Raw genomic sequence first — 72,089 nt, 5'->3', positions numbered from 1 at the left:
AATCCCATGTATTTTCTTATGGAGCTGAACTTTTTGCAATTTTCGGTTCAAACAGGAGTGGGGGTAACCTATCAGCGTCATCGAAATCGACGCAGGATGGAACGAGTATCGTAGCGATTCAAGCATGGAACTCCGCCCCTCGGCCCCCTTGAAACTTCACCTAACCTATCGGCCTCCTTGGTACTCCACCTAACCTATCAGCTCCCTCGGCCCCCTTCAGTCACGTGATTTTAATTAAAAGAAGTTTATAGTTATGAGATTCGAACCTGGATCGTCCGCGCCGTAGACATTGTCCTTAGCCTCTACATCATCGTAAGATATTGAAGTTAACTGCGAATGTTGGGTATTTATAGCGTTAGTTTTGTCGGGACCGAAATTTACTCATTCATTATACTTGACAGCATTTTTTTTCTTTGATTTCCATAGAATGTAATCGTCATTATCATATTGAAGATAGGAAAATATACTTAGATTTGGAAAATAATTAATATTTCATGTAAAGATGTGTATGTCCGTGTAAGAGCGAGAGACGCGTGTGACGTAATCGATACAAAGAGAGATGGAGATCGAGGTTTTACCGGTTGCTAGTGCAAGCAGGTGTTGCCAGTTGTACAATAAATCAACGTTTATGGAGTAATGTAGCGTTGCCGGTTTGAAAATTAAGTTATAGAACACACAGAGTCATCTATGAGTCACTAGCTGAACTATCTATTGGTTGAAGAAGGACACTGTAAACACTAGACTCATAAGACGGCATCTGTCAAATGTGAATACATGCCAGCATGGCAGGTTCGGCGTTGCCAGTTGTACAATAAATCATTGTTTATGGGGCAATGTGGCGTTGCCGGTTTAGGAATTAATCGTGAACTACTCGACGCATATACGCATATAAAAAACAATACAGATTATTGAGGCTGTATCGTTTCAAAGTGTGATCCCTCAATGTTACAAGGTATCTCAAAATACATCATTGAAAAACAAATATGGCGTCGAAGTGTACAGGGTGCGTCAAAATACATCATTTAAGAAAAAACATAACAGTTCCACGAGGCTGTAAGTTTTCAACGTGCGATCCTTCAATGTGTACAAGGTATCTCAAAATACATTATTGAAAAACAAATATGACGTCGAAATGTACAGGGTGCGTCAAAATATATCATTTAAGGAAAAAAACATGTCGATTTGAAATATGATATTAATGTGTATACAGGGCGTTTCAAAATACATCATTTAAGAAAAAAACATGTCGATTCAACAGAAGTCTAGCGTTCCAACATGTCGGAAGTCTCGTATCTTTGTTAACCAAGTTAGCATCATCAGGAGAAAAAGGAGATCCAAAAGTGTCGAGAGGTTAAGCTTTGTGAACTCAACGTGAGGGCGCGAATGGGGGAGCGAAGTATTCGACAATGACATTTCAAAATACGTTGTTTTCCATGCGTTTTCGATCGTTTTTCGTGCGTTTACGATCGTTTTTCGTGCGTTTACGATCGTTTTTCGTGCGTTTACGATCGTTTTTCGTGCGTTTTCGATCGTTTTTCATGCGTTTTCGACCGTTTTCCATGCGTTCATTCGTTATCGTTATGACAGTCATTTATCATTTAACGCGTTTCGCTAACCAAGTAAGCATCATTAGGAAATGACTAAAGTCCATGCTTTGTCATATGAAGATTCATTTTGCGAATTTTCAGACTCTTGAACGGAACCTTGTGGAACACCCAACCTAACTTCTGTTACAGAGTGGTGTCGGTCAGCCAATCAGATATCAAATATTGCTCGATTGATTGTGCTAGATGAAATTGAACTGGAGAATGAGGGTCGAATAATAATAATAATAGTGATAAAACATTAAAAGCTTGAAAGTGACGTAGTCAGCGTGGGAGGTGGTGGCGTGTGTGATAATGAATGAGTTATTACAAAGAATAATAGCGCAACTGTCAGAAGGGCACTGAGTTGTATATTCACTAATAATGATCGGATCGTCGCATACAGCACGTCAAATGAAAGGATAAGAAATGGAGGAAGAATTGCAAATTCAACAAACTTGTAATTAAAAAATGTTGGGTTATGAACAACTATAAGTTTATTCCAATTGCAGAAGCTTGATTCAAAACGCAGAATTTATTGACAAAGAAAACGAAAAAAATCATTGGATACTGAAACATATGATATATTTGGATTCCTTAGGGTGAGAAGATTTCGAATCCATCAAAAAACGACCACTTCCGGTTTCCACTTCCGGTCCTCCGATTTCGATGATTTCAACATCAATGAATTCGTTTAGATGTCATGAAACATAATTAATCATTTGTCGAAGCCAAAAGGGCCTTATAACCTATTTTCATTATACTAGCAGCAACGGACCGATGTGGGTACTCATTTCAAATGATATCATTTGTAGATTATGAAAAGTATGATATACAGTGCCCAATGTGAAACAGCATAGAAAGAATTGCACATTTAAAGAAAATCATTGAACATATTTGAAATTAAAAGTTGTTGGGTTATGAACAACTACGAGTGTAATGTAATTGCAAAAGTTTTATTCAAAACACAAAATTTGTTGATAAAAAAAATGGAAAAATCATCGTATACTGAAACATATGGTATTTTTGGATTCCTTAGGGTGAGAAGGTTTCAAATCCGTCAAAAACAGGCCACTTCCGGTTTTCACTTCCGGTCGTCCAATTCCGATGATTTTGACATCAATGGATTCGTTTAGATGTCAAAAAACATAGTTAATCATTTTACGAAGCCAAAAGGACCTCGTAACCTATTTTCGCTATACTAGTCGCAACAGGTCGATGTGGGTACTCATTTCAAATGATTTAATGTGTAGACCATGAAAAATATAATATCGAGCGCCTAATGTGAAACAGCATAGGAAGAATTGCAAAGAGAATAATTGAAAAAACTTCGGATCGCCACATCCATCATGTCAAATGAAAGAAGAAAAATTGCATAATTCATCAACAAAGAAAAAACAAATATGGTGCAACATGTCAGAAGGGCACTAACCCACATCTTCATTAATGATAACTGAATCTCAACGTGCAGCAAATCAAATGAAAGGAAAACGAATGCAGAATTCATCAACAGAGAAAAAAAAACAGAGACGATGCCAAGAGGGCACAAAGATGTATCTTCACTAATAATAGTCGCATCATCACATGTAGTACTTCAAATAAAATGGGGGAAAAAAGGCAGAATTCATGTGTTTGTTGCGCTATTCAAATCCAAGGTGACATGGATCAATGTCAACGCTGAATATGCATATAACAAAGACTCTTTGATTTTCTTTTGTTTCATTTCAGAATATGTCATCACTAATTTTTATATTCAAACCCAAAGTGACATTGATCACTGTCAATGTCGAATCTACATCCGGAGATACGCAGTTCTCAAAGCGACGAAACAAAGGCTCTTTGTTTCATTTTAAAATATGTCATCACTCATTTTACTATAAATACGTCATGCATGGCGAAATGAGTTAGTTGTATCCGTTGAAAGTGATATCAGTGACAAGTGCACCGATTCTATTTGAAAGTAAGTGTTTTAGGTTTGACTTTTTCCTCAGATGAATTTATTCAAATGTAATTTAATTGAAAATTGGTGAGAATTGTTGAATCATTTGATTTCCAAAATTTTTATCGATATATATATATATATATATATATATATATATATATATATATATATCTGTTTAAAAAAAATCTCTATATAATATATATATATATATATATATATATATATATATATATATATATATATATATATATATAGTCATATATGAGTGATGTTGATGATTAGTAATTTGTTTTTTTGGATTGTTTTTAATTTGAATTTTATAAATGGGTTCAGAATTTTGTTTTTTTAATAAATTTTGACAAATATACTTCAGGTAGATACCTTATCTTACAGACATTTCTTACCTTGATTAGCTCAGCTCAGTCGGATTCATATAAGCATGCAGCGCCTTCTCTCTCCACAGGTAGAGTTATTGGAAAAGTCTTGGATGTTTTCAAAGATATTGTGCTAAATAAAATTTCAAAAGGATAATAAATATAATATAGAATTCAAAAATATGGCACTAATACTATTAACCTCAACTACCTACACCTGCGAAAAATATCCTAAAATTTAAACACTGAATGGAATTTCACAAAATAGTACCACTCTATAATAATTGCTGTTCCGTGGTATAACCTTGTTGAAAATAAACTGATACAACGTTCTCTGCCTTATGACAGATTACTAAAATGGCTGCTCAGTGAATGTTTATAAATTAATCATTAATATCAAGTTTACAAATGGTTATTGTTCTCAATGTATTTTTAAAATAGTGAATGAATGTTCAGTGAGTTTTCAATCACTGAGAAATTGAAATGTCTCATCTGGATTCCTTCTATCAGCAAACAGGTTCAGTGAATGGTGGTTTGAGTTTTATAAAGGATTTCTAAATACCTTGAACTTTTCCTTGTTGGTGCAGTGAATTGATCTGGATGTTCTTTTTTTTTTAACTCCAATTTTCCCAATTGGTACTATGGGTAAGTTCAATTATCTGCTTTCCACTATATATTTATTTATAATTGAATCTATATGTATTTTAATAGGTTTGATTCATTATAATTCTCAATTTTAACTCAATTTTCAAAACTTTCAAAAATTTTACATGCTTCTCGTTCCAGCGTTGATCATCGACTCCCGTTAGCGTCCCCTTTCAACCAACTCCAAATCTCCTTGGCAACCAATTTTGGAAAATTCTAGATGCTGTCAAAACCTTCTAATTTGTAAATTCTGGCATCTCACTCAAACCACACTTAGTTTATTAACCATTTGTACTCATAAACAAACTCTAATATCTAATATTTACAATATTGGTTGTCTTATAGCAATTCATGTACTCTATTTTACAAAATTAATTTTTGCTACATGGTTTTCTCATATACTGAGTGTTTTTCCTTTCACAACTTGAAACTACTTTCAAAATATTGATTTGGATAATTTTGAATAAAATTGTAATTTTATTTTGTTTTCTAATATTGATCTAAATGGTTTTATTAATTTGTTTTTGTGTTTCAGGAAAATATATAGCTGGTGACTGATCTTTTCAATACTGGATTGTGACATTTGAAATTCAATGGAAACCAACTAACTAAGGAATGATTTAGTTGTTACATTGTGTGCGTAACCATTTTACTGAGAACAAAAGATAGGAAATTACTAACTAAGGTAAAGTATCTAACCTGTATTTTAAACGAACAAACTTATTAACTAGTCTCATTGGTCAAAATTCTTATAAACAATAAATATATCGTAACAATATATATATATATATATATATATATATATATATATATATATATATATATATATATATATATATATATATATATATAGCGTGACTCACGGTCGATGGTAGGTTAGACGTTTCTGGAAAACGCAAAGCATGATTTCTCTGAAAATTTCACCTCTCACATTTCCTTACCTGTTCTATCGATCTAAAATATTTTCAGCATTGCGGCGTTGCCACTTCCATCAAAAAGTCCTAGCAACTTTATTTTTTTAAATGGAACACCCCGTATATTAATACATTTTTGGAATCGCTCTGGTATTTTAATACTTTGTTGTTGATAATGTCCTATACCTATCTCTATCTGTTTTCGAAACAAAAAATCAATTGTGCTAAATACGGTCCAAAACATAGCCTTAATTGAAATTAAGTATATCAGTACTCTCAATTCATGAAAAGTTGATATTTCGATGATAGTTTGGACAAACTCGAAATATTCAAATAACACCAAGAAATCGACTCCATATCATACAGAGCGTGCTAAAATTACTATTATTTCCATTGTGCATAAAAGTAGTGGAAAGTTCATTTTTTCAAATGAAACCCCCTGTATATTACTCGATAAATTGAAACCTGGTGAAAAATGCTTCAAGATGATATACATGTCCCTATACCTAAATCGTCAAGTTTTCTTAATAAAGCCGTTTATGTGGAAAAATAGTTATTCACGTTTCACCTACAAATGTTGAAAGTGGCATTTTATTTTGTGAGTGGGGATTATTGCAAAACGAGCGTCAGCAAGTGGAGCAATCTCACGAGCTAAATAAAATCACTTTTAACAAATGTATCATACTAATTTTTTTGTATAACGTTACTGCTGATGATAAAAAAAATTATAGGGTCCATGGGATTTGAACACACGATCTTTGGATTACAAGGCATATGTTACAACTACATACGCCAACTCACGTTATTTTAAGGAGGATTATTGGTTAGTCATGAAGGACTTTCTACAGTTGGACTGAATACTACTTCGTCATCGTCAGTAACTTCACAGGGATTTAATATTACCAAAAGCACGAACTGCATGTGTGAACTTTTCTAAATGATTTTTTTGGTAGATGTTCTGATTGAAGTGTTTCTATCAAAGAGATTTTCAATAACAGTTGTACAAAAAATAATTTTTAAAGAATTTGATTTCTATGTAGCCGTGGAAATATCAAGCTTATGACACTTTGGTGACTTTTATAAGTAATTGATAAATGGTTATTGACGGTGTTTCAGAAAATAGCCAAAAATAAATGCAAATATTTATTATTCAAACGAAGTTCTTATGAAATTATTTATTATACACGGACAGTGTGATCAAATCATTGCCAGAACTTGTAGAAAATTCAACCAAATGTATCCTGAATTAACACCAATGAACGAGAGGAAGTTTGTAAGATTACAAAATAATTTCCTTAACTATGGCTCCATGTTAAAAGTGCCTTCAACATTACCAAACAAAACCTGTTACTTCAAATGAGGACAATACTGTTAACGTTTTGGCATATTTTTATGCATATCCAGAAGCTTCCATTCGCAGTGCAGAAAAAGATTTAGGTGTATCACATGCTTCAGTACAACAAATTTTGAAAAATCACGGAATGCATCCGTATAAATTTACCAAAGTTCAAGCTCTAAAAGTAGAAGACTTCGAACGTAGAATGCATTTTTGTGAATCCCTTTTAATTCATACACAGGAAAATCGGGAATTTTTGTCAAAAATAATTTGAAGCGACGAATCAAAATTTACGAGGGATGGTATTTTCAATAGAAGGAATAAACATTTTTGGGCTGATCATAATCCTCATGTTACAAAATAAATGGGTTTTCAAGAAAAATTTGACCTGAATGTTTTCTGTATTCTGAAGAACAATAAAATTAGCTTTTTTATTCATGAAGACACACTGAATGCAGAGAGATATCTCCAATTATTAAGGACGACTGTAACCGATTTTCTTGAAAAGTTGCCTTTAGAGGAATATAGGAATTCGTGGTTTCAACTGGACGGAGCGCCAGCTCATTCCACCCAGGAAGTTTCCAGGAAACTTGACGAACTCTTCGACGAGCATTGGTTTAGGCGTTTAGGGCCGTGGGATTGGCCACCGAGACCACCCGATCTCACGCCACTTGACTTTACTTTATGAGGTGTTTTAAAAGAAAGGGTATATAGTACTCCAGTGCCTACCAAAGAAGAATTGCGACGGCGAATAGTGCGGAGTATTGAAGATCTGGATCCCTAGGAAATTGTGATATTTTGTTTACAATTTTGTTATTTTGAATCATCTAATTCTGTTATTGTCTGTACTTTCACATTTTTTAGCCCACAAAATCTTACTTTTTACCTAAAAATGACTGATTTTTGGTACAGTTGTTCCTTGGAAATTTTGAGCCATAGTTAAGGAAATTATTTTGTAACCTTACAAACTGCTATCGTTCATTGGTGTTAATTCAGGATACGTTTGGTTGAATTTTTTACAAGTTCTGAGAATGATTTGATCACTTTGTTCATGTGTATAATAAATAATTTCATAAGAACTTCGTTTGAATAATCGATATTTGCATTCATTTTGGAAGATGATTCGAAACCCCGACGATAACTCTATGTAAATTACTTATAAAAGTAACCGAACCGAACTGCTATAAGCTTGATAATTCCACTGCTACCTAAATCCAAAAAAAAAAAAAGTTTCTAGATGAAGCGACTTTATTGAGAAAACTTGAAGCATTTTTCACCATCTTTAAATTTACCCAATAATAGTGATTTTAGCACGCCCTGTATGATATGGAGTCGATTTCTTGGTGTTATTTGAATATTTCGAGTTTGTCCAAACTATCATCGAGATATCAACTTTTCATGAATTGAGAGTACTGATTAATTTCAAAGGCTATGTTTTGGACCATATTTAGCACAATTTATTTTTTATTTCGAAAAAAGATAGAGATAAGTATAGGACATTATTGACAAAAAAGTATTAAAATACCAGAGCGATTCCAAAAATGTATTAATATACGGGGTGTTCCATTAAAAAAAAAGTTGCTAGGACTTTGGATTTATATAAGCATGCAGCGCCCTCTCTCTCCACAGGTAGAGTTCTTGGAAAAGTCTTGGATCTTTTTCAAAAATATTGTGCCAAGTAAAATTTCAAAAGGAAAATAAATATATTATAGAATTCAAAAATATGGCACTAATACAATTAACCTTAACCTACCCACACCTGCGAAAAATATCCTAAAATATATGATGGAATCGGCCGATACTTGATGAAAATCCATAACTAACGTATTCCAAAAACACTTTATTGTGAGATTTTCACTAAATTGTTTTACAAAAACGCAACACGTGTTTCGCCATACAATGGCTTCATCTGGCGTGTCTTTCAACTAATTCTACACATTCAATACTAAATATATATATAGTTTATGGAGTACCTGTATGGAGTACAGGTACTTTGATTTCAGGTACTCCATAAACTATATATATATTTAGTATTGAATGTGTAGAATTAGTTGAAAGACACGCCAGATGAAGCCATTGTATGGCGAAACACGTGTTGCGTTTTTGTAAAACAATTTAGTGAAAATCTCACAATAAAGTGTTTTTGGAATACGTTATATCCTAAAATTTAAACACTGAATGGAATTTCACAAAATAGTACCACTCTATAATAATTGCTGTTCCGTGGTATAACCTTGTTGAAAATAAACTGATACAACGTTCTCTGCCTTATGACAGATTACTAAAATGGCTGCTCAGTGAATGTTTATAAATTAATCATATCAAGTTTACAAATGGTTATTGTTCTCAATGTATTTTTAAATTACATACAATGTATTTTTAGGAATAATTTAATATTCCTAAAAATCCTCTCAATGTTTTCAAGTTGTGAGGTCTTGTATATTCTTGTATAGTTTTAATCCTCTCAGGATCCATTTCTAAACCTTTTTCATTTAGTTTATAGCCTAAATAAGTTACTTCCTTTTGGAAAAATTGACATTTATTTAAATTAAGCTCAAGTCCTGCTTCGTCTAATAATTGTAAAATGTTATTTAAGTGTTCTTTATGTGTTATTTTATCTTTTGAATATATTAGTATATCATTTATGTAATGTAGTGCAAAGTCTTCATATTTATCCAATATTTTATGTAAAGCTCTTTCTAATGCTGGGCAAGCAGATTGTAGACCATAAGGAACAACACAAAATCTATAAACTACACCTTCTATGCAAAAACCTGTATAATTTCTAGAATTTTCATGTAGAGGAATTAGCCAAAAACTGTGTTTCAAATCAATTTTTGAGAAACATGTGGCATTGCTGTCGATATTTATATGGAATTGGATAATTTTTGGATTTGAATTTATCTATATTGTTAACCACAATACTATGTATGTACTCTTTCGCAACTCTTGATTCATTCATTATCAATTTACTATATTTTCTCAATAATTCTTCAACATATTCTTCATATTGAATATCACATATATATTTAATATTATTATCCTCAATATCACATTCATCACTTTCATTCATCCTTCCCATACATAGTATTCTCTTGTTCAACTCATCCTAATCTTTGTTAACAAATTCTATCCATTTTCCATCTAATTTAATATTTAATTTCTCATAATCAATTTTTGCTTTTAATTTTTCTAGTTGATCTGTACCAATAATTATGTCAAATTCCATCTGCTTGACAATTAATAGTTGTAAACTTATATTCTCATTTTGAATATCCACCTTTACATCAATAAACTGATTAGTTACATTTCGCAACTACTGATATTTACGTTGATTGAGTGATTTCGAATATAGATACACATTTCTAAATCTCAGTCCTTGTGGAATTGTTAATAGCGATATCATTGCATTCGTCTTTCCACAATTTGAAGGTCCTATAATGATTCCTCGAACTGATGATGGAAGTAGTGGACCACTACTACTCATGAATTGCATGTTGTACCCGCTATCACAATTCAAATTTTATTTTAGGTCCTTTGTTATTTTTTTTTTTTGTTTTTCATCTTTTTCATTTTTTTTGTAAGGTGCAAGAGAAAGAATGAACTCTGTTCAATCTTGTATCCTATTGACAAATCTGTATTTTGTTTTTCTCCATATTGTGGTTGTGGTTGTGGTTTTGTTAATTATTTAATAAACAAACTTCCTTTCGAATTACATCTACCCGGAGGTTATCAATACTGTGGACCGGGTACAAAACTGAAACAACGTTTAGCTCGCAACGATCCTGGAATCAATAAATTAGATATTGAATGCAAAAAACACGTTATTCAATATTCTAAGCATCCATCCGATCTTGCAGCAAAACATTTAGGCGACAGAGAACTTGAATACACCGTTTGAGATAGGATTAAATCGAAGGACGCGAGTATTAGGGAAAGAGCAGTTGCATTACTTGTCACCAACATTATGAAAACAAAAAGACATATGGGCATGGGTTGTAGCAGCAATAAGAAAAAAAGTAAGAGGAAACAAACGAAAAAAAATAACAATAGAAAGGTTGCATTTGGTGCTGGGATAGTCCATAAAGTGCGAAATGTATTGAATAAAGCTGGTGGGGATCAATTTGTGACGAATAATAGCAAAAAAGCTATCACTGTGGCATTGCAGGCGGTACGTAAATACCTCAAAGCTGCCGGTGGAAAGAAGAAAATCCGCACACCACGCATGATTCCTGTTCCCAAGATCGGTGGACTTTTGCCATTGATACCAATTTTTACTGGACTATCCGCACTGAGGAGCCGCTGCTGGTATTAACAAGGCCGTGAATTCAGCAAAAGCCAGCAGAGCAGCTTTAATGGAAGCCAATCGCCACAATTACACCATGGAGGCTGTAGCATTGGGCAAACGCGGAAGTGGAATATACCTCAAACCGTCCCGTAAAGGTTTAGGACTATATTTAAAACAATACAAAGCCGCAAACAAAACAAAAAAACTAATTGAACCCCTACCTCAGAGGCCTATCACCGATCTCGATCTCAGTTATTATGCACAAAAAATTAAAATTCCACATTTTCGTGGTGTTTTTATGCGTGACAGATTACCCTCTTCAGGTCCAAGACAAAACGAGGCAGATATTGTTAATTTAGATAGAATAAGTGGACCAGGAACACATTGGGTGGCATATAGAAAATGCGGGAAAGAAGTCGCATATTTCGATAGTTTTGGAGATCTACCCCCACCATTGGAATTGATTCGATTCTTTCGAAAATGTTCGAATGTAAAAATCAAATATAACTATGATCGTCAGCAGAAATTTAATACAGTTCTCTGTGGTCACTTGTGCTTACAGTTTCTCTCTGAATAATTTTTCAAATGAAAAATGGATACAACACCAAAACTGGATCGGGCGGCTATCAAGGGAATGGGGTTTTCACTTAGAATGTTTTCAAAATATGGTACCTTGAAAAAAATGGATAAAGTGATGCTTGCAAATATGCCCAAGGAAGTGATACTTGCATGTGTTGCACATGAGATTGCATATGTTTGGGAAAAGTTACCCAAACATCTACAAGATGACATCGATATAATGAAACATAGATATTGTTATGAACACCACCCCGATGAAAATTTAGATTCAGATGGTGATGATGGTCCAATACCTCGAAAATCTATGTGTTGTATTTGTAATATAGAGGATGTTAATATCGGTATCAATAAAAATGATATTTATTACAATGCAACACCTTTGAATAAGTGTAAATTGTCTCAAATGTGCTGTTGCTGTGCACAACAATAAATTGAAATGTGTTTCAAAATATGCATCAGTCATGTCACGAAAGTTCGAGCTACAAGCTGTCGGGACAAGCGTCTTGAGTGCGGATTTTTTTCCACCAGTTGAATTGGATAGGAACAGCCGTTATGGATTAGGACTTTTGGGATTCTATGGATGCAATACAATCAATAATATAACTGAAGCTAATAATTTAGTGAGTTTCAGAATCAGTAATGACAACTCATCGATACTCCAAAAGTTTACAATTGAAATTCCATGTGGTGCTTACGAAATAGCAATGCCGTCATACAGAAACATATCATGATCAGATTGTTTCATCATAAAAAACCAATTGATATCGTTGCAGATGATATTTTCTATCTACACGCCAATAATAATACATTCTAATGTGAAATGCGATCCAAATATGAAATTGATCTGACACATCCAAATTCTATAGCACAAATGATGGGGTTCGCTTATGAGATATTTCTACCAAATCAGATACATGAATCCTCATTACCAATAAACATTACAACTGTGAGACTTATCCGCTTAGATTGCAATATAATATCTGGTTCATATATAAATGGTGAAGAATCCCACATTCTTTTCTCATTCGATATTGATGTCGAACTTGGATACAATCTTAATAAAGAACCACACAGTATTATATATATGCCTGTCAGTCCAGAAGGTCGTCAATTGATTCACAACATTACAGTGCGTATTTTGGATGAAAAAAATAACCTTATCGATTTTGGAAGTGAAGAAGAGATTTTCATTATTTTGGAATTGAAGAAAATCGAATAACTATTGTTATGGGTTTCATTTACAATAGACAAAACCGTATTGACCAATAAACCAAAACGAGCTGCTCTATCAAAAAGAAAAATGTGCATAAACAGAAAAGTGTGCATAAAAAAAAGCTCATTCCACAAGTGTATGCTAAACAGTTAGCACATAACGCTCTGTCTGTGAGTGATCATAAATTTTTGAAATCGATTGGATTGAAAGTGAGAAAATAACAATGGTGCTCGAAACAAACAGTGAAAAGTTGAATATATTCGTTGAACCAGTGCTCGATCATTCTCTCATAAGTTCACATGAGCACACATATAAGCCCTACGGATCACCGCCATTCAGGAATTCGGATGAAATTAGAATTGCAATCAATAATCAAGATGTTATACCAGATATTGCCGAGAGCTTCATTTACATAGAAGGTAAACACCCCCAAAGATGTAGCGAAAACATGCTCTCTCGAATAATGCAATTTCTCTTTGATGAAATCAGTTACGAAATGGGTGGTGAACAAGTGGCTGTTGTTAGAAAACCTGGGATAACATCTACAATGAAAACCATGATATCATTTGGACAATCACATGCTAACACTTCATTGACATCTGGCTGGGGACTTTCACAATTGAAACAAGATATCTTGGATACAGACAGTCCTGTTTTTAGTGTTTTAGTGGAAAACTACCACTGAAATATTTGATAGGTTTTGCTGAAGATTAAAACAAAAGTATCTTGAATGCCAAACAGAAATTGATTTTGATTATCGCTCGATCATTCAAAAACTCATATATAGGTGAGGTTGATGCTGATTTGGAAATAAATAAAATCGAATGCAAAATAAGACATATTGTACCAGATGATAAACACAAGCTCAAACTTTTGAGTAGAATAAACAAAAGCGGTCTGAATGCCAAAATCAAGTTGACTTATCGTATGTGGGACGTCTATGAACTATTATCATTACGTGAGACTTATTCAGACATATGGGCCATCAAAACAACTAACGCTCTGGAAACTCCTCGTTTTGTCATCATCGCATTCCAAAGTACTACCACATCTGAAGATAGAACACAGGATATTACAAAATTCACAACTGCTGATATCAATAGTATTCGAGTGTACTTGAATTCTGAAGTTTATCCATATGAACGTTGGAATTTGAATTTCGATAAAAAACTTGATGCTTTTGCTTATTATGCTTTTGAGAGTTTCCAACGAAGTTATTATGATAAAGATATGAGTGAACCTCTGATAGACATTGGACAATTTAGAGAGAATCCACTATTCGTCATCGATTGTTCCCATCAACCGAATGCAACAAAATCATCAACTATTGATATAAAGATTGAGTTTGAGACGAGGAAAACCAAGTTTCCAGACAACATTAAAGTATATGCATTAATTTTGCATGATACAATTTTAACATACAATGCATTGGATGGTTCAGTTCACAGCAGATATTGACACTCTTTAAATTATTGATACTATTTGATTTTTCTACTGTATCATGTATTGTTTCATGATTTTTTTTTCATTTGTAACTGACTTATATCATGTATTGTAATTTTTTCCTAATTCATATATATCATATTTATTGTTTTGTAATCATTTTCTATTGTATATAATGGGATTCAAATGAATAAAACATGAAAATAATATAAAGTTTTTCATTTGACATTATTTATGATTTACAGGAACATACAGACTATCTAAAATAACTTCTTCCTCTCGATTTTCATCATTCAATTCAAAGTGATGAATAATCCATTCTGGCAAATATGGTTGGAGGCTATACAGGAATCTTCTCAGGTTCAGTTCAATCATAACATCACAAAGTTGCCACAATTCTAATTCATTATCCAAATATTTGTTAAAAACTTCTGCACCATTCCGATAGTTCTCAGCATCACGAAGACGTAATTCGATTTGTTTTTCATCATAGCATACACTCATATCATAAACGCTTGCATGTTCGGCTCCATCACCCAACACCTTTAATTTAGACGACAAATTTTGAACCGATGATTTGAGATCTACAACATCGATCCAATTTCGACTTGCATACTGCATCCACATCTTTGAATGATGGAACTGATATCGAATAAAAAAACAATAAGCAACCTCCAACTTGTTTCCATGATATAATACTCACATTCCCATTTTACTTGTAATTACAAAGTGAGTGTATTCAACTAAGTTAGTAATGATTATATTTCCATATAATTATCATCTAATATATGAATATTAATAAAACAAAAAGAAATTCACTATGATTACTATTATTATTCAATCATATTGAATTTGACTAGAGTTCACGCTTTCATACCAGCAAAACTTTGTGGGCTATGACTTAAAGAAATTCACCATAAATAATTACAATTATTATTCAATCATATTGAATTCGACTAGAGATCGCGTTTTCATGCCAGCAAAACTTTGTGGGCTCTGTCCTAAATACGTCATCGTATATTTACCACCCGATGAGTTGATTCAAGTTATATCGTCATCACTGAATTGCAACGAAATACGTTTTGGTAGCCATGTTTTAAATAATTTATCATAGCTCACATCTTCCAATAGAATAAGTTGACATATTTTTAATTATGTTCACTTCATCAATTGGCAATGATGATAAGGCCTTTTGCTCTAGTATTTCAACCTCCTGTACAATCAAATTATTAATTTTATTCAAGTCTACTTTTGAAACGGACATGATGAAAATATGTATGAAAATATAAACAATTTTCAACAGACAAATACATTCACCGTCTTCCTTCTATTACGAACTGAATAACACTACCAATTGCTAACTGCTGTAGATATATTCGTCTACTGATTTCATAGTGTGCCAAGCATTTTTTTTATATTAAACAGTGCGATTCATCCCCACCATGAAACCGTGAAAGGTTCACATTGCTAGTTGCTACCCACTAGAGATGCCTGACGTCACAGTCAAGCCCACCTCCCAGCTGGATGCGATAGCATATGTTGATACGAACAGGCAGTGGTCGTTGCGTTCTCGTAGAGGGTAGACGTTAGGCAGATAATCCTCGGCCGCCTGCGTGTCACCATCGATAGCGAGGCTAGAGCGATGCGTTACGCCACAGCCTTGATCGCATCGAGAGAAGTGAGGGCAGACCGATGAATCCGCATTACTCAGCCACACGTTGTGGAGTGAACATCTTGCTCTCTTACTGTTGAACGGTTGCTGTTGTGACGTCACACCACTACTAACTTGGTGGGCTCACACCGATGGAACATTCATTACTTGAAGGATCTTCGAAGTATGCAGACGTATATTTGTACATAGACAAGCACATGATGAAACCCTGCACCGTGCATTCTCACATACACCAATCAAATGTAATTACGTCACTATGTCACACACACAAACACACAAAAATCTCATATGAAAAAAAAATTCTGAACGATCCCTGCACCAGACCCTTCAAGGTCACATCGCCTTGATGTTACTAAACAACAACAACAACTAATACGTCATAGTGGTGGGGGGAGGCCCAGAACCGGCTGTAATCTGCTACTCTCATCTGGGACCAAATTTTACTTGAATTTCTTTCTTTATCTGATATATTCGCCAGCTAGAAAGAACGGTTTACGATGTTAACTCAACTGATAGAAGTCCAATACTCCTTTTTCGTCGATCGCGGCGCGCTATATTTATATGATTTCGGCGAGCGCACGCAGGCTCCGCCCACTTGGCTCGATGCCGTTTCCGAACTAATTTGCTTTTACGAATTTCGCTCTTTTCGTTTTACTCGAAAATCTGGACATTGGTGACAATCAAAATCCCAGATAATAATAAATATGAAAAAAATATGAAATATGATATTGAAATATGAAAAATAAATATTGCATAAAAAAACTTTTTTTCAAGATATTAACGCGTTTATTATCAATCCAAACTTCAATTGAATGTAAGTCACAGGTGGGATAATACTTTCCCTACTTAACAATCTTTGAGGGTATTCTGGCACAAATAATGTCTTTTCCTTCATCGTTCTGAAGTTCCCACAATATATCCACAGTCACCTGGAACAAAAACAAATTGAATTGAAAAACTTGGTAAGAATATTTGGAGAGACCTATTTTATTATATTCCATTAAAAAAGAACAAAATAAAAGCCAAATGTGTAAAACTATTCATTCAATTTATTAGGATCAAGTTTATGTTCAATTTTTTTACCGAATTTCTCGTTGACGTTTGTTTCATTTTTTGTATATTACTCAAAATCAGCGAGGACAGAATTATTAATACTGTTTGTATAATATGTATTATAATAATATAAAAAATTCAGTTTCACTCGGCAGTTTTTTTGAAAAAAAAATCGTATATTAACATAAAAGTAGAGGTAGGTTACATGAAAAATATGACACCAACGTTGAAATTGATTTTGATGCATATAATAAGGATAGGACAAAAATGTCTGAGAGAAATCGTAGATATATAGGTTTTACCACGATACACTCATAACGGTATGCTATTCGTTAATTCCAAACGCGTCCAGTTCGCGCAGATGACGTGAGTGCGAAGCATATCGGGGTTGTAACTTCGTAGACTTCGCAACAATTGGAAAATTATGAAGGTAGTGTTTCCACATCACTACAATTAAATACTGAAGAGATAGAACAACCTGAACAAACAAACGTAGATAGCACTTGCAGTACTTCAGTTCAGTCGAATGCACAACAAAAAACAGAAAAAGAGAGGTTAGTTAGGTTCTTTTATCAATCGAACTTATTGTCACTGTGAATATTGCCTCTAATCGATTTTTTTTCTTTATGCATTTTTAATTTTTTTCAGAATTGCGGAGTTACGTATAGCAGAACTAGAAGAAAAGGTTGCACATTTGGAATCGTTAAATAGGGAGCTGTGCGAAGAAAATTTACAGCTGAAGAAAGATATGGAGACATGCAGAAAATCATTGGAGAAATGTTTTTCGTCTGGTCAGATAGAAAGACTATTGAATCCCCATAAGAATCTGAGAAAGTTGTCAGCAGAGGATATTGCATCTGCCATATCATTGAGAAGTGTTAGTCCAAAGGCCTATCGCTATTTGAGAGCGAACGCATTGCCCCTATCAGCACTCTCTACTTTAAGGAAATGGGCTTCTTCATCTCAGCCCCGGACTTTTGACCAATGTTATCAATCTCATGCAAAAAATGTCATTTCAATTGAAAGACATTGAAAAGTTGTGTGTTCTTTCCTTCGACGAAATCCATTTATCCAATAGGATTGATATAAATAAAAAAGATGAACAAGTGATAGGCCCATATAAGACTTGCCAAACTGTAATGGCACGAGGGCTGATTAGTAACTGGAAGCAACCAGTGTTTTATGATTTTGATCAGCCAATGAAAAAAGAAATTTTAAACCAAATTATATCTGCATTATTCAATGCCGGTTTCACCGTGGTAGCCATAGTAAGTGACATGGGTCCTAAGAATATGAAATATTTCTCGGAAATGAATATTGCTCACGATAAGGATTGTTCATTCCCACATCCTTGTAATGAATCTATGAGGATTTTTTTGTTTGTCGATGTACCTCATCTAATCAAGTTATTGAGAAATCACTTCATTGATCAAGGATTTCGGTTAAATGGTACATTTATGGATAAATCCTGTTTCGAAAGTCTCCTGGATATATCTACATCAGAGCTTTCTATAGTACATAAAGTCAGCAAGTACCATATCGAATTGAAGGGAACTGAAAGACAAAAAGTTAGGCCAGCAGTGCAACTGTTATCTAATTCTGTTTCGAAGGCAGTTTCATATTGTGGAAAAAGCGGATTAATGCCATCAGACTTACCCTGGGAACAAGTATCAGACTTCGTTCAGCTCATTAACAGATGGTTTGACGTTATGAATTCGAAAACGAAAATAAGGGCTAACTAACCATCTAAAAACACATTTGATAAATTTAGAGGATCAGAAAAAAATACTAGAAAAAACTTCCAGTGGGAAAACATACGAGTGGGAAAACATAAATCCTTGATTCAGTTTCAGAAAGGTATACTTTTGAGGAATAGATCAATAGTTGAGCTCTTCCTTTATCTTCAGAAGAGGCACTCTGATGTCCAATATATTCTTACTACGCGACTGAATCAGGATATTCTGGAAAACTTCTTTTCTTACATGAGAGGGATGGGGTCATCTAATGATCATCCAAATCCTCTGGATTTCATTTATAGAATGCGTTGGTTCATTTTGGGAAAACACTCAGCATCAGTTTTCACTGAGAACAGGAATACCGAAGAAACCGGAGAGCAATGTTTAATCCAACCTCTAGAACAAACTTCAGAACATCCTGAGTTTGAAAAGTTAAACTGCATTACTGCTGATATGTTTGGGAATATATCAAAGGGAGCGGAATGTCTGGAAAACTCCCGGAAATTCCAAGATGAAGAAAATTTGATTCCTTATTCCTTTATAAATCCATGTTATGAAAAATGTCACACTGATGGACCAGATATGTCGCAAGAGGCGTTGGAGTTACTCGGATTGAAAGAAAAAATAAACAATGACTCATTAACTTATATAGCGGGTTATGTGGCTCATAAATTCAAGAAAAAATATAATTTGGGAACGGAAGTTCTTCCAAAGATTTGGATTGGTTGCAATTCATATCAAGAGGAGGTCTTCTAAGACCCAATAACTCATTCCTTCAAGCAGCACAAATAATGGAAACCGAATTTCAGAAAATGCATGGAAATACATTATCCAGAGAAAAAGGTATCTTCAAAACTTTAACGCAAAGAACCATAGAAAAGATAGAAAACCCAATAACATACGATGCATTACATTGTTTGTGTAGAACAAGGACCTATATAAGATTGCGGGAGATTACTTTTTAATCATTCCCATATTGATTTCAATTTAAGAGCACGGTAGACAGCTGTTTCAGCCTATTGGGCTGAAACAGCTGTCTACCGGGCAGGCGGTCCTCGATTGAAAACAAAATGAGAAAAACCAAGAATGTACTTGATAAAAATAGCTGCGCAAATGCAATGAAATATCAATATGGGAATGATTCAAAAGTACTATCTATTTATTTTTTGATTTTCATGGAATTATTTTTCAGCAGCTTGACTGCATTAGCCTTTCTAGATTATATATATATATATATATACGAATACGAAAGTTATCAAGTATCTTGATATAAACAAAGAAGTTATTAATCGGACATAGCACTCAAGAAGGTGGCAAACCATAGACACATGTTTCAGGCTTTTGGCCCATCATCAGTATGGTGCAGCCAAGTGTAAGGATGGGCAACACTTGGTTACCAGAAGAAAGAAATACAAATGCACGGAACCACCAGCAGAAGGCAGCCGCACATTTGTGGTTTAAGTTAATAGATCTTGTGTTTACAAGAAAACTATCAAAATCACCACGGATGTAGCTATAGCTACCTGGGTGACATCCGGGTCCAGGAAATAATACAAATACGAAGGTCATCGAGTGTCTTGATATAAACAAAGAAGTTATTAATCGGACCTAGCATCGCCATCGGAAAACGAATCCATATGTTTCTAGAAATGATATGAAATCGACAAAGGTTAATGCAGTCAAGCTGCTGGAAAATAATTCCATGAAAATCAAAAGATGAATGGATGAGTACTTTCTGATCATTCTCATATTGATTTCAATTTAAGAGCCACCGGTAGACAGCTGTTTCAGCCGAATATTGGGCATCGTCAGTACTGACGATGCCCAATATTCGGTACTTTGATGAGCTGTCGCGAATGATAGAAAGCGTTGTCAAGAACTATTACATTATTCGCATCCAAATTTGGGATCAATGTGTTTTAAAACCATTCCTAGATAATAATAGCTTCCATCTTCTTATGATAGTGAACATTGCAGTACTCAAGTTTTTTCCACATAATTTTAAAGAATTCGGAACCCATCCTTTACTTCCTTTGCAATGCACAATGATTAGTCGCGATCCGTTGTTCGCAGGCATGTTAAGCGTACACATTTTCGAGCCATCAGTCCACCCTTTCGTAACTGTATCGTGAGTGTCATACCAAGTTTCTTCTACGTTTGTTTGATGGTGGTTGACAATGTTTCGTGGTGTATTTCATCATCGAAGACGATTGTGGATACTAACAATCGAAACGTCGTGACGTAACTTGATTTGGAATCTTTTAATTTTCATTTTTCAGTTTTTGTTTATAATAATTTTTAATTTTCAACTTTTATTAATGTTTCAATTTTAATTTTTTTAATTGTTGTTGCGTTTTATGTTATTTCCTTATAATTTCAGTTTTTTTGTTCAAATAACATTTTTATTTTCGGTTAATCTTTTTTAATATTTTTCAGGAATTTCAAATCAATTTATATTATAGTAGACAATGGAAGTCCGAACTGATGAAAGTCTAAATACAAAATTTGCCGTTGTTCTTGTATTCGTTACGCAATTTCACTATTCTTCTGCTTTCCATAACTGCTTGACGTTTGTTTATTATTTCAAATCTAAATCCGAGTTTCTTTATCCATTTCTGAAGAGTTTTGTCACAGCAGCTCACGTTATGGCCGGAAGTATTCAATTTCTTCCATATGATTTCAGTTGTAGGAATCTCATTGCTTTTGTAACAGTCGTGTATTGTTTTTTCAATGATTTTATTAGATGAACATCTAACGGTTTTAGTAATCCTGTTTGTTTTTGACTATTTTACTTACAGTTGAGAAAGGAATTTCGGTCAGATCTGATGTTGCTTGTAATAGTTCGTTTCCCTGGAAACTAAACTTGAGATGTAGATTCTTATATACATTGAAACATACTCTCTGTGTTTCAATATTCAAATGCAGCCGAATTTTATTCACTGGCATCTTTTTTTTGCATTGTTCGCCATCGCTTTTGAAATCACTACACTGGAAAAAGTCTGCGTTGTTATCACACTCGTTATTAATATTAGTACTTATCCAAAGACACCACATTTCAAACAGATAACAAAAATTTCAAGTAATTATAACTGCACCAATATCGAATTTCAACACTCAAATCGCGATCAGTTCCTGAACTAAACATTGACAACACGACGCCGATAACCATCCTCGCATTCTATTCGTCACCGTAACATGACTTCAAATTTAATTTTATGACTCTTCAGCCAATCATAAAACTTGGTTAGTAAAAATTATCCAATACGAACCGCCAATTCTTCAGTCCACGTGGACTAGTTGGCAGCGACTTCATTTGTCTGTATAGTTTTTTTTTGCCTTTGAGAGTGCCGACACCTTTAAGTATGCACAATACCGTTTACTTCAACTTTACCAACGTATGTGTGAGAAATGTTATGTTACTGTCTAGCTGATTACCTGAATATTTTGTACATTCTGAAAGTTGAAACTATCAACATACTGGAATAATGGTAATAAGTAGTAGATTTAATCCATTACTGTAATATCAGTTTTCGAAAATTTGATAAATATCGTTTCATCTCTGTCATTATTTGAATGATTGTTTTCACATCATTTTTCAAAGAGATTCATAACCATAGTTGTTTTATAGGAATGTAGGACTTCACGGCTGGCGTCAATGTTTTGGTTGGTATTCCCCATAACATAATAATATGACAATCCTGGACCCAGAAGTTGCGCAGGTAGATGTAGCTGTATCGCTAAGAATTCAATATGTGATCATCAATATTTATTACATATAATACAATAGTAGTACCTACATTGAGATGATTTCAATAATACAAAATGAGTGTTGTTTTCATTCATTATTCAGTTTATTTTAGTTTATTTAATAAAAATTATTCAGTAAGGTGAGGTGAGGCCTGCGTTGTAGAGTGATGTAATTTAATTACATAATTTCAAAGGAAATGGATATACTCAAAAAGACGGATTACTAAGTTAGCGATATAGATTACAATACCGATCTCAAAGCTTATTCTTGAGGAATTCTACATTTCATAGACCACTGATAATCGATTATAGAACTTCTACATACGTTATGCGATTCTGATGATATAACCATCCATACGTGGTGTCCAGTTTGCTAGCAATAAATATGGAAATTTGAGGTAGGATTAATATTATTCTTATTTCTTCATTAATCATAACATTAGTAATCAATTATATTGTCACATCAATAAATGAAATTTCTTCATAATTTTATAGAAATTGGATAGATTCCTATATGTCCTTCAAATTATTTCAATTGAACATTCCGTATATTTGCATCCATGTTCATTCATGGTCCAAATGAAATGTAAATGAACTAACCCGTAAAAAATTATATTTCAAATAGTTGCAAGAAGTATTTAACCATTGAAACACAGATGTTGTCATTTGTTTCTCCCATGTATATACCGGGATATATTTTCCCAGTACTTTTCATGTTTCTCATCGATAATAATCTGATCTGTTCTAGTACCAAATATTTTGGTACTCCCACAGCTGGTTCAGAACCCATACGTGGTAAATTGTCCAAATTTTTAGATAACATACATTTTACTTTCAAACTTGATTTAGGCTCTACAAAATTTCCCCCTGAGGTAATCATAGTTTTATTAAGACCTTGATAGAAATGAATTCTCACCCTTGGATATGAAGTTAGTATTGGCATCGTGGTTGTATATCTGTAAGTTTCTCCAGCTTTTATGGGACAAACGATTCCAGAGTCTTTACATCCATCATCGTTTGGAAGTTCGAATGGAATTTTGACCCCAATCACACCATACACTACTGCTTTCAAATTAGTAGTATCCACATCTGAAAATTAAATAATAACATCAATATTCAAGGTTGAAAACTGCAAGAAAAAGATATTACAGAAGACCGACAAAGTTTGAGGATGGAATAAAGTTGTCCTACCAATTGGTTTTATTGATAGGTCAAAGTTGAAGGTTTACGTTAATAACTACTCCATTATGGGATCGAAAAAAGTTTTTTCAATTGACCATCTTTGAGAACCTTGTTTATTTTTTATATTCGTGGATTGGGTCTTCTGTCGATCCTACAGATATCATCTTCGTAAGGGGAGATGTCATCGTCCGTCTTTCCTCACTGAAGCTTGTCCTTCGGGGACAGACATTATATGGTTTCATCAGTGATCAAACAACAGGCAGCGCGGCTTGGTGTTAGATCACGAATGCTTTGTTTTGGATTCGAGCACTTTACTGTATCAAAAAACTCCAGAGTGGTTATTTTTCGGAGGGTTAATAAGTTGCAATCTGATAAAGCCACAAATTTCATAACGTAGAACCTAAGTGAACAATATTACATATTATTACATATTACATAAAATACTATTTTTCAAAAGCAATATCATGCTTCTAGCAGCATCCATTGGCTTGTAGTAGGGGTAACTGATCATATTCTTACGCCACTAATCTGAGGTCGAATTTGTTTAGGTTATTCACAGTGATGTTTAGTTTTGCTACATACGTTATATATTATTTATTATAACCTTAGGATGTGAAAAAAATTAAATTTTCGAGAAAATCACAAATAACAAACACAATACATATTTTCATTATGGTCACTCTTATTTTTACAAAAGTTGGTTTGTCACTAAATTTTTAACAAAATCAGTGGTCTTTTTCGTAATTTCCAACAACGTCAGGATCAATTGTGAATTGGTTCGTCCTCAATTTGTTGTGTAACATCTTGCATAGAATTTTTGAAATATTTGTGACCCTGAAAAACGTAAAACAAAAGATTCAGAATCAATTGATGAAGACATTTACTGATAGTGAACTCAAATATAATAGATAATCAACAAGAAACATTACAAATACTCGTTTCAAAATGGTCGATAATATTTCATGGTGAATTTTACTAGGTCGGACTTTCATTGTCTATGTCTGATATGATTGGAAATCTAAGAAAGCAACAAATGAAATTAGAATAAATAGCTAGAATATCGATTATGTATAAGCAATAAAACGTGATATAAAAATACAATAAAATTAATAAAATACAATAGTCAAGATGAAAGATGAAAATGACTACAAAGGCCATGTAAACGAGGTCACACGACTTTCCAGTTTTGGACCATAAACGACACGAGCAACTCGTTAAAATTAATGGGTAATGCCAATATACAGATGGTTACTCAGAAATTTCTTTGTGTATCATCCTGTTGCGAAATATCTATAAACATATAGATATTGTAAGCCAGTGACCTTCTCACGTTCACCAAGACATGAGTGGGGATAATTAGGCCAACTTTGTTGGCAGGGAGAGATGTATAAATATGCCAATACCGTTCAGATCAAGGAGAATCAGAAATTAGAACATTCACTCGAATTGAACATAAATTCAGTCGAGAATTAGAATCCAGAATTCGGGAGTCAGAACTAAATTAAATTCTAGATTCAGTTAGATTGCTATGTAGCTATGAATAGTAAAAGGGTAGATTTGAGACCCAAGGTGAACCAATTGAATATAGATTCAATTGGAGATTAACATATTGAAAATTTGTCAACATTTTGCTATTGGCACTTGATGTGGGCTATTAGAATATGACCATGAATCTTTTATATAGGGTGTTATCTGACTTGGGCCATCCCCATCTTTGAATTTTCAAATGCGGACCTGTATTTTTTGTTGTAGTTTTTGGATCTTAGACGTTCACTTCATACTGAGACATTAAATTAAATTTTATATTTCAGGATGTTTCGGTAATATTTGATTATAGTTGGGTGAATTATTCCCTTTTAAATTACGGCCCTGGCATCTTCTAGGTACTCCTCAAACAGTTTGAGGAGTACCTAGAAGATGACAGTACTACCAACTGTCGGAAGCGCTCGCAGAGAATTAATAGAAGATATAAAGCTTCAAATCCTTATATATATATATATATATATATATATATATATATATATATATATATGATATTTTGACCCCATCTATACATTCCCGAGAGGAAAAGAGGAAGTCCAGGGACACCCTGTATATAGCTTTATATCGTCTATTGATTATCTGCGAACGCTTTCGACAGCTAGTCGTACTGTCATCTTCTAGGCACTCCTCAAACTGAACTTGTCATCCTGTCGTCTGCCTCTTTATACGGTCAGAACGTCTCAACTCAGGTATTTCAGGTACTTTAGGTGTATTTGCCTGTATTTGTACTGCATCAGGTACTATTCTTTGTGTTAGATCTTGTCTAGGAATGTGTATGGTTTTATTTAATATATTGAATGTGAGGTCTTGTTGTGTTTTGATTTGTACTTGTTCCTCGATGGATGTTCAAGTTTTCCCAAATGTCCATGCGGACATTCATATATATATATATATATATATATATATATATATATATATATATATATATATATATATATATATATATAAATCATTATAAATCATTACGGATTTGAAAAAATCTAAAATGCTATCAGAAGATGAAGCAAAAACTTACATGATTTATAATTCCATATCACCCAAATATTATGGACTCCCTAAAATACATAAACCTGATTTGAAACTGAGACCCATTATTTCCTCCATTGATGCTCCAAATAGCAAAATTGCTCAAATGGTCACTAAAATTCTCACTGATGCTTATAATTATGAAAATGAATTCTATATTATGGATTCTTTCGATTTTTCCAATTTCATAAATGAAAAATCACTACCTCCTGGTTATATTCTGATCAGCCTTGATGTGATTTCACTTTTTAGCAATATACCTATGAATCTAGTGGAGAAAAGTATCATCAAAAGATGGAATGATATAAATAAAAAATGTTCGATAAACCAAAAAAAAATTATTGAAATAATTGGTTTCATCTTCAACTCAAGTTATTTCTCTTTCGAAGGTAAATACTATAAACAAATTCTTGGTACACCAATGGGAGCTACTATTTCTCCTATTATAGCTCAATACGTAATAGACCTTTCTGAAAATATACTTCCCAAATTGAGTTTTAAAATTCCTTTTTTAAAGAAATATGTTGACGATGTCATCTGTGCAATACCTTATGACAAATCTAATGAAATTCTTGATGTTGTCAATAGATATGATAAGAAGTTACAATTCACTATCGAAATAGAAAATAATCAGACCCTTCCTTTTCTTGATACAAGTGTTATTCGTAAAACTGATAATTCCTTGATTACAGATTGGTATGTCAAACCTACTAATTCAGGAAGATATATCAATTACTATTCCTTTCACAAAAAATCAGTTAAAATTAATTTAATACTCTGTTTGAAAAAAAGAATAGAAAAATTAGTACACTCTTCCTTCAAGCAAAAAAACCTCAGACTTCTTAGAGACATATTGATCGATAATTCTTATTCCAGAAAACTTCTTAATAAAATAATTTTCAATACTGGCAGTAATACAAATTCTGATGTAATTAACAGAAATGTATGTAATGATAGTTCACTTATCAATATTTCTTATAAATATCATAAAACTTTTTCATAATGAACAAAATATCAAAATATGCCAAAAAAATATTAAAACTACATATAAAGAATTTGAATACTAAATTGAAAGATAAAACTGATACAACAAATAAGTCAAATGTGATTTATAACATTTCTTGTAATAATTGTAACTTGAATTATATTGGAACAATATCTAGAATTCTTAATTCTTAACTTCACATAAAAGTGATACAAAGCTCAATAAAAAATCATGTGCATTAGCACAACACTATAGAAACAGGCCATAAACCAAATTACTCTAATATCAAAGTTTTACATACAGAAAAAAATATTTCCAAACGCCTTTTTCTTGAAATGGTGGAAATTAATAAGTCTTCTGATTGTATGAATAAGAAAACTGACATTGATAATCTCAGCAGTATATATAGTAATTTACTAGAACTACATCAAAAACATAATAATAATGAAAGATGTATCAATCAATAACTCTTTCATCACAGTAAAAAATTATCAAATCATCATACCCATTAAAAAATGACATTTATGTGAAGGTATGACATTTGTCAAACCCATAAAAAAATCGTATACATGTTAACTTTTACGTCAATTTATATCTTCAATTTATTGTTTTTCACTCATTTTTACTGTAAGTATGATTTGTAATGTTATTGTAATGTTATATCATTAAATTATAGGCCCTGAAGAAGCTTCCCATTAGAAGCGAAAGCTTGGCAAAGTAAAGCAGAGTTTGATTTTTGATTTTTTGACTGAGAGACCCTGTTAATCCATTTTACCATATATATATATATATATATATATATATATATATATATATATATATATATATATATATATATATATATATATATATATATATAAAATCTAGAAAGGTTAATGCAGTCAAGCTGCTGGAAAATTATTCCATGAAAATCAAAAAATAAATAGATAAGTACTATTTGATCATTCCCATATTGATTTCAATTTAAGAGCCACCGGTATACAGCTGTTTCAGCCTATTGGGCATCGTCAGTACCGGGCAGGCGGTCCTCGATTGAAGACAATATGAGAAAAAACCAAGAAAGTATTTGATAAAAATAGCTGCGTAAACGCAAGTGAAACATAAGTGGAACCACCTATTGGTGTGACACCCAAGTCAACTTGCCCATGAAAAGATATGAAATCTAGAAAGGTTAATGCAGTCAAAAGCTGCTGGAAAATAATTTTATGAAAATCAAAAAATAAATAGATAAGTACTCTTTGATCATTCCCATATTGATTTCAATTTAAGAGCCACCGGTATACAGCTTCAGCCTATTGGGCATCGTCAGTACTGGGCAGGCGGTCCTCGACTGAAGACAAAATGAAAAAACCAAGAAAGTACTTGATAAAAATAGCTGCGTAAACGCAAGCGAAACATAAGTGGAACCACCTATTGGTGTGACACCCAAGTCAACTTGCCAAGTTTTTATGTCAGTGTTGGTGGTTTGACCAATCAACCGACAACTGCGGTAGCAGTTGTATATATATATATATATATATATATATATATATATATATATATATATATATATATATATATATACATCTTCTAGGCACTTTTTTATCTGATAGAAGAGTGCCTAGAAGATGACAGCACGACCAGCTGTCGAAAGCGCTCGCAGATAATCAAATAGAAGTCATAGAGCTTCAAATCCTTTTTGTAACTTACATTAATAGTAAAATATATATGTGGGCATTCTCCACTTTAGTATATTTAAAAAATAAATATAGAAATAGGCTTTGTGTGGAAAGTGACCTGTGTTTAAAGCTTTCAACCCAGATATAGAATCTCTTGTAAATCGTAGGTACGAGCTCCTCAAGTCACATTAATTACGTGAGTCTCATTTTTAAATTTTTTGTATTTGTTTAGTTTTAAGATTCTGAATTGAATTTTTTTTTCCGTACTGTATTTTATTTTTAATTATATCATCTTTAGCATTTTCTTTTAGAAGTTCTTCAATAGTGAATTTTCCCGATAATAATAATAAAAATAATATTAGTAATAATAATTATACTTAAAATTATTTAATATGTGGGTCGCGAAACAAATTCCACAATGAAGGTTGGTCCTTAGGCAAAAAAGTTTGGGAAACGCTGGTTTAGAGGTTTTGGGCATATATTTTCCACTTGGTTATTACATTTCTGAAATTTTTACTACAAAATCTTATACAGTATATTGGGTTTGAAAAAAATTGGTTTTCTATGAATAAATTTTATTTTCAATTTGTTCTTGATTACTATTGATTGGTGATATTCGAAGAGATTTTCATAGAGGTATTTATGTTTAACATAATATATCAGTAAATATTTGTTTGAATGTAACTCTTTGGTAACGGAAGAAGTCCAAATTTTAGAAAAGATCGTTATGAAACTAAATTAGTATTACCATTAATTCTACAAGTTCTACATTTCATTTCTCGTGTGCAAAAGAATGACATTTATAGACGGTGCATCAGGTATTAATCCATATAATTCAATTGCGAGGTCATTACTGGATAATGTATTGTTTTTCATTCGAGTGAATCCTTTTATAGAATCCAAGATTAGTTTCCTTTCTAAACGAGTACAATATATTTAGTGTTTAATCATTCTACTAGTCATTTTCTACGTATTGTTACCTCGATCAGAGGTCAAATTCAATGAATTCTAATTTACGATGATTCGTCGAATACGTCATACTGTTATTGTTTTTTAGATAAGCTCCGATAAGTGCACTTTTTTCGGGTGAAAATGCATCCGGGCGATAGACAATAACAAACAGGAAAGGATTGTAAATACACTGTCCCGTTACTTGATTAAATTTGTTAACACTATCCATGATAATAATAACACAATTTTCACACTATAAATTTAATACAAGACATGTTTCCTACACTGTTGTTTCATCAGTTGGACTGGTCAAACCCATGGAGTGAAACGCGGCTTAAATTGAATTTGTAGTATGAAAACTATAATTATTATCATATACAGGGTGTTCCTTAAACACATGCTAATATTTAAGGAGGTGATTCTTAGACCCATTTTAAGAAAAAAACTTCCCATGGACGTATGTCCTAAACGCCCTAACTTTTGAGATACAGGGTGGCAAAGTTTTCAAAAATAATCAGTTTTTTAATAATAACTGAGATAATTTTGTAGACATCTTTGGCATATTTGGTACATATGTTCCATGCCTCAAGGCGCATTTTCTGATGTACACAAATTTGTATTTTTTCAAACAGTGGCATCCCTACGGGTTTCGCATTGAATATTTTTGGGGAAAAAGTACTACGCCAATGCTTTCTTTTCAAAATAAAATCATTTTTAAAATCCTCATTTATTTTTGAGAAAATTTGATCTCTTGGTATTTCTTTGTCCGACGCATGATTTTCACTCAAAAAAATAAAAATCGACAGAAAGCAAATTAAGAAATTAGATCAATTCTGAAATGAATGAGAAACTGAAAATTGCTTCATAACGCATTACCAATTCCCTAATAATATTTGAAAACATAATCTGCCAAAAATAAATTTTTCACAAAAACGAGTTTTATTTTATTTTGTGACAGTAAGTTTAAACGAATAGCACAAATTTGTTAATTAGTAATAATACCAAAACTGATTATAAAAATTGTTGGAAGTGGCCACCTGCACTTAGTATGCATGCTTCCGCCCTTCTACGCATGGAATTACGCACCCGTTCAAATATTCCCGGAGTATTTCGTATAGTTTCACACGAGGCAACTATTCGCTCTCTTAAATCTTCTAAAGTATTAACGGGAGTTTTATACACAAGAGTTTTAAGGTGACCCCATAAAAAAAAATCTAAACTGTTGAGATCGGGGGATCTTGCTGGCCATTGCTGAGGTCCTCCGCGACCTATCCAACGATTAGGATAAACTGTATTTAAATGGTTTCGGACAATTACACTGAAATGAGCAGGGGCGCCATCGTGCATGTACCATATTCGATTCCTTAACGCAAGTGGCACATCTTCCAATAACCCAGGTAAGTCTTCTTCGAGAAAGTGTAAATAAGAACCATCATCAAGGCGTCCTGGTAGAAAAAATGGGCCTATTAGATGATCACCTATAATTCCTGCCCATACATTAACCGAAAATTGGTGTTGGAAATGAGTTTCGGTTATTGCATGGGTATTTTCTTCAGCCCACACATGATTGTTATGGAAATTTTGAATGGCATTCCGAGAAAAATTTGCTTCGTCTGTGAACAAAATTTGTGTCTCAAACTGCGGATTAAGTGCAATACTTTGTAGATACCACTGACTGAAGTTCACACGCTGTGGAAAAACTCTGGGGAGTAATGCCTGCACTCTTGAAATATGTATGGTATGGGTATAACAAAAAATCAACCAAAATACGCCAAACAATTTGATGACAAATATCCAGAGTTCTAGCGATCTTCCTCGTACTCGTCTCAGGATGTTCCTCAATTTCTTGCAGCACCGCTTCCTCAATTTCAGGAGTTCTTACTACACGAGGTCTACCTTCCGGAGTCCCTTTCTTGAAACTATCAGTTTCTCCAAGTCGACGATGAATATTTGAAAAGGTTCGGCTATCTGGTAAGGCACGATTAGGATATCTTTCCTGATAAATGCGCCTGACTTCTGTTGCATTACCATCGGCAAGGCCATATACGTAATGCATTTGCGCCATTTCCGCATTCGTATAATTTACCATATTTACTGATATTCAGAAAAACAGCGGACTACCAAAATAACTTCAATAACACTTCAAAATCAATCAAAACGCGCTGTGACAGTTTTTAACACCAACACTTTACTTTAAACCAACATCAATATTAGCTACTGACGTTTGTACATACAGAGAATTCGTTTTTTATTGCTATGGTGGGTACGCTGTTTTTTCTGCTTTTAATCTTTAAAAGAAATCACATATCGACAAACTCCATATTTCCAAGAGGTGCAGTAAATAAATTCTGCTACACGTCATTTATTCCAGGATAACTAAATTTATGTTTTCAGAAATTATTAAGCGGTGCTGCGTTATGACGTAATTTTAATTGAGAACAGTGCATCTGACAACAAACAAATACCTTTTAGATCCTCAATTATTTTGCAACAAATCTAATCTCTTAGTTTGCTTTCAGTCGATGCACGATACCGCATCAGATTTTTAAGGAATTTATCCTTAAGTAAAGCGAGTTTTAATTTTTTGAGCGAAAAACATGCGACGGACAAAGAAAACCCAGCAAATCAAATGTGCTCAAAAATGTATGGAGATTTTAAAAATAATTTTTAATTCAAGATAAAGCAGTGGCGTAGTATTTTTTTCGCCAAAAATATACATTTCAAAACTCGTACGTACGCCACTGGCAGAGAAAATTAAGAAAATTGTACATCAGAAAATGCGCCTTGAGATATGGAACACAAGTACCAAATATGCCAAAGATGTCTACAAAATTATCTCAGTTATTATTAAAAAACTGATTATTTTTGAAAACCCTGTATCTCAAAAGTTAAGGCGTTTAGGACATACGTCCATAGGACTTTTTTTCCTTAAAATGGGTCTAAGAATTACCTCCTTAAATATTAGTATGTGTTTAAGGAACACCCTGTATAGATCCGATAGTATTGAGATGTTTACACTCTATGAAAATAGATAACTGGATTGTGTTAGGAATCACACGATAAAAGTTGAGACCTCGTGAAACCGTAGTTCCCACAAGTTCCGACTTCTGAGGGTTGAAATACGGGAAAACTGCTTTCCCAGGAAGTTTTCGAATTTTGTTTCAACTGATAAAACAATTTTCATATAACTTCGGAATTACAGAAAAATTGATTGAAGGAAAAGTTCAATTTCATGTTGAATTTCGAAACGAAACTGTAATTATTTGAGAAATTGTGAATTTTGATAAATAACAAAATGATGAATGGTGAATGAAAGTTTCGACAACGGGAGACAAGTCAGATCCAAAAATATATAAAAAAATATTTTTTGTTGACCCTGGGAAGGGTAACAAAACACTTTTTATAGGTCTGTCGTAACTGCTAGAGTGCAGGAAATGTTGGTTAAAAATTGGAAATCCTCATTTTTTGTCTAAAAGTTTCTAAAATTTTCATAGAATCAGAAATTAATTGCCACAAAATTATTATTCGACTTGAACCTTTTATCTTTCTAGAGTTCAGGAAAGATTGGTTAAAATTAGAAACAATATGTTCAATAAAATCAATTTTGTAGATACCATTGAGTTTTGTGAAAATTATGGTCATAAATTATTCGCAATCGAGCAATGGATTTTTTTATCAAAATAGTTCTCAGAAAATGTAATGATTTTTTGTAATCATAAATCGTTTAATTGCAGTGTGAAAAATTTCTGACCGGATCATGAAAATATTTGAGAAAACCTAATCAATAATGAAGACGAAAGTTGACAAAATGAGAAATTATATTTGATGAAAATTTAGTATATTTACCAATGTTTGTAAGAAGATGGTTATAATTAATAGTTTTGAATTGAGTAAAAATAATTAAATGTTCATTTTTGATCAGAATTAAATAAATAATATCTATAAAATATATGAAATGAATTAATGTAGAATTCACAATAGCGTTTGCATGAAGTATAACTGAGCTAACCCAATCAATGACAGGCACCAAAGATGGCCATAGATAATTGTTTTGAACTGAGTAAGAATGATTTATTCATTTCAGATCAAGAATACATGAATCTGATATATAGAAATCTCGTGTCACGGTGTTTGTGGCACCACTTCTCTGAAACGGCTCTTCCGATTTTTATAAAATTTCTTGTGTATACAGTGCATTTCTGTAATGTCCCCCCTTCTTTTATTTTTTGAACGGGTCAACTCAAGAAATTGAAATTTGGGATAATGAAATTAATGGATGAATACTTTATTTTGAAGTAAAATTGACAGATGAAACTTTCAAGATGCCGACAACTGGGCGCCATCTGGAAATAATAATTAAATGGAAAGGGGAGTCTTGTGACACATCTTTTTGAAGCTCCTGACAAATGCATCACAACCCTAGAATATAATGTCAATATCTTCAACTATTACAAAATGGCGAAACTTTTAATAATTGCCTGAATACATTGACATTCAACTACATGTTATGAGGTAATACGCTTGACGTCAGTTTAGAAGAGCTCGAAATGGTTGCCTTGAACTTCTTGACATATGAACAGCCTATCCGATATTTCACGCCTAACATTTTCGAACACACTAACGTCAGTATCTCTACAAATATTTATTATTCTCTGCCGCATATCCAATATTGAATCAGGTTCAGTTTCGCACACCTTTTGCTTCAAATAGCCCCATAAAAAAAGTCCAAAGGTGTCAAATCTGGCGAGCAGGCTTGCCATTCTGTAGGACCTCGACGGCCAATTCAACGAATGGGAAAAGTAGTATCCAAATTGTTTCTTACTTACCCGGAGTAATGTGGTGGTGCTCCATTTTGTTGGAATACAACATCCATTCGCTTCGACGATTTCAGTGACGAGGGGGTCAACAGTAGTTTCCAGCATATTCAAATACAGTTCCCCTGTTGAATTTTGATCGATAAATACATGTTCTACCATATGGTTTCCCAATATTCCTGCTCTAACATTAATTTTTTCTGAATATTGGGTATGTGTTTTACGGAAAACGTGAGGATTGGTGTCACTTCAATAACGGCAATTTTGTCTCTGAACATTGCCGTTAAAAAAATGTACATTCGTCACTAATACAAATATTGTGGAGATAGGTAGGATGCCTTGCAATGGTTTCCGTCATGATTTCGCAGAATTCTGTTCTTCGATCAGGGTTATCTTCAGTTAATTGGTGTACTAGTTTAATTTTGTATGGACGATACCTATTCATCTTCAAAAGTCTCCACACAGCAGAAAGAGACACCTCACAAACATTCGCGACGAAATAAGTAGACTGTTCAGGATTTACTACCATCTCACCAATTATTTGCACTTGCTGTTCTTCCGGAATGGACAGATAACTTGGGGGCTTTTTGTTATGTATACTACCGGTAGTTGTGAATTTGGATACAAGTTCCCTCAAACATTTTCTACAGATAGGACGATTCGGAAAACGTTCATTGAAAATCCTTTCGGTCTTCAATTTTTTCTTCCAATGGACGAGAATAGACCATTTTAGAGATTGTTGACGTAGTACCTTTCTACTAGTAAAACCGAAAACTAAATGAGAATATTGCAACTGAACAATGATGTTTTTTGTCGTACTGACATTTTTTGTGGTTTTTATAAACAAAAAAATAACTTAACAAACCTTATCGGGTTGTTGGAATTGCCATATAACAGATAAAAAGGAATATTTCTAGAAATATCGATATTAATGTGTTTGTCCTCAGGAAATTATTAAATGCTCCGGCATTTTGTAGTAAGTGAAGATATTGCCTTCATATTCTGGGGTTATGAATTATCCGTCAGGAGCTTCAAAATGATGTGTCACAAGACCCCCCTTTCTATTTAATTTTTTTCACAGATGGCGCCCAGTCGCCATCTTGAAAGTTTCATTTGTCAATTTCACTTCGAAATAAAGTATTCATGCATTAATTTCATTATCCCAAATTTCAATTTTTTGAGTTGACCCGTTCAAAAAATAAAACGGGTGGGACATTAAAGAAATGCACTGTATATTTGGTAGGTATAATAATAGGTCGTAAAGTATATTTCAACCGCTAGATGTTTAGGAAATATTGTTCAAATGTTCAAATTCAAATATTTACTTTTGTGAAGTTTTGAATATATTCAAAATTGAAGATTGTTAAAATTAAAAAAAATGATCATGAATCGAAGTTAGATCTCGAGGGAATATTAATAGCACCCAACTTTAGATATAACTTTTCTTTAGGAAACAATATCTAATTTAGCTGAAAACATGGGACGAAATCATTTAATGACAAAATAAATTTCTGAAAGGAAAATCCCAACAAACGGATATTGTCAATTTGGATTAATAAAAAAATTACCAAATGCTGCAAATTAACAGCTAGAACGTTTGAAATAGTGACGGTACGATAAAAAGGTAGTTTTATCTTAGGGAATTATATTTTTGTCAGGAGAACTTGAGACTTTTGTAATGTTTTGACGCAATATCATGTCATATATGAATCATATCATCATATGAATTTGTTCTTTTATGACATTGAATCGCCTCTCAAGTAACCAACCCTGAATGAAGCGGCATAATACTGACACAGTAGCAATTCAATTTCATCTTATAGTCATTGTTCAGCATGTATTATTTCATTTCCATTTCAGCTCACAATAATTTTCACCTCACATGTTTATTTCACGTTAATAAAACAACGATAAAAATAAAAACAAAAATAAATATTAATTGGCGCTCCGGGGCGACTTCATTGATTCCAGTGGTGTTTATTAATTTATCAACTCTCAAGTTTCATATCTATTATCGATTTCAGACAATGGAAATTTGCGGGATTATTCTGCTAAAATGCTACAGAAGTAGCCATAGCTAGGTCCGCTTAAACAATATAATAACATGAAAACAAATATTATGTTATCAGATCCACAAATTCTATGTAGTTCAAATAACAGGTCTATAAAATTAACAGAATAACTCCGCTGAACTTCTAGAATTCAGTGAGTTTTGCGGTCACCTTGTATTATCCATAAAGCTCTCAATGAGCAGGTTGATGTATATTATAATTCATAAATTTTCAGAGACATGATAATCTCGAAATATATTGGATTTTCTTTACTTACTCGATTTGAAAGTGATGTTCATCGTTGCATTTGTTCCTTTTTTCAATGGACATCTAGGCTTGTCATCACACCCTATAATATCAACGCTGACAATTGATCCAACCTCTGACCCTGAAAGATAACATTAATTTTAGTTATTATTACCCAATATTCTTATCGTAGTGAAATTAGTGGGATGTGATAACATGGGGTTATTGCCTCGTTTTAAATACAATGTTATGAAAATGATTGTGTGTTCTACATTTTGGAGTTTTTGCAGAAAGTAAAATTGTTCAATCTATGTACAATGTCACAGATTCTTTATAAATGAATCAGTCAAGGACCTAGGTACTCTAAAGAGATTATGTGTAGGTCAAAACCTTCTTGGACCAAATATTAATCAATAATAGTGAAACTATTTTTTGTATAATTTAGATTTCGATATACCTACGTAACCTTTGAACAACTCCTCTATTCATTTTCTATTTTTCCGTCAAAGAGTAAACTTCCAAAGAAAGATGAATTCATAAATAACAATAAGACAACAACACAGAACAAAATTTCATTCTAGGTCGCTTTGCGAATATTTGATGCTTTGTCTTCAAATTTTGGTATTTATTAGTGTATATGTATGTACATATGTATGAATGAACAATATGAATATATATATGTATGCATGCATGATTGAATGAATGAATGAAAGAATGAATGAATTGAGACAATCAAAAATGTATTTACCAAAACTCCATTACGAATTGAATAAAAGGTTTTTGTAGAGTAATAAAATACGTATTGCGATTCTGTAAATTATTAGTGAAAATATCACAGTAAAGTATCACCTGAATAATAATTGAATTTTAAAGGTTTATTGGGAAGGGGGGACTCTTTTTTGATTAAGTTTTGCCGAAGGAAAGTTTCGTTTGATAAGTGGATGTTCATTTCAAATATCAGTCATTATCAAGAAATATTTCAGTTCTATTCAGACATTCAACATTGTTGAAAACGGTGATTACTGCGAAAAAAGTATGTTGGGCAAGCGAACTATAATATCGCGTTTCAAAGAACATGTTGCACATATTCCGTTTCATAGACCAGATAAGTCTTGTGCAGCTCAACATGCGTCATACAAAAACCACAGAATAAGTGAAAAATGTTTGAAATTGTCAAGACTAGTACAAGATAATAGGCTTTTATACGTATTTGAAAGTTTAGAAATAAAAAATTGTGGTATGTGGAGATCTATGAACAGATCTATGATCTATGAACAATAGATCTTTCACATAACAGGTAGTCAGTAAAATATAAGTGATAAATTAAGATATTATTATCAACTAACACAATACTAGGAATTCTTTTAATGAATCTTGTTTGATGATCTGCAGAAGCTGTAATGGTTTTTAGAGCAAAACTTGCCCTCTCTTATAACAAATTTGACGTGCTTTCAAATTCTTGTGAAAAATATTACTTTGGTATGTTTCAAGGGACTTTTTCGATGGCCACCTTGTATACCTTGACAGCTGAAGATAACAGTTCTCCTTTCAACAATTAATTTTGATCACGTTTGCTTAAATTGTCAAAATTCGTGAAGTCAGCCCAGTTTCAACAAACGCAAGTTTCTTAATGGCATAAAATGGTTCTTTATCAGTTGAGTAGAAACTATACATTCAAAATATCCTTTGTGACTTGAATATTCAGCGATAAAAGATATTTATTTTCGTTTCATGAATATAACGTTATCGATTGACAAAGATCAAAGGTCACAAAATACAAAACGATATCACCATAATAAATTGCTTTGAATAATATAATCTAGGAAATTAGAGAGTATATTTTCAAAATACTTACTAGTTACAGCTTATCTCTTCACTACTGAAAGAAACTACAGAAAAAAATTCAAATGGATAATAACAATTTACCCCTTGTTACCATTTTGTTCACAAAAGTTGTCACCACTTTATTATTATTATTCTATTTTTCATCAGAGAAAACGCATCAACCAAATTGTTTATTAGCGTTACAATTCAGGTTACATTTCTAATCATAATTTACTTCAGAAAAGACAATAATTTATCAAATTCACAATTAGGGCCTAGTATATCCTTCAAAAATAATGTTATTCCATGATCCTTCCTCTGCTGGTTGAAGGTCGGACAATCGATAAGGAGATGCTTTATAATCAAATTCACGTGGCATGCTTCGCATGTTGGTTCATTCTTGTTCTGAAGCAAATACTCGTATGTGTGGCCTAACCGTAAAAGGTTGTGATTACTTGGTCCCTTAGATGTTTATAGGTGATATAGTCCATGGTTTCACGAAACTTTTCACTTCTCTTAGCCTTGATGTTGATCCTTGCCAACGGTTTTGCTATGCGCCAGCATGATCTCTTTAACTGAATTCTGCATGTCGCCTATTGTCGTTTTGGTTACAATTTGAGAAAGTGCGCTGGTTACTGCTTCTTTGGCTAGTTCATCAACTTCTTCATTAACCCGTATTCATATGTGCGATGGAATCCGTAAGTAATTTAAGGTTTTATCATTTATCTCTGCTTCATAGAGCTGGTTCTTGATTTGCACACCTAAAGGGTTCCTGGGATTAAGTTGTTGCAATATACTAAAAGAGCTGAGAGAATCCGTTAGGCCTGTTTTCATATAAAGTACTTGGTTTTATAGGAAAAGCGGTTTCGTAAGAAGAATGTTGTCGGAGTGCCTGTACTTTTGCAGCATAAATTAGTGTAAGGAGTGTTCGGTACTCTAGCGACGGCTCATTGGCTTCACAATAAATACTTTCTATCGGGGTCATGCGATAGGCTCCTAAAATAATGCATGTATCATTATTTAGAGAGTCGAGTGGCGTATACTACTGAGACAAAGTCCTGTTTTGATCTTATTAAGGTTTTATATAGTGTTAGTAGTATTTAGCGATCAGCGCCCCATTCTTTGTTCTTGCGTACTTTCAATGAGTTAGGTCTTTCAAACAAGAAAATGCAAGGAGTTTGATTTGTTCTTTCCAATATAATTTATGGTCGAATGTCATGCCTAAAAAAAGAGGAATATTCAGATTTCTCCTTTTGGAAAATAAAATGTCTCGTGTTTTGGTAAATGAGAAGTTTAGACCCGATTTCTTGGACCACCTTTCTAGTTTTAAAAGTGAGTTCTGTACTATATATGATAAGTTCTCCAGATTTCTGTTTCTGCAATAAATTAGTCATCGGCATCTTCCTTTTACTGAAAGAAAGATTTTTTCATTATGTCATTGATAGCAACCATAAAGAGAGTAGGACTTATAACAGAACCTTGGGGTGTTCCGCATTCGAAGGACACTTCACTTGACATTTTTCCATTTGGGTTTACTTTAATTTTTCTGTTTGATAAAAAATTCCTCACGTACATGAGGCAGTTTCCTCGGATTTTCTCGTCATATAGTTTGTGAATTATATTTTCTATAACTGCCGTATCGTATGCTTTTTCGATATCGAAAAGACTGCCAAACAATGTTGTTTCGAAGCAAATGCTTCGTGTATATGGCTTTCCAAATCTATGATATTTTCTGTTGTGGATCTATGCTGCCTGAAACCGTTTTGTTCATGTACAATCAAATTATGGTGTTCTAGAATCCGCAGTAATCTTCTGTTGATTTATTTCTCCATTAGTTTACTCACTGCACAAGTCAGTGATATTGGTCGATATGATTTTCTGGACCTGGACTGGTCTCGCGAAAAGTGTTCAGGGCTTCTTGATATTCTGTCATAGATATAGAAGTGTTTAGTTTAATTGTTTCAGTGGGTTCGTTGTTATACATAAATGATATAATGTCGAAGTATTCAAAGATGATACGTACACCTGCCATGCTGCTTGTTAAGAATTACATTTACCGTTTGTCTAGATCTAACCCCCCATCTCCAATCCCATCGACTCTCCTGACTTTCGTACTTTTTAATTTTATTGAAAGCTGTACTGCTTGCTTTGATGGCTTTTTCACAGTCGTTATTCCACCATGGTACCGCTTTGTAATAGCGGATATGTGTAGTTTTGCCAACTGATTTTTCTGCTGCTGTTGATATGATTTGGCAGTAGTTATGAAGGGATTGATCGACGTTTCCGGAACACTGAAACTGTTAAGGTTTAATTCGACTGATCTTGTGAAATCGTTCCAGTCAGCTGATTTCATTTTCCATTCAGAAGTGTGATTTTAATCGTTATTCCTCACGTCGTTGGAGATTAATAAAGGATGATGGTCACTGCTGTATGTATAGTCTAGTCTGGAACATGAGAGTTTAGTTGTTAGATTAGCATCACATAAAGTGAAATCGAGAATTGTGGAGTCTCCTAATCGAATGTCCAGTCTCGTTGATCTTCCATTATCAAGTAAAGAAAAGGTAAAGTACTCTAGTATATCTTTGATAGTTCGCCTTCGGTTATCAATTTTAGGCGATTCCCATAGTATGTTATGAGCAGTGAAGTCGCAAGTGATCCTGAAATATGAAATTTGAATAATCAAATTTATGACCTCTCTGAAGCTTCAGTGTCCGTGATATTGGACATTTCCGAAGGGTTGGATTGGTCTGGCATCGACGACTGCTGTGGCGGAGCCGTAATGATGTCGGCTTGGTCTATTAATTGTATAGGTGCTGAAATATTGGATTCTGCTATTTTAATATTTCCGAAAATAGACTAGGACTGAACAGAGGGGGTTGTATTTACTGTTGTGCAATTCGCTGCAGTGTAACCTTGCATCTTGCAAGTGAAGCAAACCATATTATTTTGAGAGATAAATATTCTGTATGATGAACCATCGTAATTGATGACTGAAGAATCTAGAAAGTTAGTGCGGCTTAGATCTTTTGGCGCCTAAAACTGAAGATGTGACTGTATTCAGGAAGGTGTGCATTAAGTTTCAGTTTTCCTAGTTCACGTATCAGAATATCGTGAGGGATTGATGGACATACGTTAGAGAGAGCAAGTCTCTCAGAAAGAGTTATGGATCTTCAGGTTTCAATTCTCTGTAAGTTCATCTCTATGGTGCCTTGAGGATTTAAGTAGTTTCTTGAATGAATAGTGTCCCCTAGTGGCACGAGGTAGTCGTGCAATTGTGTTTCTTTTATTGCCGAGAAAATTAATGGCTTGGTTTTTAGATGGGTATTGTTGTTGAATGACAGCTGACGAGTAAGTTCTGATTCTGTTTTAATTTTGAGAACTCCTGTAGGAAGAAATCTCGTTGAAATTGTTTGTTATCATTATAATTTGGCAAAGTGTTACAGTACAGACCTGCACGTCCCATATCCTAGTGCGGTGGGGATACCAGTTGTCATTGCTGACGTCGGTTCATTTCCGAGGTTATGATTACTTTAAAGGGCTTTTATGTAAATTAAAAAAGGTTCCCACAGTTATATAAAGTGACACTATCGATTAAACAATACTTGCGATTTGAGGCCGCTGTATACAAGTTAGATAGTATCTAGTATTGAAGAATGGTTCAAAAACAGACTGTTACCATTATTGTTGCCAGAGTTGAACCCACTTTATTATTTATTCTGGTAAACCATTGCATTTTTGAACTCCGATATCTGATAGTTTGAATTATTCAGTATATGGAGGTTAAAATTTATAATAACGATATTCAAGTAACACATGTGTATAGGTTCAATGGACACTATCCAATGAGAAGGCAACACAACAAAATAGGGCTTTACAACTGCAGGCAATGCAACAAAGGACAGAGATAGCTAGTCATGTTTTATGCGAATGGAAGGCACTGGATTGCAGGAGGAGTAAATGCATGGACAACCCAATTGTTTCCAGGGGAATATGACCTACATACAACAAGAGACCTTTTGGAAAGGTTGTTATGAAAAAGATGGGGCCCATGAGGCTGCAGAGTTTTCCTGAGACTTGGGAGAAATGGACAAACCAGACACTCCCAGTGATAGAAAACAATTCACTGTGAGATTTTACTGAACAGTTTCAGTTTACGAAACCACAACACTAACTGAAGAAAACCAATTCTGCATATGCTTTCCATCTTTTAGAGAACAACAATTTCAATACACTTACAGAAAATAAAGGATAAAAATTAAAGCTGCTGGAATATCTGGAAATCGATAATCGCAAACATTCAAATTTCCTTTTAACCGATCTACGAGAAGGTAATAACTCACCATTGTTGTACTTGTTTTAAAAAAAGTCAAGAATTAACGTATTTATAAGTTACCTGTTTTCCTAGATGTAATATTGCACTGTACCACCAGAGTTAGTCATTCATCTGATTGTTGTATAAAGACATTATAGAATAGTACAATGTACCTGTTCTACTGATGAAACTACCGTGTAGTGAAACGCGTCTTGAATGAAATCTATAGTATGAATATTGTATGATTATTATTATGGATAGTAAGTTTTACTGCCCATGAACATGTACCGTATCTTATATTTAAATTCTCTGTACATTTATTTGCTATATATAGGTTTCGAATAGTGAGTTTAGGTTGCCTATGTAATTATTATCAGGTAGGTACCATGAATATTTGTATAAGTACGGAATATAAGAATATTTCTGCTGAAAAAATATGTTAAAATCGGTTTTTCTGTTAACCAGCTGTCGACAACTCTCAGAAGTCGAAACTTGTACGAGCTGAGGATTAAGGAAGTCTAAGCTGTGTTTGTATGTACGTCAATACATCACGCCAAACAAAACATTACAAATGCAATTTTTTTAAAAATTAGTAACTTCGAATATGGTTTCGAACAATGGGGTTTCTACTTCGTCTCTAACTATTTTTTTACGCTATAGGGCACTCTACATCATAAAAAACTAATTATACAGCACCGTCTCTAACACATTGGAAGAACTGCGACGACGAATCATTTTTAATAATGTTTACCGCAGCACTGGACCAAACGTCAGACATAGAAAACCTACAGACCACAGCTAAAAAAGGTGGAATATAGTTATCTCTGACTTGAAAGTTTACACTCTTCGATCAAATTGTTCTTTGTTTTTGGTTAGACATATTGCATTAGACATATTCAAATACAAACAATAATTTTAAATTTTAAGCAAAATGAATAAACAGTTTAATAAATATATAATGATTTTTTTTCCAACTTCTATAAATGTCATTTTCATATAAATGTCATTTTCATGAATTATAAAGTACACTTTGACCTTTGACCACAAATTTTTATATTGTCATTGTCATTTTGTATTTGAGACAGAATCTTTAAGTGACGTAGAAATTCGTTTATTTACTATGGGCATTTTCGTTTCGTTTACATAAATAATATATGATGGATTGAAGAGTTTTCAGATGTTTTGGTTAACACCTTGGTAGGTACCGCAAAGATCAGAAATTCCCAATAAACATAGACCTACCTGAAATTGAGTCCCTACTTAATCAGCAAAAAACCTTTATTTTTAGGAAAAGTAACTGACAGACAAATAGGAAACCAAACATGATGTCGCGATGAACATTGATAAACAGTACGATCCTCAAGAAGGTATGAAATGAAATATTCCATACATTTTTTAATTTTCCATTTCATCCTTTTCATTCATTTATGAATCAATTGATTTCCATATTCCTTTGATTTTTCATTAAAAAAAATTCTAGAAACATTCAATTAATGGGGAGGTTTAAAAAATTCTACTTTTTTCTAGAAGATTTTTTTCACTTTCAATTGAAGATATGATTCAATTTATAGGAAGGCTTTACAGATTTCGTGAAGAAATTAGACGTCATGCAAATTATAGCTCAGTACTTACTGTCCGTAATTGATTTTTTTTAATTCATGAATCTTAATTTTCAGTGATTTTCCCCAATTAGTATGAATTTGAAACAGGCTGAAATATTTTTTTCTACGAAACAAACATAATAAAATAAATAGTATCTTAATTGGATTCTAATTTGTGATTCACCGTGTAAGTATCTACATTGCAGAAAACAGTTTTATTTACAGGTTGATAAAAACTCACCACAATCCGAAAACGCTGCGTTACAGAATGCTTCAAAGCACAGAAATATAGTAGATATTAAAATAATTTTTGAATTCATTTTCGTTAGAGGAAAACAATTCTGCACTACCTAAAGCTGTGGACGAATGTTAATTACTAAATAACTGCTGTGTGGAAGACTAGGCGCAAGATAACGATTCGATTTTATCACCAAATCGTATTCGACTGTTCGTATTCGAAACTGAGAGAACTTACAACTCAGTTCAAACAAAACGAACCCATCAAGCAATAGCTATGAAAATCCTATTAGGATATTCGTGAGATATGGTGGGAGTGGAATTCGGTTGTTTCATGAATACTCCAGTAAAATTCAAACTATTATAATTTAATAGATTACCGGACTTTGACACTGAAAATATCACAGGAATTTTTCATTACAAAATAATGAAAATATTGTAAAAATAGATATATTTTTTCAATGAAATTATAAATGTTCATGTTCATTTTTCCAGTAGGTACCGGATCGGAAAAATTGAAAACGTAAAGAAGACACACGAAGAAAAAACTTGTCACTACAATTTCAGATTCACAGAATGATTTTATTGTTAACAACACCCTGTGACCAGCAGGAATTGAAACCAGCCGTCAAAGATATTCAAATATTCAATAAATAAGAAATAAATCAAAAAGTTGAAACCTGTCATCGAAGGGGGTCAAATAGTGGAATAAATTCAAAATAGATTAGAATTTATCGAAGGAAAAATATTCACCACCATTTTTATTAAAAAAAGTGAATCAAATTTCATCTATGTGTGTCGTATGTTTTGAGTGGATTGGTGCGAGTAGTTGGTTTAAGCCGATTTCGGAACTTCCCTCCCACCACTTGATCTTGACCTTGAGCTATGAGCGAGGATAATCTGGAGTTGGCTTCAAATTGACTTCCGATGGAAACTCCGATATGTTGGTAGTTGGTTTAAGCCGATTTAGGAACTTCCCCCACCACTTGACCATGAATGACGTCACACGACCTTGAGCTATTAGTACGTCATATGACATTGAGCACGGAGTTCGACAGTAGAAATACAAGGCAGAAGGTGGATCAATTTTTACACATAACGTCAAATTTGTTTTTGCATAAGAATGTGTGTATAAGACCGACAGAATGGGTTTTGATAAGAGCGTGTGTAGAAGTGAGAGGGGTCGGTTTGTCATATGAGGGTGAGAGAAATGGAGATTGCATCGAACTAATCCGTTTCAAAGATAACAAACATTGTTTATGCAAACAGTTCGGTGTTATCGGTTGTAAAATAAAGCGTTGTTTAAGGGGGCGATGTGGCTGAGGCATTGCCGGTTTTTTGAAACTAAGCGAGGGAAAAATGACGTCAACGCCGATGATTAGCAGGGTATAACGTTTCAACGTGCGATCCAACATGCCGGAAGGACACTGAGCAGCATTTCCGTTACCCAACCGGCATCATAAGTAGAAGTTAACCAAGAAAACCATACGTAGGTGAACATAACAGAAAAATCATACAGGGTGCCTGAAAACATATCGTTTCAACGTGTGATCCATCATGTCAGAAAGACACTGAGCAGGATCTTCGTTAACCAAGTTGACATCATCAGCAGAAGTGTACCAAGAAGATTTTAATTTTGCCTACATCTCGCCTTTTCAATCGGTGCATAAAAACTCTCAGTATCAAGCGAAATGTCTTCGAAAGAGTATAAACGTAAATTAGAAGAATTTGAAGGGAAATTGTTTATTTTAAGAAAAGACATAAGTTTTTTTGAAGATAAAAGTGAAATTACAAAGCAACTAGGTAACCTTTGCCTATCATGGAACCGTAAAAAGTGGAATCCTGAAAAAATAAATCGACAGCAAGAAGCAAGTGTTTTGAGATCATTACCTACATCATCAGCATATCAGTTGAAAGGTATTCAACCTATCGAAATCGTTATTGGAAATAATCGGCAAAGATATGGGAAAGAAACTACTTTTGTTCAATATAAATATCATTGAGAATATGAAAAATGGAATGAAAAATGTTTTTACAATGGTATGCGTAATATTAGCATGTACGTTCATTTCAATTATGAAAATTATATTGAAATTTGTTCAGAAAATATTGAATCCACGTGTAATGTAAAAATTTGATGAATATACGGGTTGTTCCATTTCAATATGATAGAAATTTGTAAAAGTAATTCATTTTTTCATTGACTGAAATTTTTCTTAGAAATAAAAACGATATAAAATGGGAAGTTGAATAATCTAATTGCAAATCGCACATATTTGCAGGAAGTGCTGAAAATTGATAACAAATTTTTCACACCGCAATGCCTAACAAACGGAAATAAATAGTCTTATCGTGAGGCGTACCGCAGTTGAAGCAAACAGTCACAATGTGGGAAAATGCAGTTGAAAATAATCAAATTGCTTATCTCAACGTATTTTCCAGAATGTTCAATATTACAATCACATGGGTGTGAGCACCGATAACCACTATCATATAAAAAGACCAGAAACTTGAATGCTGCGTAATCAAAGTTTCAGTCGAGCAGTCGAAGTCAGACAGTCAAGCTGTGTGTTTTTAAAATAATCAAGGTGAGTTTTCATAAATGTTATTTGAGTGCTACAATTTAGGAATTAATTGTTTCCGAAAAATATTATTGTTTTGTAGCTTCAATCATTTTTATTTTTACAGATGGATTTGTCTAAATTGAACATCACTTCAATTACAGAAAGAAAAAGTATATTGAAATTGAAGAATATACCTGTGGGAGAACCCCAGAAAATATTGTCGGCAAGAGAGGTCACAAGCAAGTTTGGACCAACAATTTTATTGGAGCTGAAGAATAACTCCACGACGTGTCACCGCAGAATACAAGCCATTTTTGACTTAATTCACTGGAGGAAAATATTCGTTAGTTTACGAGGGAACTATCGACGTGGGAAAACCTCAGCCGGCTGATCCATTCGGAATAGTGGAGAGTTAAAGTTTTTTGGAAAAATAAAAGAGAGTAAGTGATATATTTATTTTTGAAAGCCATATTGTTTTTTGTATGTAAAAATGTACAGAATAATCAAACAGTCAGACGATTTGTTACAACATATTGAAATAGTTCGTAATTCAATTTTCGATGAAAATTTCAAAAACAGAGATATGCAAATGTAGATGAAACGTTTGAATATCCAAATTAGAAAATGTAATAAAATCATCAAAGCAAATGCGTTACCTATCGCGACTCAATAAAAAAATTACAAACTAATGTGGGACATTTCAAACATTTTCGAAAATTGATTTTAAATCAAACTTTCAAACAATATTTCAAAATTAAAAAAATTTAATATTATCGGTCAATGTTTTTGCGCTGGAATTGATTGAAAATGAGAACAAAAATTTATAACGTAGTATGATAATGATGCTGATGATGATCAGTTTGAAATCGAATTTCATTATTGTTGGATTAAAGATTCAGGGAAATTACTTGGTTCCCAGATGTCAGCTAAAAAAATAAAATATTCATTTGTGATCGCTGCGCTTCTGGTGAAAGTAAATTAACTGAACATGAGGAATTATGTTCGGATTTAAATAATTGTAAAATATCGGTTCCTAAATACATTCCTGTAGCTTTCAGAAATTTTGTATACAAACAATCTACCCCATTCATAATTTACGCTGATTTTTAATGTCAGTTGAAATATTTCGCGGATTCTAATGTTAATTCCGATAGAAAAACGAAGATATATCATAATCACGTACCTGTCAGTGCAGGTTACTACCTGAAATGCTCATACCTCATACTCATACTACCTGAAATATGATAAATTATCATATTTCGATAGTTATAGAGGAGAAAATTGCATAAATTGGTTTGCAAATGAAATGGCTGAAATAAATGTGAAAATAAAAACAATCATACCTGTAGTGAAATATAACTTTCGGATGTCAAAGTCCTTTTTTAAAAATTAATTTTATTAACAAAAATAGATGTTAACAGTGTGAGAGCAAAATTATATCTGAATTACAAAAGTATTCTTCCCAAGGAGATGAGATTGCTTGCACATCAGTTTCCCAGAATCGCGAGATTCTGCTTCAGCATGGTCAGCGGTTCACATGGGAACGGGCGATATAATTCCTCCCCCCGAAGATTCAACGTAGGAGGGTCAGCGAGGCAGTTGAACCCTAGACATCTCGATATCTTGACTTGGTTCGGATGGTCCATTGGTTTTGTACCCTCTGAAGCCAATCTTCTTGTGCACTAGGTACAAACAAATCGATACTAGGACCAAGTAGATAAACATCGTCCAAAAACTTGGGTTATGTGCCACGTCTTTGAAGGATATAGTCGGTTCGTTTTCCATTATTGCTGTTTTATTGAATGAAGTTCGTCCAGGTTCAGGTCATCAAGTTGGATCCCTATTGATTTGGGTGGCTCTGGCTTCCCTTCGTTCGAGTCTGGTAAGATGATTGGTTCACTATTGGTAACTTGGTGATCGTTGGTTATGATTTGGTTACCACAGGATAACTAGCATCCAATTGGAATGTCGAATAGATAACTTCCAGTAGTAGGTTCTCGATTTCGTTCTGGTTCTGGCACTTGAGTTTGATAGTTTGTTGAGCAGGTAGGAGGACAACCCATTTGTTTGAGTTGTCTAGTTGTCTGATGGCTGGTCTCGATAAATGTATGATAGTCTCCTTACAACTGGAGGTGTTCTGGACATTGAGTTGCTGGATTTCACATGGATTGTCTTCTGTTAGCTCTCTGATGTTGGTAGATGGGCAGATACAGATTCGATGGGAGATCTCCAAACAAGAATCGCTCAAGAATGCATACAATTTTTCGTTTTTTGACAAATATTTGTTTTGAGGTAAACAGCCTTAAACTGACCCTTAGTTAATATCGGAATAGAAAATAGGTGATAGTAATCGAAATTTGATGGATGGGTAATTGGAATATGCAAGAGATAGGTTATTCTGAAATTTGATATATAGCTTTTGAGGCTAATAATTTTTTCATAAAGCAAAGTATTCTCGTAACTTATTTCTATTGGTAGTTGGTCTATCTCAACAATTTTATTCAATTTTTGCAGTTCTTTGAACAAATCTTTTGTTTTTATAATACTAGGATGAAGAATGTTCAGTCTGGAAAATTGTATTGAGTTTTCAAAATCTTGCAAAATTGAATTTATGATTTCAAATGTGTTGATTATCTGATTCAAGATGTCTCTGTTAAACATAGAGTTTTCTTTATACGTTTGATTTTCAACAATTTTTGCTATTTGATTGATTTTTGATTCCAAAAGCCTTTCTTTATGTTTCACTTGCTGAACTGTACTATTGAACTGATCAATTAATGAGATTGAGAGTGAGTTTTGCTTCTTGACGTTCGTTACTAGATTATTTTGATTATCTTGTAATTCTTTGATCAGACGGTCATATTTTTCACCATCGTTAGAATCTAAATTTTCTGTGATTGACTTGAAAATTGATCCAATGCCTTTTATAAGACCGCGCTTTGTTCTGAATGGATGTGGTAAAATATTGTTGAGTCTATCAGTCACCTCCTTTTCCGAAAATTCTAATATTTTTAAATAGTTAGATGTGTCCCATGAGTAGTCTTTGTGACCGCCTACAAGTGTCCTTACATTTTTTGAATGGAATTTCAGTTTATTTACCTCCATGATTATTGGATTTAAATCATAATAATGAATAAGTGAATATGCGTGCGTTTCGACTTTGGCTGTTCCAAGTTTGAGAGGAATAAGTCCTGGAATATTCTTTAGGTTTTGTTTAGATATATTTTCCTGGAGTCCGAGAGTTCCAGATAATCTGAAAAATCAATCAATTTTTAATGGGAGATGGGTATTTTTTGAGAGGGCGTTTTAAATTGTCCATGTGAATTTTTTGTTGGTTTTCTGTAGAGACGGTTTTCATTGTATGATCGACCGTTTTGATTTGAGTTGGTTTTTGAAATTTATTTGCATCCTTTTGCCTAATATGTTTTTTCACGTAAACTTTTTGTTTGGTTTTAAATACAATGGGATCATCGCGTTTTTTATTTTCTCGTTCTACTATCTTTTCCTTTCGCTTTATTAGATCCGAGTTTATTTTGGAATAGAGGAGTTTTGATCGTTCCTTGTGATCATTGGTGTAATCATTTAGTAATTTCCGATCAATATCAATATTGAAAAGATCATTGGTTGAAATGTGACCACTTATGATGTCAATTGGCTTAAGTTTTGTGATCGAATGTATAGAGTGGTTGTATGCCAAAATTGCGTACAACATTTTCATTTTTGGAGGGGTTTTCAAAAATCCTCTAGTGTTGAGTAGACGAATATGTTGTAGAATGGTAGAATGGAACCGTTCTATCATTCCATTGGATTGCGGATGGTGTGGTGATGTGAAATGAACTTCGACTTTGTGTAAAGCCAGGAGTTCCGAAATGAGAAAGTTATTGAATTCGGTACCGTTGTCAACGATAATTCGTTTGGGGATACCATGATGACAAAAAAATTGAATGAGGTTGTCGGCTATTTCCGTACCTGTCAAGGAGTTGACTAGGTATGCCTGTGCGTATTTTGAAAAACTGTCTATGATTGTGAGAAATTTTCTACTTTCGATAGTGAATGTATCCATATGTACGATTTCGAAAGGTTTGGTTACTGTAGGGGTGATGTTGAACTTCATTTTGATGGGATTTCGCTCATATTTGCTTTGTTGGCAAATAAGGCATTGATTAATATATGTTTGAATGGTTTCTTTTATGTTCGGCCAGTAATGTTTTTCCATAATTCTTGCGAAAGTTTCGTCAACACCGCAGTGGTTTGACTTACCTTCATGGTGGTTTTTGATAATTTCTTGAACGTCTTCTTTTTTCGTAACGTCCAGAAGCTTTTTGGTACACCTTTTGAATTTTATAGAGGACCACTTGAAATATTTTTGAATTGTTGCCGAAAATGGTTCATAAAGTTCGGTGTTTTCAAAATAGACATGGTACTGCACTCCTGGCGGGACATATTCTTTGATAAAATTCAAAATATCGTTTTCTGTATCATTTTGCGATATTTGTACACAGGGTTCTGTTCAGCATTTGAGTGAATGGTGTCATCTTCAAGGTTTTCGCGTTCTGGTAGGGGTTCATCTTCTATTTGTTCGATATTAGGTTGCAATGGTGAAGAAATGTCATTTCTTCCATTACCTGTGGAAGGTAATTCATTGTCTTCGTGTATTCTGGGTTCTGGTAGGGGTTCATCTCCTGTACGTTCGGTATCAGGTTGAACTTGTAAAGAAAGATTTTCATTTTCTGTGTGACTTTTCGGAGGTAACTTGTTGTCGGTATTATTTACATGCATTCCGTGGGGGGGAATCATGATGGGAGAATATTCAGTGTCCAGGTTGGGTTCTCCAATAATCAAAATATCGGAAGAGGGTTGATAATCCGGGGTTTCAAGGCTACGACTTACTGGGTTTCCTTGACCACTGAAAGTGACACTTTGATTTGTTAGACGTTGTGATTCGTCTAGTATGTCATCCAATTCCTCCCAAAAGGTTTTGGTGTCCTTAGTGTAGATTTCGACACGGGATAAAGCATCGGCGTTGGTGTTCAACTTGCCTTTTTTGTAGATTATGGTATAATCGTATTCCTCTAGTTTGATCCGCCATCTCAGCAATTTTGAGTTGGGGTCCTTCAGAGAGAATAACCACTGAAGGGGTTTGTGGTCAGTGACTATATTGAACTTTCGTCCAAAGAGATATGGGCGGAAGTATTTGGTAGCCCATACGATCACGAGAAGCTCTTTCTCAATGACTGAGTAATTTTGCTCAGAGTCATTCAGGGACCGAGATGCGTATGCAACTGGAAGGTCTTGGCCTATAGGGTCTTGGGAAAGGACATCTCCTAGGGCGAATTTACTTGCGACCGTGGTGAGATTAAACGGTTTAGAAAAGTCGGGGTGCTGCAAAATCGGATCGTTGATTAACAGATTTTTGCAGGTATTGAAACATTCCAAAAACTCTGCATTATGTTCAATTTTTGCGCCTTTCTTCAGGCATTTGGTTAATGGTTTCGTTAGTCTAGCGAAATTATTGATAAAGCGTCGATAGTAACCTAACAAACCCAAGAATCCTTTGATCTGTTTGGTGGTTTTTGGGACAGGGAAATTTTTGATGGCTGTGATTTTATCTGGATTCGGCTTGACACCTTCGGGAGTCACGACGTGTCCCAGATAGGCTACTTCCTTTCGTAGGAATTCCGATTTATCCAGCTGAATTTTGAAGTTTGAGCTTCTCAGCCTGTTGAAGACAGATTTAAGGCTCTCAAGGTGTTCTTGGAGGGAAGTCGAGAAGATAATAATATCGTCGAGGTATACCAAGCACTTTTCGTTCTGGATACCACGAAGGATATTATCCATTACGCGCTGAAAGGTAGCTGGCGCGTTTTTTAAACCAAATGGCATCCTCAGGTACTCATAATGGCCATGTTCCGTATTAAAAGCTGTTTTTTCAATATCGTCCTCTTCCATTTCAATTTGATAGAAGCCACTGGCCAGGTCGAGTGTTGTGAAATACTGGCATTTTCCTAGTTTGTCCAGAAGATCTGTGATGTTAGGTAAAGGGTATTTTTCATCTATCGTTTTCTCATTGAGCTTGCGATAGTCAACAACAACCCTCCATTTTTGCTTCCCAGAAGCATCGACCTTTTTGGGTACCACCCAAATTGGCGATGACCAAGGAGAACTGCTTGGCCTAATAATTTTCTGGTCGAGCATTTTTTTTTATCTGATTTTCGACTTCTTGCTTGTGTATAAATGGGTACCGGTATGATTTTGTATACACCGGTATTTCATCAGATGTTCTAATTTGGTGCTTTACACGGCTCGTAAAAGTCAGCGGGGTATTTTCATAATAAAATATGTCAGAGAATTCTTTGCACAGCGAAAGTATCTTAGATCTTTCCTCGTCATTCAAATGGTCACATCGAATTTTCGAAAAATCTAAATTTTGCTTAGGGGAATCATCAAAATTATGAAAATCTATTTTCCAAATTTCGTTCTTATCAAATTTTTCAAAAGCGATTGGTTCTGAAAAATTCAGGGTTACTGGTTTGGTGGTGTTGTTCAAAATTGTAGTGAGAGCTCTACCTTTATTTGCAATGGTAAGGCACTCTGGCAATTCACAATTATGGAAACGTTGGTGAGGTATTATTATTTCACCATTCTGAATTGATGTTTTGACCTGTATCACTTGCTCAGATCTTGGAGCGATCGTAATTAAATTGAGATCGCTTTTTGTTTTTTGAAACCTCAGTTTTATTTTCGCATAAGGAGTGATAAGATAGCCATTACCAAAATTTAGGTTAGCTTGTGAAAGTTTTAAATTGTCAAGACCAATTAATCCTTTGAAAATGTCATGAAATTTGAAAAGGAAAAATTTTAAATGTTTTTGTTGTGGTAAATTGAATAATTTTGAAGCGGGCATAGATGCGCTATATTTATGAGCTAATTTTTGGAAAACTGTGGAAACAATAAACAGTTCGTATTTAATTAGATTGGGAAACAGTTTTTGAGCAATTTCTGGATCTATAAAAGATTTCGTGGAGCCTGAATCAATGAGAAATTTTGCGTCATATTCCGGGAATGATATATATGATAATTCGCTAGAACTAGAATTATTGAAAGAAATTACTTGCGGAACTAGGTTTGATTATTCGTGGTTGGCATTTCCTGAAAATTTACCTCGGAATTGTCAAAGTTACTTTCCTGATTTTCATTTTCGCAGTATAGAAATTCGTCATAATGTTCGTTAAAACCTTCCTCAGCGTAATATTCCTGTTCGCTATAATTTGGTTCATTTTGAGTGTCACTAACTACTGTATTAAATAATTCCTCTGATATAAAATTTCTTTGGGGTTGATTTTGAAATGAGTTTGAGGGACCTGATCGATAATTAGGGGCGTTTCTTGTCGAAACACTCATTGGTACTGGTTTATTTGTTTGATATGTATTTCTGCTGGATACACTCATGGGTGTAGGTTTTGTGAAGTTCTGATTTTGATTTTGATTGAGCCTGAACATTTCTGTTTTGAAATGGTTGTCTAAAAACTTGCGCGTTGGTAAAGAATTTTTGGGGTTGGCTTGGTGCTCGTGGCTGAATTGGTATTGGTTGTGAAGGAAATTGATTTTACTGTCTGAAAAAGTTATTTGGTGTACTATAGTTATCGATAGGAGAAGAATTTGGCTGTCTGATCTGAATTGGTGTTCTTAAAGGTTGAAAGTTTGGTCTAAGTGTATTCTTATTTGAGAAATTTTGGAAGTAATGTACATTGTCTTCCTGTAATACAAACTGCAATGCTTCACTGAGAGATTTGGGTTGCATACAACGTATTGTAGTATCCAAGGGTTCCTTGAGCCCAGAAAGAAAGGTTTTCAATGCCAAATTGCTATATAAATCTCTTTTACACATTTTAGATTCTTGTGTGATTTCGTGAACGTCGATATAATTGCACAATAGGTTCAATATATTTAAACACCTATCATAGAACTGTTGAGGCTTTTCATTAGAGGATTGCCTAAGCATAAACATGTCTCTGTTTAGGCAAGTTTCATCCCTTTGATCGGCAAAGTTTCTGGTTAAGGTATCTTTGAGTTCTCTCCAATTTGAAACATTCTGTATATTAGCTACTACTTTAGCATTGCCTGATAATTTTGAAATGAGACAGTTCAGTGAATAAACATTTTGAAAGCTTGTCGGCTCAGCCACATTATAAAAAGTATTAATTATTGAATCACAAACTGCTAGATATCTATTTAAATCATTAGGGTTGCCGTCGAATTCAGGCACACACTTAAGGTATTCTGAGTTGAATTGATTAGCCATTATTATATTTGAACTACTATATAGAAGAATTAGGCAAAGAAACTGAAGAGTCAGCTGAAGGGTTTTCGTTATTCAAATTTAACTTTCCAAAATTTGAGATAAGTTATCAATAGACATTTAAAAATTACGACTTACATTAAAATTGTAAGAACTTTGAGCATCCATTATAAGGTAGACGACTGGTTCCTCGATTTTTTATTTCCAGAAAGACTTCCTTGCGAGACTGGACGATTCTGTTCCACTCCCCGATGATCTGCCTGTTGAGGGTAGCTGAAGGTCCACGATGGATTGGGTTTCTTGAAGTTTGAAGAGCCATTCCTTCACAAACACCTCCACAAGACAAAACAATAAGTTCGATACCCGATAAATCGTTGAAACGAAAACTGCAAGTTTGAAACGTTCAATTTCGAGTATCCTACCGACTGCGCCAAATATAACTTTCGGATCTCAAAGTCCTTTTTTAAAAATTAATTTTATTAACAAAAATAGATGTTAACAGTGTGAGAGCAAAATTATATCTGAATTACAAAAGTATTCTTCCCAAGAAGATGAGATTGCTTGCACATCAGTTTCCCAGAATCGCGAGATTCTGCTTCAGCATGGTCAGCGGTTCACATGGGAACGGGCGATATAATTAGTGGAGAAGCCCAATTCATGTAAGGTGACAATGTGTAATATTTGTGAAAAAAGCTTTTCAGCCACGGATGTGAATGTTAGCGATCACGATCATTTTACAGGTCAATTCAGAGGATACGCACATCAAGCCTGCAATTAGAATTTTAAAAAACTGTTTGTCGTTCCCGTAGTTTTCCATAATTTGAGTGGGTATGACAGCCATTTTATGATTAGCGATTTATGTGAACGAGGTCATTTGTCCTTACTACCCGTTATTATGGAAAAGTATATTTCTTTCACTATACATTCAGATAAAAACGATATCAAACTCAGATTCATAGATTCATTAAGATTTTTAGGAGCTTCCCTCGATGAATTGGCTGCAATTTCAGATGTATCTGAAAAAACTACTTAAACGAGAATTCAGTTGCTTGGATGATGATACATTTCATTTATTGACTTGTAAAGGTTTTTTTGTTATGATTATATTGATAGTTTGGATAAATTGGAGGAAACTTCAATATCACCAATTGAACAGCGAAAAAAAGTATGCCCATGCTCAGAGAAGGTTTGGAATACTTTTAGATGTAAAAATTTGGGGGAATACACCGACTTGTATGTAAAAACAGACATTTTACTTCTTGGAGATATTTTTGAGCAGTTCAGGCAAAAATGTCGAGATACATACCACTTAGATCCAGCATGGTATTATACTATGCCTGGATGTACGTGGGATTGCATGTTGAAGCATACAAAGTGGAAATTATAATTAATTAGAATTATTGAAGGATGTTGATATGATTTTATTCACAGAAAAAAGCATAAGAGGTGGAATATTTGTTTGCAGCAACCTATTTTTGGGGGCTAACAATAAATACATGCCGAATTATGATCCTTCAAAGTCATCTAAGTATATTCTTTATTTAGATGTGAACAATCTTAATGGGTGGGCCATGACTGAATTTTTACCCTCAGGGGGATTCGAATGGATTGAACATGTTAATAAATTTGGCATTGCATTAAAAAGTGATGATGATGATTATATTAGCATATATTAACTAACGATAGTAGATGATGCGCCAGAAGGTTATTGTTTTAAAATAGATTTGGAGTAACCAAAGAAGCTTCATGATTCATACAAAGACTTTTCATTTGCTGCTGAACATCAAATACCCCCTGTTTCATACTACCAAAATTAATGACTACACTTTATAATAAAAATAAATATTTTATACATTATAGAAATTTCAAACAAGCTCTATCTAACGGATTAATATTGACAAAAATACATAAAGTTTTGAAATTCAATCAATCTGCATGGCTGGGATTGTACATTGAGTTAAACACCAATTTGAGAACTGAAGCTAATAGTAGTTTCGAAAAAAAACATTTTCAAATTAATGATCAATTCAATTTTTGGTAAGACCATAAAGAATATAAAGCAACATGGAATACTCAAATTATGTAGAAAATGGAATGGAAAATATGGTGCCAAAAACTTGATTGCAAGTTTAAGGTTCCACAGTTGCGAAATTTTTCATGAGAATTTGGTTGCTATCCAGCTCAAAAAAACAGACGATTGTTTCAATAAACCGTTGTGTATAGGTACAGCAATTTTGAAAATATCTAAATTATTGATTTTCATTATGGTTTTATGCTTCCCACGATGAAAGGGGAGAATTGTTTGTTGTTGTATATGGATACGGATAGTTTCATATATAAATTTAGGTGGGTAGATGCATATGATCAGGTTATAAAAAAATATAAACATAAATTCGATACATCAGATTATGCACAAAATAACCCATATGAAATCGAAAAATTGAATAAAAAATTCACTGGTTTGATGAAGGATGAAACCAATGGAAAAATTATTACACATTTCGTAGGATTGATATAAAACATGTATACATACAAAATGCAGGTAAATGACGAGGAGAAGAAAAAAGAAAAACAACGTTTGGAATGGAAACACTTGAATAAAACCAAAATCGATTGTGATATTCAAAATTTAGGTATAGTGAAAAACTATAAAGGTGTAAAAAATAATATTGTTAAAAATATAATATCCTATGAAGATATGAAGAATGCTTGAAACAATATAAAATTCAAAGTGTAAACCAAAGATGTATTCGGTCATATGGGCACAAATTATTCAGTATGGAACAAACAAAATTTCTTTCACTCCTTATGATGATAAACGGTACTTGATACCACAGTCATTTTATACGCTTCCGTGGGGGCATTATAACATATCATAATCGCGGTTTATTATGTATGTTTCAGATGACGAACGCCACCCCCATTGTTCTTCTCTGGCAGCCTTCTAAATCGAATGTTTCATGTATGAAATCAATTTGTTCTAACATCAATAATTTACCAGAGTTCATTGAACCATTACCTTACCATTACCTTGGAGGTTAACTGAAATCGTTGCGAAAAAGTATTCTTCATATAAATGGAATATGTTGAATAAACGAGCAGGTGAAGGATCTTTTATCGATATTAAATTTGTTGTTTGTTTAAAATATATATCACTTCGTATGAGAAATGTCATTTTATCGGCAAGCTCGAGGGATCTTGAATTCGATGATGATGAGGAGCAGTGTCTATGGGTTTCATTTTACAAAATTAATAATTATAAAATCATTGTTTGTAAAACTTGCTACAAAAATTAATATCAGCTCATAAATTACATCAGCACTTTTTCCACGAGATATATATCAGGATTTACAGTTTTTTGCAATTCCTCCCCATAGAAAGCACCTCTACTAGGTGCACCATGCATATCTTCAAGCATAAAAGTGGCGGGGTTAGTAATGTTGATAATTTTGAATAATTTCGTAGTTCAATGGGCTTGTTTCATGCTATGGAAAATTATACTGGTGTGCTTATAGACTGATCGAGTTAGGGATATATTATACTTATCAAGCCTAATCGGTTCCAAGATCTCTTTATATTTGCAGAAAAAAGAACAATTCGAAAAGCAAGCAAGACCAATAAAATCGGTCAACAGACAAAGTTGGTGTCTGGAGCGGAGTTGCCAAGTGTATTGGTTTTTAATATCCAATCACAGATCTGATGATCCAAATTGACAGAAGCCATTTCTGTTGTTATTGTTGTCAACTCGGTGTGAAAACAACTATTACAATTATCTAATTAAAGAAGGTTTTTTTGTGAAAGGTATGTCTCGGAGGGTGCCTATTTTGCTGCATATTCCGTGTCATTAGTTTACATTCCAAACAATATTTTTTCAGATAATTTTTGGATTGAATTTTACCATTACTACCTTGGCCGAGCTAAAATAAAAATTAAATCAAAACTTTCTATCCTTCGATAAAAAACAAAGTTTGAAATTAATGTCATATAAATGAAAGGGACCTACTAAATATACCACCTACCCTTGCAATTTTCCATTCTTCATTTCGGTATCAAAGTATTGCAAATTTTTCAAGTGAAATTCATCGATCACTTCAAAATCGACTCTAGGTAAGTTGTCGGAGTCAGCTTTAACAAACCTAGGCTCAACATTCGTTTTGAAATTATTTGAACAAAAATACGAATTCATGTGTAGAAACCATTAACATTAGAAAGAGCACATTTTCGCATACATACAGGGGGCGCTGGCTGACTGGATGACAATATGGCTAATATACCAGTAACGTTGAATTTCTTATTTTTGGTGGGTGGCATGAATGCATAATTGATTTATTTCATTAGGGTTCATGAACATTCGAAAATCATTTGAAAATACAGCTAGTTAAATTCTATTTAGAATCATATTTAGATATAACTTGTACTATATCAGTTATCAAGGCAAATATTATTGTCCATTTTTATGCTTGATTAATGGATTCGAGCTATCTTATTAATATATATTCATTTGTTTGCTGGCTTCATTCCTAACAAAAATGAATGAATAATTATAGGAAATTTTAATTAACCATTCATTTTCTCAGGAAAATGGATTACCCATATCACAATTTATTGGTTTATTCGGCATTAAAACTGTATGTTATATCGGATCCATTCTGCTTGTTGTTGCAACATTGGGGTTCAACTTTCTCTTAGCTGACAGCTCGCGTAGGAACAATTCGTTTTTTCATCGAGTTTAGTTTGTGTGTGTTTTAAAAGTGTTTTAGAGATATATTTGCATATTAATATGGTGCATTCTTGTGCTGATTTTAATTGTGCGGAAAGGCACAAGAAAACAGGAAGGCATTGGTTTATAGATGAGTTATTTCATATAATGAACTACAATCCTTCTACTTTTCCAAGACTTTATAGAAATCGTTCAAAAAGTGACTATAAATGAAAGGGGGACGAAAATATAGAATTTGATGACACAGTTTTTTATTTCAACTTCAAGTGTTCTCCACAGAAAGTATCTGGAGTTAATACTGTTACTGAAAGTATGATACATTTTACTTCATTAAATGTTATCATATGATTAATGGTATTACCTCAGAAGCTTTTGTTGGATCAGTTCGAGTACAATCAATTCTGTCTATACTTGAACACATTCAACCTTCCTCTCAAGTTTTGCTAGATTCAACAGATTACCCAAGCCAGCCTATAATGCTTGAATTTAGTAGCAATATTAGAAAGAGGTATGTATGTAGGAATATTTTTTTTATAATAAATTGCAGTTATACAGATTGAGGATTGTAGAATAAATTGAATATTTGAAATGATTCTTTAATCCAGTTTTCTATATTTTTTTTATTTTCATAACTGTATATTATCAAATACTGCATACAATCATAGTTTAGGTAAATATTTTGTGATCTTTCGAGTTTGTGTATTGATTTTAGGTATATAACTTGTTTCCAAACATGATTTTTTGTGTACATTTTATTCCATGTGGAAAATTTTTCATTAATTGAAACGTTAACGTGTTCATATACACTTCCATAATTGAATTGATAATTATAGGCTTCGTAAATTTTACGATTTGGCAATGTTGATTATTTCTATTGTTCCTATTGGTCAATCAAACAAGAAGCGGGAATAGGGCCGTGACGTCACCTCCCTACCACATTCGATTTTTAATAATCAATTACGGGAAAACTACGGTACTTAGAGAGCTGAAACAAAGTGCACTGTTTTTCAATTTGAAATTTTTATCAACTATGAACTATAAACCACAAATCATGAAACAGGCCCATTGGGCGTGTAGCCTTTTTCGAAAACGTGTTTCGCCTTACTGATTCGCACAACATCACCGACTTTGAATTTTCTCGGCCCTGCTATTTTCAGGTGAGAGTATGTTGAATTGACAATTTGTTTTTCGTTATTTTTGTTGACTTCCGAATGTTTCGCGCCTGTCTTTGAGTGCAGCGTATCATTATAGGATTTTGTGATTTCAGGCAAAACATTCAGCCATTTGTAGGTGCCATTCAAACTGAAATATTTGAAAAGTCTTTCTTTTAACGTTTTTATGACACGTTTAGCCATAGAAGCCTTCAGGATGCTATATGTATTGTAGTCATTTATTCCATGTTTTTCTTCATCAAAGTTTGAAATTTATTGTTATAAAACTCCATCTCCTGATCAATTTGTAAATTTTTTGGTCAACGTTTCGTATGTTCCAAAATATCTGAAAATGTTTTGACGATCTCTTCTCCTGTTTTCGATTTTATCGGTCGAGTCTACACGAATTTCGAAAAACAATCGATGACAACTAAAATGAGATTGAATTTTCGATTTTGATGAGTGGATAATCTCATCTCAGCCAAATCCATCTGCCATAGATCATCCAGTCCTTTGATAACGGTATGACGCCGTGGAAATTTTTTTTTAATAATTTTATGCAGTTCACGAACAATTTTTTCCATATCACTTATATACTGTCTTTAGAATTTTTCGCAATGCGCCACCGCTTCGTTTTGTGTGACACATTTGCCTGCGCCATTTGAATAACCCTCATTGAATGTTTGAAATTTAGTGTCAATTCGTTTGTTCACATTCTCTTGTTTTTGAATGTAATTAGTCATTTTTGTTACTTTATCATTAATTTGAGTTATTTGTTGTTGACATTGATCAGCTTGTTGTCGTATTTTTGTTAGTTTTTCATTTACTTGGACCATTTGTTTTTGATGTTGGCCGGTTTGATTTTGTACAGTTGTACCAATTTTGTTATCGATTCCATCTATATACTCTTAATTGACTGCATCTGATGCGTTCGTAGGTCTTTTCACATTACACAATTTCAAATTATCGAAATCAATGTTACCATCAGGTGTATGTAGCAAATTACTGCCTACTAATGATGATGTAGGATGCTTTCGCTTCCTATTGGAGCTACGTCCGAACTTGTCGATAGGCATGATGAAAATGTATCGGCATACACAAAATGATCCTATTCAACGCCTTATATTTTTCAAAATAAAATACATCTCATATTAAATGTTCATTGAATATAGATATATGTTCATTGAATATAGATATAATTTCATTGTCATGTGACGTATTTCCAGTATTCTTCGAAGCTATAAGCAACTTCAATCTATGGCATAACTCGTTTGGATAATTCCAATACACATACTCGAAGGGCTTCTCATTATATATCCAACGATGAGTGTTGATGGCGTTCGTTTGTAGAATGTTGGAACCAACTGCATCATTGCTCAGTAGTTTATCGTAACCTTTACCAAGTGTTTGAGTACGAAACATAGGTTCAATTATATCTGTCCGTTTCCATTTTTGCGTTTCCTTCATGAATCCTCGGGCATTCAGGTGGGCTTGTGTTACCTCTAACAAATGTTTATAAGAGGCTTGATCCTCTTTATTATAGTTTTCATGTTCATCGAGAAAGATCAAATCATATAGTCCTGAAGTTCCTTTGAAGGAGAGTCTTTCAGTTGTAATATTACCACGTTTATCAAAGTCAATGTACTTTCTGCCGAAGATCCATTTCAAAGAAGACTCTTCATAAACTGGTCCGAATATTTTATCGATTTAATATTCTTTAACAAAGTGTTTCATGACATGTTATAGGTGGATATTGCTCTAGGTACTCCATCATACTTTCCTCTGAAATATTTTCCATTGATGGTTGTGGTGACGATGGTGACTCGTGGAATACCTCATCATAATAATCATCCTTTCCCGTCGTTTCAGCAACATTTTTGAGTGGTAAAAATTGTGTCTCTTCAAATGCTCGAAATTGATCGAATGGTTCCGTCTTTATTTCCTCCTTTTTGATACCGTCACGTCGTCGTCTGCTCAAATGGTCTACCAATTTTTTAGAGATTTCAGCAATATCTTTCACGTAGTCTCGATATAGGTTGAAAAAACTTTTGTAAAGATTCGTCTTCTTTAGACTTTCTCAATTTTAAAGCTAAATACTTTTTTCTTATACTTTTTGAAATTTCGTTAATTTTGTTCTTGCTCACATCAACTTCTTTACTGAGCGGTTTCATATTGACAAATAACGTTTTCATTTTTATTCACGCACATTTATGTACTTGTCGAAGCCTTTTCGATATCGTCCCTTGTTCAAATCACATTCCTTGACATATTTAGGTTGATAAAACGACTTTGAGTATATGCTCGATAATGCTCTGTTGGTTTTTCCACACCCTGATAGACCGCATATGATGGCCCGAAAGGAATTGGGTAACAATTCGCCGTGTTTATTCCAATACTTGACACCATCATACAAATAGTCCAAGTTGTCTATGGGTAATGTATTGTCTTGCGGAACGACTTCTATGTTCTGATCGGTGTTTGGGAGATTCACTTCAATATGTAGCGCGAACATTGATGCTATTCATCATTCTCGATGTTGACCTACTCCGGTGCAGGTGAAGTCAATTCGCTCATCAATAAACTCCCTTTCGAATTACATATACCTGGTTATTCGTTTTGCGGACCAGGCACTAAATTGACGAAGAGATTGAACGCGGTAAAACCGGTGTAAATTCTTCAGAAGAGGCCTGTAGAGAACACAGTCAAAGCAGCATACTGTCAAAGCAACTTTTTACAATATCGTCACGGAGCTGAAAAGTGTTGGAAAATAAAGTTTGGGAACGCGTTAAATCGAAAGATGCTAAATTTGTGGAAAAAGCTGCAGCTTGGCTCGTCACTACAACAATGAAGGCGAAACGTAAGCTTGGAATGGGGGCGACCTTTCGACGTGATATGCTCCAAAAAATTACTAAAAATTGGAAGCCACATTCTACTAATATTAAAAAATCTAGTGCTTCGGCTTTGCGAGCTGCTAAAATGGCATTGAGTGAAGCTGGAGGACAAAAAATTTACGGATACCTAGGATAATTCCATTCGAAACAAAATCTGGAGGAATCCTACCACTCATACCTATATTCGCTGCCCTTTCAGCTTTGGGTTTTTTGGCAGGTGGAGCAGGCACTATCGCAAAAACCGTAATAGATGCTAAAAATGCTAAAAAGAAACCCAAAGAAGATCAACGTCACAATAAAGCTATGGAACATTTGGGCTCCGGTTTGTTCCTACGCAAAACACCACGAGAATATGGTGTGTTCCTAAAAAACAGCATCAATGACGCAACAAAGGACGAGGTCTTTACTTGAAAAAGCAAAAAAAAAACTCCGGTTGAAGCTACCTCATAAAGCATTATACGATTCGGAAATCTAAAAATGTGCCCGTCAACTGGATATTCCGCATTTTCGAGGAGTCTTTATGCGTGATGCGTTGCCAACTTGTGGTCTCGGCTGTGAGAATGTGCTATTGTAAACTTGGATTCTCAATTGAATACAGGCACTCATTGGGTAGCTTACATTAAAAACGTTAATGCTGTACAATATTTCGATAGCTTTGGTAATCTCAAACCTCCAATGGAATTGATACATTTTGGAAAAGGTGCAACGATTACATATAACAATAATCAGTATTAAAATTTTTACCAAAGTAATTGCAGACATTTATGCCTACAGTTTCTACTGCATAATGCCTGCAAAAATTATTTATTTATTTTTATTTATCGATCAAGTACACTACAGAATTATTATAAAATCCCAAATGGTACATCAAGAAAGTGGCAATTGTTGAAACCAGTCAAGCATTAGAGTTAAGTTATGAACCCTACAAGTAAAATCCTCAATATAAACTATTGTAATTGCTTAAAAATAAATAAACCTATTTATTTTTTATCAGTCCAGTACACCACAAACTATTAATAAAATACCAAATGGAACATAAAAAAAAAATATTAAAAATATAAAAATAAGCTCAAAGACATTCAACAATAATGAATAATCAAATTATAAAACAAAAACATAACTATATCAAGTACATTACAGAATTGTAACAAAGTCCCAAATGTTACATCAATGTGCAAACAAACCTCAGAATCAAGTTATTACTTCATATAAAATAAAGGTATGCATTTTCATTTGTCAAGTAGTACATTAAGTTTAAATTCAAATAAAAAAAGGCATGTACGAATACTAGAATAAGTTATGATTATTAAGAGAAATAATAAACGACTATTCAGAAGTTTAATAAACAATCTCTTGATGAAGTCGTCTAATTGCCATTTTTTTGAATTTTAAATATGACAAATGAAAAAGATCAAGTTCTGAAAAGTATGTATTGAAATTTTTTTGAAGTCTACAACTTATTGCCATCGAACCATAGTATTGTGGAATCGCAACCCAACTGAAAAAATGCGATTGCTTCTTAAGAATCTTGAGTTAACAGAAAGGCAAAGGTAATCTAAAATAGCTGAACAATTGTAGTGGAAGTTTATTAGTTTATGAAGGAATAGAACCATTGCAAGTTTACGTTTGCGAGGTAAATCCAAAGTAGGGTAGGCCAAATTTCCAAATTATATATTCAGAGAAGCGATTTTGCACTTTTTCAAACCTCTCTTTATGACAAGCCAAATAACACTATTATATTCCAAAATACTCCGAACCAGTGAAAAGTATAATGTCTTTATAGCATAATATTCTGTAATATGGCGTAATGTGGCTTTTTATTGAAAAAACTTACACAAAAAAGTTTATTAGTTGTTATTATTATGAGAATAGATGATATTTTTATTCAAAATTTTGTTGTTTCATTCATTATTAAAGGAAATGCCGTATTGACATTATATCCGTCATGTCTATGTTATTAACGCTAACGAGTCGTTCTTCCGATTTCAATCCACCCATTCGATTGGATTCCGAATACAGTTTAGCTTTGCTCAGTTTCCATTCGTACAACACTATACCAAACATTGAAGAAGGTACAAAATTTTATTATTACGAAAACGGTAGCACGACTAAAGAAAAAGTATCGATATTCCTGCTGAATCTTACGAAATTGATGATTTCGAAAATTTGATAAACAAACATATTTTACCTAAAACTTATAAGGAAAACTCTGAGGAATTTTTTATCTTTCACCGAAACATTCGATTGATTTCCGACCTGCAAATAGTTTGACTCGCATTTTGGAATTTTCATCTACTATTCTCAAACCTAACTTGCAGTACGCATCCGATCTACCTGTAGATATCATTAAAGTACGTACCATACACATAGATAGCAACATTACGTTTGGATCCTTCTACAACGACACACCGTCTCATGCGATATACGAATTTGCTGTTGATGTAGATCCAGGATACGCAATTGACGAAATGCCTAATCACCTCATATACCTACCTATTGCACATAGAGACGAAATAAACAATATTACGCTGCGACCAACATTCTAGGCTCATTGATTTTCGTAACGAAGAAATAATAATTCGTTTGGAATTGAAACAAAAGTATGTTCCTAGCTATCTATAAGAATAACTCATCACCATACGTTTCGCCAGTCTTCACCAAAACTTTTAATAGTCGACAACTATTAATAACAAAAAATAAATTATTTCTGGAATCTCTGGGTTATCATGTTATCCAATCAAGTGTTCAACATTTTCCGAAAACCGCAAAATAATGAGTCCTTACAAAAGGTAGAGTGGCGGACCTACTACCTTTACATCAAATCTTTTCGCAACAATGATGTTATTGAAATAAACATTAATTAATCAGATGCTTATGCATCACTATACGATAGTCTGTTATTTATTAGCGGAAAAGTTGAGAAGACTAAACGAGATGAACAATGCTGATGAACAATGCTGATGGTTTCATGTTTCAATCCGCTACCTATGAGCATAATGGTAAAGAACTAGAAGCGGTTCGTGAAGTTGGGATTGTTAGTACTGTCAGGAGCTTCCTCACCTACACCGATGAAGATATCAAACATTTGGCTATTTCAGGATGGACATATCCCAAGAGATTCGGCATTATTCAAACTACATCTTTAACGTTCAACTTACTCATACCCATTTCTTGAATATTTTCAATGATTATCAATGTGTTTCCTACGGCAAACATACTATCCGATTAGTACGAGCTGGAGATAATAGCAACACTTTCAAAATAGAAGAGACTTCTGGTTCACTAACATCAAAAATGTAAGTTGAGCTAGAAATTGAAAATATCGAAGTCAAAGTTGAACGAATCTTTCCCAATGATCAAATTAAATTGCAACTTCTGAAAGCTATCCAAGCTGACACTTCTATTCTAATACCGTTCAGAAAATGGAAACTCCATATGATGCCTGCTCTCATACAAGGTGCAAAAAATGAAATATGGGCCGTCAAAACTTCCTCCTTTCTCGATAGCCCTCGCTATGTTATTGTATATTTTCAAAGAGATCGTGATTACACTAAAGTCAATGATCCAACAATATTCAACCATTTGAATATCACCAATATAACGTTGACTGTAAACGGTAAGAATTACCCCAAAGAAAATATGCATCTGAATTTTAGGAAAATGAATTTTTCGCAAGCCTATTTCAACAACGCACAATTTGGTATTACCTACAAAATGACTAATCAACATAATCCTCTCATCAATATCGCCGATTTTACACAAAAATCGGGACAAAAGCATCAAAATTTCTAGTGTTGATGTGAAGCTTGAAATCGAAGCATCTGAAGGAATTCCTCAAAATACGCGAGCCTATTGCATCATTGTGCACGACACTGTCACTGAATAATCTCCCACTCAGCGAAATTATCAAAAAGTGGAACTGAAATTTGAATAATACTCCCGCTCCTACACCTCAATCAAAAATATTAAAACTTCAAAATTAGTTGTAAGGAGTGTTAGTAGTGTACAAGTTGTCATCATGAGAGTTGCAGACGTAGATATTCAGGAATTTATTGCAAATGGACTGTTCATCCCTAAATAACTCACCATCGAAATTGGGTTCAAACGAAGCTATTACATGTTCATGCCTCCACAACCGTTTGCCGCATTAAATAATGAAGACAAGAAAACCGCATCTTATCTGGAAAGAAATGTACATGGTATTCGGTACTCTGATGGAGATATCGATTATTTCAAATTAAACAAAATACTTCACTCCAAGTTGCTGAATGCTGCCGACTACATTTACGTTCGTGGTAAGAAAAAATCAGAATTTTTGCAACAGGAATGTTTAACTTCCGAAGTTTATCCTATAATCATTGATGTTTGCAAATTTAATTGAACACCTTGTGCAACTGGAAACTTTGAAAAAGATGTGAATCCATGTCGTGTTACTGGACAATTTTTATGTACTGAAAGAAATGTGGAACGTCTACGACAATGGTTTTTGAACACGATATTACCTTTGTGATTTGACGTGGAGAGACTATGCAAAATCATCAGTTACCAATATGCTTCCGACAGCTTCAGATATATCATCCGGTTGTAAAAAAATCGATTATTTCATCGATAAACGCATAGATCGCTATGATATACATGCGGAGATTATAGAAAAATGGACCAATCGGAAGAAGATACTGATGAATTTCATAACTACTGCTGAAACGTCTACAACTAAATATGGTGAACACTACAAAAGTTGCCCCTGGTCGAATCCCAATTCCCAATGCGGTTCTGATACATGTGAATGCGCATTCATATTTCGATATATATTAGAAGCTGAAATGTTATAATGAACACTATGAATACTATGAAGAAATGTATGACTATTTGTATTTTTGATAAACAAAATTATATTGAAACACACCCTGTATATACTTTTTTTCTCCATCTACACAATAATTTCCTTCCTTTTGATGTGCTGCACTTCACGCCATCTGTGTTTATATCTTTCGTCAACTCCTAATCATCGCCATCGACGACATTTTCATTTTTTTTCTACCCACGCTTTACTACCCTTCTAACATATTGGATCGCAAGTTGAAACGTTAGAACCTACTAATCATCGTCGTTGACGTCATTTTTCCCACGCTTAATTTCAAAAAAACGGCAACGCCTCATAAGCCACATCGCCCCCATACACAACGCTTTATTTTACAACCGACAACACCGAACTGTTTGCGCAAACGACGTTGGTTATCTTTGAAACGGATCAGTTCGATGCAATCGCCATCTCTCACACTCATATGACAAACCGACCCCTCTCACTTCTACACAAACACGCTCTTATGAAATTCCATCCTCTCGCTCTTGTACACACATTCTTATGCAAAAAAAAATTGAGGTTATGTGCAAAAATTGATCCACCTTCCGCCTTGTATTTCTACTTTCGACCTTGACGATCGACTTCGTCCTTAATACATTACCTTGAGCGACCTTGAATCAAACCTCATATATTTACTTTGGATTGGATTGGTGACGGATAAGATCAATCCATCAAAGTGTTCAGTTCGCAATAGGAGCCAGAGGTGGGAGGATACACGATAATCCCCTGAAGGTCATTTTGAGATCGAGATAAGCTGCCATTCACTTAGCGGTTGGCATTTTACACTTGCTCTCTGAGCAGATGGTTGTCGTGATTCGTTCAGTCAGAACGAGGATCCAGTGGTTCAAGGATATATTGCAGTGCCGCTTTCGACACTTTGACAGCGAGGTGTGCGATGTACTCGATTCGGGACACTCATGCTTCATAGTTGTAGAAGTTGTTGACAGCAGTTTCACTCATATATACTTGGTGTAAATAAATGCTCTGTACTCATGGTTAATGGTACATGTATATCTATGTACCCATTGAAAGTAATTTCAATACCATTGTGATGTTATAGAATTCAATTATCCTAGCACTCGTGAATGACCTTGAATGCAAGGCGTTGTTTGAAATTTGGAAATTTGAAGCCGAAAAAATTCAAGAGAGGGGATATAGTGAAACGGTACGAAACATAATTGGTATGCTTGAGAAAGTTCCCCTCACACCCTTCACCAATTGTGACGTCACATGATCCTAAGTCGCTCGTAGCATGGCCTTGAGCATGACTTAGAACGTACGATGCGACGTTCGAACCCCTCACTCGACCTTGACATTTGACGATGACAAATGACCTTGAGATATGTGTACGGCATATGACCTTGAAAAACCTAAACGACCTTGAGTCATATGGTCTAGGCACGAAGTTTGGCCTTCATGTTCGACTTTGATACATGACCTTGAGTTGGTGACCCTACTTGTTTACAATTTTAGTTTTTCATCTGACAGTTCTAATGTTCTGTGATGTTGATTATGACAATGAATAAACACATCGACCATCAATATAGAAAGTGAGTATTGCAATCAACTCAACCATACCACATTTTATGGCGACGAGGATAAACCAGTGAGAGTTTAGAAGACAGATAAACATATCAAACAGTACGACAAAAACATTCAACACAAGCAGCCAACAAGCTGAACCAACCAGATAATTTGAACTGTGTTATTCAAGTTTAAGGGAACAATGTCAACTGATACAGAATACTTGAAATATTTCCAGATTGATTTTCTCCGGAAAAAGAGGGCTGGCAGTATTACATACAACGTTTGAAAATGGAATTACAACTTCACGGTCTGGACACAAACATGAGCCTACTAAAGTGAAACAACGTAATTTGCTTTTAGCAAGGTAGGAACTGAACATTTAAAGATTCTGGTTGATCATTTTAAGCCAGATGAAGTGACAACAAAATCTTTTGACGATATCGTGAACGTACTAAACAAATATCATGGTAAGACAAAATATATTCTGTCTGAAAGGGGAGCATTTGCGTTCCGTTATCGAAAGGACAGTGAAACCATTACGCAGTTTATGAAAATTCTCCGTGGACTGGCAGGAAATTGTGAATTTTCCGATAGTTTGAGATCGACAAGCTATTGGTATCAACATGGCCAGGCAACAAGAATTAATTAGGTTACATCCAAATAATGCAGTCACCTTGGAAGAAATTGAAGCAACAACACTTATTTTGGAACACGCGTCGTTACAGCCAATACAACTTTCGAATCTATGAGGACAGTTTGATGTCAAGCATACAAATGCAGTAAAATCAGACTTTAAAGGATCAAGTCGGTTTTCGGAACTTCTTGAACGTAACGACAGAAGTAATAAATTCAAACAAGATAAATACAGTAACACTCTGATATAGAACATGGAAAAAGACTGTTTATCATGTGGAAAATTACGCCACAGGAGAAGAGACTCATCTCCTGCTAAAAATAAAAAGTGCTGAGCATGTGGAGCATTGAATCATTTATCAAAAGTTTGCATAACAACGGGAATGCTCGAATACAAAACCAGAAAAAGAATACATGTACATGTCGTTGAAACGAAGGACGGCAATGAAAGTGGTGATTGTTATAGCTCTATCAACACAACAAATG

The 72,089-nt window shown here is 33.8% G+C and overlaps 1 protein-coding gene and 1 long non-coding RNA gene across 4 annotated transcripts; one reads left to right on the top strand and one right to left on the bottom strand.

Moving 5' to 3' along the window:
* Positions 1 to 16,752: 16,752 nt before the first annotated feature.
* On the bottom strand, positions 16,753 to 45,203 carry LOC111516053 (NPC intracellular cholesterol transporter 2 homolog a). Its single transcript, XM_074170058.1, has 4 exons — positions 44,959 to 45,203; positions 37,012 to 37,122; positions 23,442 to 23,614; positions 16,753 to 16,918 (listed from the first exon to the last, which is right to left on the bottom strand). Exons 1-4 carry the CDS (start codon positions 45,035 to 45,037, stop codon positions 16,832 to 16,834), a joined length of 450 nt encoding a protein of 149 aa, XP_074026159.1. The 5' UTR covers positions 45,038 to 45,203; the 3' UTR covers positions 16,753 to 16,831.
* On the top strand, positions 41,291 to 61,055 carry LOC111516054 (uncharacterized). 3 transcript variants are annotated; one of them, XR_012464216.1, is made up of 5 exons: positions 41,291 to 44,313; positions 44,405 to 44,483; positions 47,397 to 47,542; positions 47,680 to 47,958; positions 56,026 to 61,055. It is a non-coding gene; the product is annotated as an uncharacterized lncRNA (long non-coding RNA). The 3 variants fall into 3 exon arrangements; XR_012464215.1 differs by having other exon boundaries at positions 47,643 to 47,958; positions 58,722 to 61,055; XR_012464214.1 differs by having other exon boundaries at positions 47,643 to 47,958.
* The last annotated feature ends 11,034 nt before the right edge of the window (positions 61,056 to 72,089 follow it).

This window comes from Leptinotarsa decemlineata, unplaced genomic scaffold, assembly GCF_025532065.1.
Source record: "Leptinotarsa decemlineata unplaced genomic scaffold, Ldec_3_MD MMD2_P_RNA_scaffold_6, whole genome shotgun sequence".
NCBI lineage: Eukaryota > Metazoa > Arthropoda > Insecta > Coleoptera > Chrysomelidae > Leptinotarsa > Leptinotarsa decemlineata.
This window is presented reverse-complemented; position numbering and strand designations above follow the sequence as displayed.

Excerpts from the sequence above, each read along its gene's own strand:
- LOC111516053 (XM_074170058.1), bottom strand. The coding sequence starts at position 45,037 with ATGAATTCAAAAATTATTTTAATATCTACTATATTTCTGTGCTTTGAA. Across the intron at positions 37,123-44,958 it reads CGCAGCGTTTTCGGATTGTG|GGTCAGAGGTTGGATCAATT; the intron begins GTGAGTTTTTAT and ends GTTATCTTTCAG. Across the intron at positions 16,919-23,441 it reads TACTAACTTCATATCCAAGG|GTGACTGTGGATATATTGTG; the intron begins GTGAGAATTCAT and ends TTTTTGTTCCAG.